Below are 72,089 nucleotides of genomic sequence, written 5' to 3'. Positions count from 1 at the left end.
TCGATCATCTCGACGTGTCCTCTCTCAATGTAGTCTATCATTAGAGAATGGTACATTTCGCGGAACTCAGAATTTAGGATGTTAAAAGGTTTGTTTTTTCCACCATTGCCATTAAGTTTTCTTTGAAGTGTTTGGAAACGCTTTTCTGCATTGCAGCGGTTTGAAGACGGGTATGCGTCTTCCTTTCTAATCAAAGAAACCACTCTCCGTCCATCTTCTGTTCGGTAGGTGTCGTGAAAGTCTTGTAGAATGGCAGCGTCTTTCGTCGTTAGTGATCGCTCCTGCTGTTCCTTAATTCCCAAGGTCTCCAGGTCCCAGAAGCGGCGAATTTCGTGGTCCAATGCCGGAGGTTCGTCGTTGAAGTGCACGTGATTCACAGCGACGTGGTTTACAGTGATACCGGATTTTTTGCCACTTAAAACCCAACCAAATATCGATGGAAGGAGCACTGCGGAACTTGAAAGGCGAATCAGTTCATCATCTTTCATCACCTTCCAATACTGATCTCCACCTATTAGGATTTCAATAGGATGGTCATGTCCGTCATCATTGGGATCCGCAAGCTGCAGCTTTCTAATTCGTGGTAAGGCTTGAATGGCGTGCGGGACAGCTTGATGTGGTGAGTACGTGTTTTCGCTTTCAAACGCTGAGAGGTTTACTGTAGCATTTGTCCAAACTCCGGTAATGCTGAACTGGATGAGACGACGATTTCTGGATGTAGAGTGAGGTGATTCGAAACCTGTAACGGTTATAGCCTTGTGTCCCACGACGCGTAGCTTCAATTGATTTACCAGTTCCATGCTGATGAAGCTGGATTGGCTTCCTGCGTCAAATAGGCAACGTTTACGTTTCCTTAACCCAGTCGGGCCCGTGATCCAAATACTGGCAGTCTGGAGATGCGTGAAGTGAGGCAATTCTACGTCTATCTTTCCTACTGAAACTTCCCGTTCTTCGTTGCAGATTGACACATGATGAGATTTCTTGCATTTTGAACAAGCTACCTTGCTTCTTTTGCTGCAGTCTTTTGTATTGTGTCCTTGCTTGAGACACAAGAAGCATCGATGAGCAGCTCGTAGCTTATCAGTTCGTTCCTTAATGTTGGACACCTTGGAACAGTCTTGTGCCCAGTGGTCTCGTGACTCGCAGAATACGCAGAATGCCGATGGTCCTTTCTTCGTTCTTCTGTCCACCGTTTTCGATTTCGCATTCACGTGAAGCGTAGCAGCTGTGGGTGTGAACGTGTCTGAAAAGGTACAGTCTCCTCTAATTTTGTATGAGGTCACGGCACCTTCCACTTCGTCATTCAAGAATTCCATAAGTTTCGTTATATGACTTTCTGCGATCTTTTCTCTCTTAGAATATATGATCCACCGGCGGACGATATCCTCCGGAAACGCGCGTAATATCTTGGGAGCTAGCATCCGTCCGTAGTCGTCAACCCTTTCCCCTAATGCTCGTAATGCCTGTATGCGTCTGTTACATTCAATGTAAGTGCTATTTAAGGCATCGGGAGAAGCGTGTGATATGGGTTTGAGAGCTTCGAGATAATCCAGATGAGCCTGGATTATACGATTCTTGTCTCCGTATCGTGAAACTAGGATCCGTTTTGTCTCCTCGTATGCGTCGCCGGTTATTGGTATTCCATCAACCAAATCCTTAGGCTCGTCCTCTAGGTACCCGCGGAGGAAGACATGTTTGTCGATATTAGAGATTGAAGGGTTGCTGTCTACTGATGAATGGAACTGCTCCCAGAAGCGGGACCACTTCTCTACGTCCCCAGAGAAGGGCTCTAATCTGATGACAGGGAGTTTCACGGTATGCGTGAAGGGTTGCGGTGTTTGTACTGCTGGAGTGACTGGAGTGAGGTTCAAACTGGCGACCGATGAGGAAAGTCTCTCTTCGATCGCGCGTTTTGCTTTAAGAATTGCTCTCTTGGCTGTGTCGATGTACTCTTCGCACTTAGCGGCATCAGTTTCATATTCTTCGTCGGATAAAAGATCGTGTATAGCAGAGTCCAGGGTGATGAGATTATCTAGTGTATCTTGAAGTCTTATGCTATTGTATTCGTAGTCAATTACTGTGTCCACAGTAGCCTCGTTAACTGCAGTGCTAAGTTTAGTTAGCAGCGCCCTGGAAGTCGTCCTTTTCCTTTTCAAATTCCTCAGTTGTAAATCAGGCTTGTCTTCTGACATGGTGCGCTGGTCGGCTGAAATGTTTTAAGTAGTAAAGAAAGGGACCGGCTGGCTATAATCCCTTTCACTACCTGCTCGCTGGAAGAGGAGGGTAGTCGTGAGAGGGATGAAGCAACTGTGAGGGCTAGCAGCAGTGGTACTCTCAGTAGCCGTTAGATGGAGATCGTAGACTGAGATTACAGTACAGTGAATAGGTGATAGATGGCGCTAAATCTGCAACGTTCGTCTTGGAGTCGTCTTAGGCGCTAGAATCGCGATGAAAATCAGCGTGCTTGTTAGTACATCTCACTGCTACTAGATATCGCTGGCATCATGCTTTGTTAATATGAATGTATGTCTTGTTGTGATGCATTATCTTTACGCATTAGCGATTTTTCTATTATATTTGCAATCATGCATTAGTTCCAAGTAATCTGTAAAGTATATGTCCCAAATACTGTATAAGTCCATGCGACTTAGCTCTGTGATGAAGTGTTCGTGGCGTCTGGAGTGGCTGGTTACACATTCGTCGTTTTCAACTCTTCTCTCGCTGCGTGGACGTCCAAATTCCTGGAGGTTGTCGTTCGTCTTCTCACACAGCCGTATCACGTATTGTAACAGTCACTCCCGGGTTTCGGCACCAATATGTTAAGTTGTAACGTGCAAATAATAACTACGTCTTTCTTACAACACTTTATTTACTACTACCTACAAAACAAAAGGGAATCTACAAGCGTAAAACTCCACTTAGTTACAAGTCTGTCCGGTAGGTGTCGTTTGCTTGTACATTCAAACCTCAACACCACGGGTGTTATTCTACTGCCCCCACCCACAGAAAGCTGTATGAGGACTGTTTGTCAGGGGGCAGATGGAAAAATGTGCTGACATATGAAGCACACCTGGATACTGCTACAGTTGCAAGTGAACCATTTGCTGCGTGTAATAATGTGAAGGTGAAATCTTCGACAGATATCCCAGCACTGTATGGGAGGGTAAAAAGTCGGGTATGGATACTTCAAGATAAAAAGCATCCAGCTACACATCTCATTTGACTCATCTCTTAGAGAGAACGGATATGGAAACTGGAATCCGTGCAATTCCTTTTACTGACATTCCGGTGAAGGTACCTGATGGGGTGATGGGTCACCCATGAATTTTGCATTTGGACTCCCAAACAGGGCCTTAAGGAAATAGACATCCACGCACTATCAATCTCCCCTGGAAAGCCTGTTAGGAGGAGAGGGATAAGATAGATATTGTAGCGCTGCAAAAAAGTTGGCTGAAATGGAAAATGTTCTCGGGCTATAGCTAGAAATGTTGGCTTTCCAGTTGATCGTTGGTTGTGACATGGCTTTTTGTAAATTACCCTTCAAACATTGTCCCCAGAAATCCTCAATGACCTGTATGTACTGTGCATGAACTAATACACTGAAAATTAGAGTACATTATGATTGTGAAAATTCTATATTCACTGTATCACATTAAAAAAATCTAAATATCAAATATCACACAATATACAGTAAATTTAGTAATCTAATTACAATACAGAATTAGATAAACAATAATTCTAGTGATAATATGGAGAAAACAATCCTTGGTGACAAAGAAGCGGATAAAATACTTTAAATTGATTTAATTAAGTTGTTAGAGGTGATGGCTCAAGATTGATATTGAGGCATTCAATGTTTGTATGCCCCAGCTCAGTGGTCTCATTTTGCACACCAAAGTGGTGTAAGTAGGTGACCAGTAGTTCAGGAACATTGCCCCTTGCACCCAGCATGAACCCTATTACCTTGATGTCCTCAGGGTTGTACTTTTCAGAAAACTGAAAAAGAAAGTTTGAACCAATGCATACAAATGTTTCTTCTTTACAATGTGACCTGCTAGGACCACATGTTAATTTCATTCCACCAGGCTGAGTGGCAAACATCTCTTTCCATAATTTTATTTCCTCCCTAAATCTTTCTTGCTCTCTCGAATCCAGCTCGTTGACTTTTTCCTTCAAAAGTACTTGAATATCTGTTTTGTCAATTTATCATCCATTCTACACATACACCATGAAACTGCGTATTACTCTACTGGAGGCTGCTCTAGGCGTTTTGGAATTTCTAGATCATCTTGACGGTCTGGGAGGTAAGGTTCCAGTGTTCATTCGCTCAGTAATATTACAAACACTCAACTTATTTGAGATCAAATTTGAAGTAAAGTTTGAATGGTTTTACTGTTTCCATGAAGGGATTAAAGAAATGTGAAAGCACTGTGTTGAATGTCATAAGATCAAACATGACCCTTTCTTAAAGGTAACTGAACTTGTCACAGATTCAAGAGGAAATAGACTATTCTGTGGTTGAAGGTTGATGAAATCGAACACATGTTCTTTAACATAAATTTCACTTGGCACAGTTTTAAAGATGTTTGTAAAAGAAATGTTATTCATGCATTTCACTGTTCAACAAAACAGGATGCGAATACTTACGTTTTACTACAGCCTGCTATTGCTTTGGATTATTTAAAAGTTTGCACGTCACAATGCTGTCACTTTTCACTGCAATCATTTTACTTTTAGTCAAATTGAAATGCCTACCTATGAATTTAGTTCCATTCACACGTAATTACAGCACGAAAATAATGCCTACTAGGTTATTTACATGGAGTGAATTTAGTTCTGTTCACTGATACTACTTTGTTAAGTTTAAACACAAATGAAGATATTGATGTGATTTTCTAATCACTTGCTAGTGAAATTAGTTCTGTTCACTGAAGTTACCCTTCTAAAGACTCTTGAGTTAATGCTTGCACTTAAAAACACAAGTTCTAATATTAGAATTCAATATCTGACTGTAAGTTTGAATCCACTGTTCAAAATTATGAATGAATGTTTTCTGACATGTAATGTCACTTGAAAAAATGCAAGTTCAAAACTGCACTACTTGAGATGCAAAGTTCCTTACTGACTGAAAATATTTGTCACCTTACATGATGGAACTTCGTAGTTTTAAGTGCAGACTTTCAACACTGACAGTATCGCGTTGTAGAACTCGTTAGCCAACTGGCATGACTGGGTTGTGGGATAATACTGTACCTAGGCTTGTCACCTGGCTTCTTTTATATTGAATCTGATGTACGCATCACAGAATTCAGCTATCACTTCAGTCTGCAATAACTCTGTTAATCCTTTGAGGTTTTTTTGTAAAACTTGGTAGTTATGTAGGTTCTAATACTGCCTAAACGGTGATGCAGTTCAAATCATTGTACCACTGTTTTATTAAGCTAGTTATTAACCACAGATGGAATGGAATGTTCAAATTTACATTTGTCCTCGACTGGCCAGCAGCGAGATCTCACCAGTTTGCTAGCAGCCATTTGCACTCCTTGCGCGCAGCATGTATTTTAAATTCAAAATACTTCCAAGTATGGACGCTAGATTGGCGTTCCTGGTTCAATACGTATTAATTAGACTCTTATGCCTTTCAGTGTTGAGTCCGCAAGCCACTGTGAATTTACTAAATGCTGCCACAATCCTCTATTTGCAACTAGTTCTGTGTCCTCGTTTATTTCTATACCTCTTATCTTTAAATCATGAGAAACAGAGTCTAACCACTATATTTACAATTTGCTTTACGTTGTACTGACATAGATAGGTCTTATGGCGATGGGATATAGGATAGGAGTGGGAAGGAAACACCCATGGCCTTGATTTACCTGGTGTGAAAGTGGGGAAATGAGAGAAATGTGTTCAGGGCTGCCAATAGTGGAGTTTCAACCTGTAATCTCCCCAATACAAACTGGTAGCTGTGCGACCCAAACTATCGGGCCACTTGTTTGGTGTGACCATCTTAGTCTTTGGTTTCTCTCCAGTTCTCTTACCCTGTATGACAGACTCCATTATTCTTCCATTTGCCTCACAATGCCTAACCACCAAAGCTGGTTTATTTGTACAGCTTCATCAATAGCAGGGCTTCTCAGGGTTCATGTACCAGTGCATTGTACAGAAGACTTCACCAGGTTGACCAGAGTGCAGATCCCCACTCTAGATTTTAAGCAATAATGCTCTCTCTCTCTCTCTCTTGGCTTATGCCTGTCTTCCTGTTCCTCACTTCCTCTTTAGTGCTCCACCGTCCAAGAAGTGTTGAGCCGGGCTTAGTCGAGTCTCTGAGACAAAACGTTGGTCTGAACCGAGCTAAGTTGGACTGATGCACGGTGCACAGAACCTGTGCCTCTGTTTGCACACGTGTGATTCTAGGAGTTCAAAAGGCCCTGATCTGTAGGGTTCATTCTTAACTCGGCCTTTATCTCCTGTTCAAAACCTTCTGCCATTGTTCCCACCTCTTTGTACCTGCAGCCATTCATGCTACTTTCATGTATGTTACTTCTGATGTGTGAATAACATCCTGAGTCCCCATAGCTTTTACTCTTGTACAACAAATTTGGACTGATTAGACCAGTGTAAAGATAATTTCATTCAGGAGTCGACTTCCTTCTTACAGAATACTGATGATTGCAACTTAGCTCACTGCATTAGCTTTACTCCACCTTGATTCAATTTCACTTGGTGTACTATCATACTGGTAGAACATTCATCCTAAATACTTCAAATTATCTACCAGTTCCAGCTTTGTATTATCAATCTGATATTCAATTCTCTTAAATTTGTTACTGACATCAGTTTAGTCTTGGAAAGGCTAATTTTCTTATTGTTTCTGTTTTTCCTTATTACTCTTTACTTTCTGTTATGTTTTCATTGGACCTAAGCTATAGTTTAAAATTAGGTATTCACTTCTGTAAAGACGTACTTGTTTTACCACTGTATTGTAGTGCCTTATTTTAAGATCTATAGTTAATCATTTCTTTTTAAAATTCTTACCGATGCCATATGCTCTTCCCATCTTATGTAACCATTCTTTAAACAGATTTTTCTAAGCAACTTTGATTTATTTCTCCCAGGTATTTGAATTTCTCCACTTTGTGTTTGACCAAGGTCTTCAACATTTACAATACGATACAAAAGTTGAAAACTAAAGCAGCTGGAATTGATATCTGGGGATGTACTAAAGACAATGGGTGGTAGCCCCTGGGTATAAAGGAAAGGGTGATAGACATAAAGCTGAAAATTACAGCCCAGTAAGTTTGACATGCATTGCATGTAAGCTTTAGGAAGACATTCTTTCTGATTATATTAGACATGTTTGTGAAATTAATAACTAGTTTGATAGAAGGCAGTTTGATTTTAGGAAAAGTTATTCCACTGAGGCTCAACTTGTAGGATTCCAGCAAGATATAGCAGATATCTTGGATCCAGGAGGTTAATTGGACTGTATTGTGATTGACCTGTCTAAAGCATTTGATAGGGTGCATCATAGGAGACTACTGGCAAAAATGAGTGCCATTGGACTAGACAAGAGTGACTGAATGGGTTCCTATATTTCTAGAAAATAGATCTCCGAATTAGAGTAAGCAAAGCTTTATCTGACCCTGTAATAATTAAGAGGGGAATTCCTTAAGGCAGTATTATTGGACCTTTGTTTTCTTATATACAGTACAAGTCTGTTATAGCGAGAATTCATAATGGTGAAAAATTTACTTGCTGTAGCGGATTATCGTTATATCCAATTTTTGAATAAGTCGGAAAACCCCCCCATGCACATTAAAATTGGTATGAAACGGCAATCAGTTTGTTCAAAACTTGCATTTCCGCAGATTATTTCCACACTATGGCTTACTTGTTTGTTATTTTTCAAAATCCAATACGTGGAAGTGTATAATTTCATTCTGAAAAAAAATATAGTACCGTATTTCTCCAAATCCAAGATGAACCCCATTTTTTCCTTCAAAAAATTTAAATCAGGCTCAAAAAGTACTTTGTAAATTCATATGAATGCCTTGTTGTACAGTAGGCCTACGCATTTTTAGATGCCGAACATTGACATTCGTCATGCCGTACTTTTTTTTTTTTTTTCGGCTGCACAATTATTCTTTATTTCTGCAGGTTTAAGGACCTTTAACTTAAAATTGGCATCATAATACCGGCAACGCCTACTCCATGCTTCTCTACAATACGACGATCCATCAGGAAATTATTCATGCTGTCTATAAAACTGTTACTTTTACTCAGCATCAGATATAACCGGCTACCGCTACATGCACGTCTCTCTTGCCGGGTTTGACCAAATTCAGCGGCTAGCGATGTATAGACCTAATCGCGGACGTTGAAAGTCAACGAACGAGTTTCTTGCGCCATGGTATGGTTATTCCGCCCTTGCGTTTTTCGTGCACATACCTCACAATTTCATCTTCGACTTCTTTAAAGCGTCCTTGTTGCGGACCACTGAATGCATTTTTTGTAATATATGCATTTTTTTAGCTCTTCGCCTTCAAACTAACGTCAAATACTGCCTTTAGTTAGGCCTGTGCCGTATTGTCTTGCGGCTGCACAATTATTCTACATTTCCGAGTGTAAAATTGGCATCATATCGACTAGAACCCGTTGAAAATTTGCCGGCAATACATTTTCCACGTATCTGTACAGTACGACTATCCATCATGAAAATATTCCTGCTGTCTCTAAAACTTAATTTTACTAAGCGTCATGTACAATAGACACATAACTCTGCCACTGAGTAGCCATGGCCTTTCTAAGAATTTGAAGGGTCGTATGTTTTGATGCCATTCTGCAGATTTGAGAAACGTTTTTGTAGAGGCTAATAGAACACAATTCTTCACTATTTCCTCAGATCCAGTGATGTTACACACAGGCACTGTACAACTGGTTGTCGCGGCTAGCGATTTACAGTATAGTAAAGAGGCAGTCGTTTTATTGTCAAAGAGTTCTGTGCGCCTGTGAAAAGAAGCAGCGTGGTTACCGCGGTAGTTGCCTGTGGTATCCATTAAGTTACTGTTAGGCTGCGAATGCAACAACCCTTGAGTTTTTGCATGAGATTCTGAGAAAAAAAGTCTTGGATTTGGAGAAATACGGTATCACCCCTGAGGTTTCTGTGGCAAACACCCTGGTTTTCTTCTTCAGTCACCAAACCTAACCATGTATGTTTCATGAAAACATATTTGAAACGCATGTAGAGAAATAACCTCCTCGCTAAAAATTTACATGTAAATAGCCTTTCTGAAATTTAACTAGACGCCAAAAGATATTTCATATCTTCTGAAATCAGTGATGTACTCTGCCATATCTTGAGGTGTATCACATTCTTACTTAATTTCTGCATATAACATTAAAATTAAGATATCGTTTACGTCAGTCTTTATTTTTACCAAGTTTTACCAAGTTCCTTACGTTTAATAACAACTGCTATCGGCCACGTTATTTACGCATTTATTACGAAAACGTGTTGTCCTCTTTCATTTCGAATTTTCTTTAGAGAACAGCAGTGGACGGGTATTATTAATCAACTCCAACATCGCCTCTGAATGTCAACGAGAGAGCTCTCAAATGCACAAAGCGAGAAAACTATACTGTACCGAAGATGATCGATCGCATTTTGTTGCAAACTTTTCAGTTTTCTTACTCAAACAGCGTCACCTATGCTAACTTAACCGTACTATACGTATGATGAAAACTTACTTCAAGCGCCAATAGATAAATGATAACCTTCTCGCTATAAATTTTCAGAAGTCTTTCTGCAATTTAACCAGATGCGACAAAATATAAACTAATCTTTGAAATCAATTAAACACTCTGCCATATCTCGAGGTGTATTCCATTCTTACTTAATTGCAGTATTTAGCCTCAAAATTAAGCGGTCGTTTAGTCAGCCTTAATTTTTAACGAGTTAACAACCGTTATCGGACACATTATTTTGCGCATTAATTACAAAAATATGTTCTCTTTAATTTTGAATCTTCTTTACGGAACAGCTGTCGACGGGTATTACTAATTGACTCCAACATCGCCTTTGAATGTCGAGGAGAGAACTCGCTAGTGCACATAGTGAGAAAACGATGCCGAAGGTAATCAATCACATGCAATATCATCGCTGGGGTGCATAAATATCGTTAACGGAAAAAAATCGCGCGCGCTTAATCACTCGTAATAACGGATGCGTCAGTGATAGGGTTCTCGCTGTAACCGAAGGACAATACACACTTTAATATAGGAATTTTGAAGGAACAGAAAAAAGTCGTCGCTATATCGGACTTCTACTGTATATAAATGAAATGAGTAAAGAAATGGAATTAGGCTTTTTGCAGATGATATTTGTTATAGAGTAATAAATAAGTTAAAAGTTTGAGCAACTGCAACATGACCTCGATAATGTTCTGAGATGGACAGCAGACAATGGTATGATAAATGGGCTTAAAAGTCAGGTTGTAAGTTTCACTAATAGGAAAAGTCCTCTGTTTTAATTACTATGTTGATGGGGTGAAAGTTCTTTTTGGGGTGTTAATATAAGGAAAGATCTTCATTGGGGTAATCACATAAATGGGATTGTAAATAAAGGTTACAGATCTCTGCACATGGTTATGGAGGTGTTTAGGGGTTGTTGTAGGGATGTAAAGGAGAGAGCATATAAGTCTCTGGTAAGACCCCAACTAGAGTATGGTTCCAGTGTATGGGACCCTCACAAGGATTACTTGATTCAAGAACTGGAAAAAATCCAAAGAAAAGCAGCTTGATTTGTTCTGGGTGATTTGACAAGAGCTAAAAAAATGTTGCAATGTTTGGGCTGGGAAGAATTAGGAGAAATAAGAAATGCTTGATTAAGTGGTATGTCAGTTAAAAAAAAATATTACTAAAAGTTTTAGGATCAACCTATTCAATACAATTAAGTTCCTAAAGTTAGGATTTACATCTTAGTATACTAAAACTTGATGGGACATGTTTTGCTCATTATAAGGAAAACTATGCATGTATCAACATCATGAATTCCTTTCTGTGAATGGGTGAGAAATTTCATATGCTTCTGTCTGGAACATCCCATGCTTCTCTTCCCTAGGGCATACAATTGGTTTTTGTCCCAGAATGATCTCAAAATACTCCGTGCCTGCATCTGCTTGACATGTCCTAGCCACTTCACTGTGAACCATTCAGCATTTCTTCCATGGTTGGGCTGACTGGCAGGTCTCTTTGTATCTCATCATTCCTGATCCTGTGCTTCCTTGTTTTCATGTACTGGTATGTATTGGAAACAAATTGTCCCCAGTTTCAGGTGATCTGAAATTAGGGGATTGGAGTCATTTATTCTACTAGGTCTTCTGTGCCTCATACTGGACCTTGGGTGGTTGATTGTGGAGGTTTTTCACTGGGTGATAGGTGTGCCCCATCCTACTGCAATCAGCATTTATGAATGAAAATTCTGTTGATGGATACCATCACATGTGCCACTTGTCTAAATGAACCTTGAGAGATTTGTTTCTAATTAGTGTGATTGTATGGATGTATACTGAATAGTAAAACTACAAAGTAATAATAAAGTTTAATGGATTAATTTTAAAATATATTTTCTTTGTTTGCAGTTGCTGACAGCTGTATTTTCCTGTACTGCATGGATGAGATGGAGATTTGCTATGACAAGTTGTTCAGCAACCAAGACAAGAAAACAGTGGCTTAATTTTGAAATCATGAAAATTAAGTACAGTGTTGCAGGAAAGTTTTGGGAGACTTTGTGTTCTTACTACCATGTGATATAACAATGCATCTCAACAGTTAACATTGGGAAAATAGTGGCCTTTTTTTTCCTTTTCAAAGTAGACCTTTTGATGACTATTGTTATTACTTGCAGTAAATTTTAGTTTATTAAATGTAAAATAAGACTAACTATGGTGCACTTTTTTTTATTGCTGGATTGTTTGTAATGTATTATATTTTAAATTGATGAGAATGATGTGTCTTCAAAAATTTTGCAAATGGTTGAACATTTTCAGTTTCATTTTGTAGTGTCAATACCTTCTGAGATAATAGTTCTTTGTTTTTTAAATATGGAAATACACCTACAAACAAATTCAGCATGGTGATTATTTTGAAAATCAGAAAAGTACTTAGACAAAATATGATTTATTCAAACATCCTTCATTTACTATAGTATTTTTATGAAGTACTTCTCTGATTGTCAAAATAATGATGGTACTGAATGTGTAATATTTGTAGGTTCAAGTAAAAAGAAAGATTTGATATGTTCTTACAAGAAGACAAAGCTGGTTCCATTACTGAAAGTGGAAAGAGAATGTTGATATCTTGAATGGTTCACGAGTTGAGGATACTCAAAATTTGATAAAACCAAAGAAGGTGGTGTCTTTCTTTAGCCTTTATCATCTTGTATTACTATTGTAAACATTGAGAAAATTACATAATAAAGGATATAAAGAACAGAGGACTTGTTAATGAATATTTCTACCCACACACCTTATATTTTCCTTTTCTTGTATTGTAAAATCAATTTTTTTAGGTTTTTCTGTTCTGAATAAACAAAGTATGGGAAGTTTGGACTTAGTTTTTTTTTTCTTCACTTATTTTTCACAATTGCATAATAAATAAGATTATGAAAATGCTTTTTGAACTAAATTTATTGTACTAAATGTACAAAAAATATATAAAATTTACTACAAAATCTGCATTTTTGAGTAGAAAAACAGCTTAAAAATATACCCTAAGTCCAACACCTTATTTCAAGTGTCCAGGTTCAGTGTCGAAACTTTCATGAATCACAGACTTTCCTGTTCAAGAAAAAAAAATTTGAAAGATTACTAATAGTAAGCCCATCTACTACAGTACTGCTATTGCACAAGAGAGCACTCTTATTCCCCCACTTGTGCAATAGCAGTACTCAACACATAATACAAGCACCTGCAAAAACCACTGTGATGTCAAAATTTGAGGCAACTCTCGGTATTAAACTGTTAGCATTTTATCTCGAGTGGAAACTTTTCACACAGGTGTTTTCGCAGATGAAACTATAAGCTGTTTTCGTTATTAATACACAGCAGTAGTGCCAACAATTGGAAGTGTATATGTAAACATAATTGCCTACTATGAAAATCCACAGCCTGTTTCCAGTCATTCGTCTGGGTCAGGAGTGGAATGAATGAAGCCCCCATCTAGCAGCGAGGGTACGAACTGTGCTGGCTGCCAAAGCCTAGGAGTGGAATGAATGAAGCCCCCATCTAGCAGCGAGGGTACGAACTGTGCTGGCTGCCAAAGCCTGTCATATTCCTCTGGGGTAGTAATGACTGACAAATGGGATATTGGAAAGCGTTGGTGGAATAAAAGAGACAATGAAAACCGGAGAGAAACCTCTCCCACCTCTGCTTTGTCCAGCATAAATTTCACATGGAGTGACCACAATTCGAACCACTGAACCGAGAAGCTGGCGTGCTGCCTCCTGAGTCATGGAGGTTTTACAATTGCCTACTAGTGAAGAAATAATCTTGCGGAATGTTTATCAACCACCCTCATTTTACCACAGTTTAAAATGGCACTGTTATTTCTTTGGTTTTGTTGGCATGAGGTATTGAAAGGGCACGTGTTTATCTCCCTTCAACTACTATAAGTCACAAGAGATTTTCTCCTTAGAGTAGGCCTTTTCTTTGGTAGTGTTTTTAACGTCGTACAAACGCATTGAAAGTTTTCGGCGACGCAAAGATGGGAAAGGCCTAGATTTGGGACCCCAGCATTTGTCTGGTGTGAAAATGGGAAACGACGGAAAACCATTTTCAAGGACGCCCTGAACCCACCATCACCCGAATGCAAGCTTAAAGCTACGCAGTCCTAACCGCATGGCCAACTCGCTCAGTTAGAGCAGGTCTCTTGTACTCTTAAATGCCAAAAGACTGCACTATTCAGCCAAGCTTCCTAGGACGTCAAACACTAACAATTTATTTCGAGTTAGTAAATGGAAAAATTTTATGATAATTTCTCCAAATGGCTTGCCTGGTGGCCAAGATTGTCAAGGTTAGCCAGTTCGAGTCCCAAAGGTCGAAAAAAATTCAACAGAATGTTGACAAGTTGGAGAGGTGGTGCTATACAATTTCTTATCACTAGGTTGTGTGCCAAAAGCCTGGAATAAATTCTGAATCTCTCCACAGTGCTCACATGGAGTGAGGGCATGCGACACTGTTGATAGTGATTCACTCGTCGGATGGAGACGTTGAGCCTTGAGCAGGCCCCTTGGTGCTTTTCAACAGAAGTAGACTATGTGCCAGCACCGGGTTTCACCTCTCTCCCTTCCTACTATCACGTCATTCATTTCATCTTACTAGCTCCTCTGTTGAACTTTACGTCAGAAAGAGCACCCGGTTGCAAAAACTCGCTTCACACCCGACCCCGTAAAGAACGGGACAAGGGTTGGACAAACGTGTTAAATTGAAAGTTTTTAAGCACATTAACTTTAGGTTCAGATTATCTGTACCATTTTTTAATAACACCACTTCCAAGAGTTGGCAATACTACTAGATAAAAAAAAAATCAAACCATTTCTAACAAGTATGGACAACTTTCTGATTACCAACTCATATTATATTCAAATTTACATTATCAATCAATCACCACTGATCTGCACTTACGGCTGTCACCCAGGTGGCAGATTCCCTATCAATTGTTTACCTAGCCTTTTCTTGAACATTTTCAAAGAACTTGCAAATTTATCAAACATTTTCCTTGATATTTTATCCCCGTCCTTACTCCTAGTCCTATAAATTAATATTATCCCCCAATTTGTCCTCTAGAATTCCAACTTTATCTTCACATTGTGATCTTTCCTACTTTTATACGCTCCGCTCAGTTTTTTAAAATTAAAAAACCTCAATACTTGAGATAAGATCGCGGCAATATCATCTGCAAAATAATATACATTGTAACCAAAGAGTTAAATGAGAAAGAAAATAAATATATTAACCAAAGACCTTATTAATATAGCAGAAGTCTGTTAAAGCGAGTACGGGATATAACGAGAACACCGTTATGTCAGATTTTTCTGTCACTTTGAAATTCCTATATTAAACTGTGTATTATCCTTCGATTACAGCAAGAGCCCTTTCACCGAAGCATCTCTTATTATGAGCGATTAAGCGTGTGCAATATTTTTCAATTACCGATATTTATGCACCCAGCCATTATACTGCATGCGATCGATCATCTTTGGCATAGTTTCTTTGCTATATCAACTAGGGAGCTCTGTTGTCGCCGTTCAAAGGCTATGTCAGAGATGATTAGTAAAGCCCGTCTACTACTTTTCCGTAAAGAAAAATGAAAGAGAACATATTTTTGTAATAAACTCGTAAATAACGTAACCGATAGCAGTTGTTAACTCATTAAAAATAAAGGCTGAAGTAAATGATCGCCTAATTTTAATGCTAAATACTGCAATTTAGTAAGAATGGGATACACCTCAAGATATGGCAGATCGCATCACTGATTTCAGAGGTTAGATTATATTTTCTCACGTCTGGTTAAATTTCAGTAAGGCTGTTCCTATGTAAATTTATAGCGGGAATGTTATCACTTTTCTACTGGCATTTGATATATGTTTTCGTGGAACATACGTGCTTAAGTTAGGGTAGGTGACAATGTTTGAAGCAATAGCCACAAAATGCGGCCTTTGATATAGTTTTCACGCTATGTGCACTTGCGAGCTTTCTCGTCGACATTTGAATGCAAAGTTGGAGGAGTCAATTAACAATAGCCATCAACTGCTGTTCCATAAAGAGAATTAAAAATGAAAGAGAACATGTTTTCGTAACAAATACGTAAATAACGTGGTCAATAACAGTTGTTAACGCATTAGAAATAAAGGCAAGTAAACGATCGCTTAATTTTGATGCTCTACACTGAAATTAAGTAAGAATGCGATACACCCCAAAATATGGCAGAGCGCATCACTAAATTTAGAGGTTAGTTTATATTTTCTAGCGTCTGGTTAAATTTCGGAGAGGCTATATTCCCATGTAAATTTATAACAAGAATGTTATCATTTCTCTACTGGCGCTTGGAATATGTTTTCATGATACATATACGATTAGGTTACGTGATGCTGTTTGAAGAAGAAAACTGAAGCGTTTGCCACAAAGGCCTCTGGAGCGATACTATAATTTTTTTTCAAAATGAAATTAAACACAAACCTTCACGTAGTATCGGATTTAGAAAAGTAATGAACGAGTAAGGCGTGGTGTGGATATTACCCACAAAAACGCAAGTTTTGAACAAACTGATTGCCGTTTCATACCGATTTTAATGTGTGTGGGGTTTTATCCAAACTTTTAAGAAAAATCGGACATAACGACAATCCGCTATAGCGAGTAAATTTTTCGCCGTTATGATTTCTCGGTATAACGGATTTCTACAGTCCTCCTTCGAGGATCAAATATAATAAATCTATTTTTGTACCAAAGCAGTTTCCAGACATATTTATCTTCAATTTAAGAATATGGTTAAAACTCTATAGCTACACACTGCTTCAAGAAGGTTGTCCATACTTGCTATAAAATGATAAAATTCTCTTGAATACTTTCATTACAATGGAAGAACATGAGGAAATGTTACACATACCATTATAATGAACAAATAAATCAAGAGAACTTGAAGGGCTGGAAAGAAGAAAAACTGAAAGAAAGTCTGAAACTGGTCAGCATAAAGCACAGGAAGAGATTTTTCAGGTTATTCTTCCAACCAGGTTTTAACCACAGAAACTTGACTCAAAATTGTCAACAAGAGCACATTATTCTGTTTTCAAATCAAATTTTCTTAAAGCTTAAAACATCAAGTTTCTTCTTTACTACTAAGGAATTTAACTAGTCTCTCTATATTCTAGAGACAGCTCCGTCTGTTTCAAATTATGATTTGGACAGTTCATACAAGAGACCTGTGATATCCTAAAACAGTGCTTTCATTATAATTTTTTAAGTTATCAAATGATAATAGAATTCTTTGTCGCAAGTTCAATATACAGACTCATCCTATCAAATTACACTACATCATTGTATGAAAGAAGACTTGCCAAAACTGGTCTGCAAATCAATCACTTCAAAATATTCCTACAGAAAGCTATTTGCCATTTATATCATCAGTTAAAACATCTTACTTGAAATCATCATTTCCAAGATATATTTCATACACACAAAAAGTCTTCCAACTTGAATTTATCTATATCCAAAAAAAATGAGTGTTAGTTTTCTCCATAGTCTCAAATATTTGAATCATACTTTGTTTGTACTATAATGTAACTGACTTGAAAGTCAGAAGAGGCGATTGATATCATGGAGAAGGAGAATACAGCTATGATGGGATTGAATGAGGTTCAGCGATGTATGCTGGGTTCCAGGCGTGGGCTACCACTAAACTTAGATTACCCCTTTTCGATGGTTGATTTAGTTAACGTCAAGCCTTAAGCATGTTGAGCTGCGGCCAATAACCAACGGAGAAGCCTGCTGTGTTGTCAAGGCTGCTTCACAAGCTACTGCCCTGGCCTCTGCTACTGCCAGTACTTAACACCTAATCAGTGGAAATGGCAGCCTAAGGTTTAGCAAATTAAAGTCCAGCTTTGTGGCTAAATGGATAGAATGCTTGCCTTTGGTCTATGGGCCCAGTTCAATTCTCAGAATCAAACTCCTCATACTTTTAATTCCCCTGGCTGGAAACTGGGTGTTTATGATGCCTTCGTGATTCATTTCATCTCATTAGGTCACCACCAAGCCTATACAGATGCCATGCACTATTTGTATTATTATCATTATTATTATTATTATTAAATTAAAATGTTGAATTTTACAGCACTACCAGCGGTTGTACCCATCGCTGGTTTATTTTGGCTCCATGGCTAAATGGTTAGCGTGTTGGTCACAGGAGTCCCGGGTTCGATTCCTGGCAGGGTCAGGAATTTTAACCAACATTGGTTAGTTTCTCCGGCACGGGGGCTGGGTGTATGTTTCGTCATCATCATCATCATGACTCGCCTAAGGGAGTCAAATCGAAAGACCTTCACCTCGCGAGCCAAAAATGTCCTCGGACACTCCCGGTACTAAAAGCCATATGCCATTTCATTTCATTGGTTTATTCGCTTCCTTGGTAGAACAGTGCTGGTGTCGAACCCATTATCACAGGTTCGATTCCAACCAACCAAAGAGAACACTAAACCTGAAAGACTGCATTTCATTTTACCTATAAAAAAAAAAAAAAAACCTATATTTCTCCTATAAGAGCAGCCCTGCTCCAAGGATATAGAAGTAAACAGGAGTGAAATACCAGCTCTCTGTTATCTATATAAGTCAGAAGTACGAGGTGAGGTAGTATATACGATGAGTAACGCATGGTTGATAGTTAGCAGGCGATCTGATAGAACGAAGCCTAGCACACCTACCCCCACCCCTCGGTCCCCCCTCCTATCCGATACACAGCAGCAAAGAGACTTACAATAATTTAAATCTTCCACCTTTTTAATACTTTTTATTTGCTTTTTAGCAAAATTAATTAATTATAAACAGTACATGTTTCGTTCTCACTTGAGAACATCTTCAGCTGTTGTTAAGCTTAGGTGAGACGCTAAGTTTCTGAGTACATTATTTTCAGGTACGTTGTTCCTCTTAAAAACTATTTGAATATAAATTAAATTAAAATGATGTTAAAACAATGTGGGGGTTAATGAGTTGATGAAATGAGACAGGATGAATACATAGATAGCCTACTTAAAAAACTACATCTATTCATTGGAATAGTTGTTAAAAGTTTCAACTCTGTTGCACTAAAAATATCTGTTTGTCTTCCAGTTAAAAGGTTTTTTTTAAATGACTGACTTCTTGACACTGTTCTAATTATTGTTGAATGTTTTAAGAGGAACAATGTACCTGAAAATAATGTACTTAGAAACTTAGTGATTCACCTAAGCTTAACAACAGCTGAAGATGTTCTCAAGTGAGAACGAAACATGTACTGTTTATAATTGATTTTGCTAAAAAGCAAATAAAAAGTATCAAAAAGGTGGAAGATTTCAATTACCGTAAGTCTCTGTGATTAGAATTTCATACGGGAAATGAAGCTGATTACTTGCAATACAGCAGCAAGCCAAGCAAGGTGAGTCGAGGCGGGAGGGACGCAGCATCTGGCCTGCAATATCAGTCTCCGATGCCTTGCTCTCAGAAATATGTGCGACGTTTTATCTCATTGCGTTCAAGTTTTGTAAATGGAACAATGTGTCAGATGCTTACATTGTAATGGGCTTTAGATTTCCATCGTACTCGTTTGAAGTTTGGACTTCACTGATGGCCTCGGTAGCCCTCAGTGTTGGCCACTGATGAGGTTAAGTGGAGAGGAAAAAGGAAAGGAGAAGTTTAGGGTGTGGAGGATATGATGCAAAGAATGCAGTGGGAATAACAAACAACTAGATCTTAGACGAGTGTGTAGATGAAGTGGACTACACAATTGATAGAATAATCAAGTTACACTTAAGGTCAGAGAATGGAGTAAAGGAAACCTTTTGGATATGGAATGAAGAGGAAGACAATTTGAAGGATTTTTGTGTAAGAAATGGGTTAAATGTGGGCAAAACATGGTTCGAAAGAAGAATAGCAGAAAAATTACAAGATAAAGATTGGAAACAGAAGGATAAAGACAGTAATTTATTACTTGTTCGTGAAAAGAGCCAATTGTAGACAGTTGTTAGATGTAATAGCCTTACCACAAGTATCCTTTGATGGAGACCATACAGTAGTGCTAGCAAAAATGTAAGTAGGAAAAATAGTGAAAACTAAAGAAATAAGAGAGAAGAAATTAAAAGTATGGAAATTAAAAGATATGGAGGTAAAAGAAAAATTCCAATATAAATTGAAACAACACATGGAAAAACTTTTCGAACGAATGGAGAGTGATACTGAGCTAACAAGAACGGCAATACAAAGTTTCAAGGAAGCCAGGCTTCATCTGAACCCCAATTACAGTAAGAATGTGGTGATGGGAAACGACCCTCCGACAAATGAATGGGCTACGATGCTTAAAAAGAGTAAATAGCCCTTATGTCAACAACACAAGAAAGCTTGATCAGGAGAGTATACAATATCTTCAGAATCTTGGCCTCACAGATTATATCAGTCTGAAAAAACTAAGAGATGGCCTCCTACGTACCCGAAAAATTAAGCTTAGAAATTCTGAATTTGATATGTGTTGTTATCTTCCAGTAAAGGACAAAGGCATCAAAGAGTGTCTACCCACAGATAAATGGATTTCTAATCATCATGGATAGAAAATAGTGGCTAACGTGGCAGTGGTACCTAGAAAATCCCAAGCTAATAACTACCATAGGTGCTGTTCAAAGAGATCACACCTTAACATGCATTAGGATATCTATATACAGAAGAAGTCTGCTACAGCAAGTATGGCATACGAGAACCCAATTATAACAACAGTTATCCTTCGGTTACAACGAGAGCCCTATCAAAGACGAATACGTTATTACGAGCAACTAAGCGTGTGCGATATTTTCGTTTCCGATATTTATGCACTCAGCAATTATACCGCATTTGATCAATCATCTTCGGTATCGTTTACTCGCTATGTCCACTAGCGAGCTCTCTTGTAGAAACTCGAAGGCGTTGTTGGAGTAGATTAGTAATAACCGTAGACTGCTGTTCCATAAAGCAAAATGGAAATGAAAGAAGAGAACATGTTTTTGTAATAAATGCGTAAATAACGTGTCTGATAGCAGTTATTAACTCATTAAGAAAAAAGGCTGAAGCGAACAATTGTTTAATTTTAATGCTAAATACTGTCATTACGTAAGAATGCAATACACCTCAAAATGTGGCAGAGTGCATCACTGATTTCAGAGGTTAGTTTTATATTTTCTCGCGTCTCGTTAAATTTCGGAAAGGCTATTACCATGTAAAGTTATAGAGAGAAGTTTATCATTGCTCTACTGACACTTGAAATATGTTTACATTATACATAAAGTACGGTTAAGTTAGATTAAGTGACACTATTTAAATAAGAAAACTGAAACGTTTGCCATAAAATGTGATCGATAATATTCGGTACAGTATAGTTTTCTCGCTATGAGCACTTGAGAGGTCTCTCGTCGACATTCGAGGGTGATGTTGGAGTTAATTAATAATATTCATCAACTGCTGTTCCGTAAAGAAAATCGGAATGGAAAAGGAGAACATGTTTTCATAATAAATACGTAAATAACGTGGTCGATAGCAGTTGTTAATTTGTTAGAAATAAAGGCTAAAAACACTCGCTTGATTTTAATACTCTACACTGAAATTAAGTAAGAATGCAATACAGCTCAAGATATAGAACAGCACATCACTGATTTCAGAGGTTAGTTTTTTCTTTTCTTTTCCATCTGGTTAAATTTCTGAGAGGCTATTCGCACGTAAATTTATAGCGAGAATGTTATCATTTCTCTACCAGCGCCTGGAATATGTTTTCATGATACATATAGTACGGTTAAATTAGGTTAGGTGACGCTATTTGAATAAGAAAACTGAAACATTTACCACAAAATTCAATCGATCATTTTCGGTACAGTATTTTTCTCTCGCTACATACACTTGCAAGCTGTCTCGTCAACATTCGACAGCTATGTCGGAGCCTATGAGTAATACCCGTCAACTGCTGTTCTCTAAAAAAAATATATATATATATATATAATGAAAGAGGATAACACGTTTTCGTAATAAAAAGCCTAAATGACATGGCCAATAGCAGTTGTCAACTCGTTAGAAATAAAGACTGAAGTATACAATCACTTAATTTTTTATGTTATATACTGAAATTAAGTAAGAATGTGATACACCTCAAGATTTGGCAGAGTAGAACACTGATTCAGAGGATAGTTTATAATTTCTCACGTTTAGTTAAATTTCAGACAGGCTGTCCCCATGTAAATATGTAGCGAGGGGGTTATCTGTATGTGCGCTTGAAATACATTTTCATGATACATATACGGTTGGGTTAGATGATGCTGTTCGAAGAAGAAAAGGCCTCTGGAGTGATATTATAACCTTTTCAGAATGAAATTGAACATACACTTTCACGTAGTATCGGATTTTGAAAAATAACAAACGAGTAAGCCATAGTGTGGATATCATCCGCGAAAACAAGTTCTGAACAAATTGATTGCTGTTTCATACTGATTTTAATGTGTATGGGGTTTTCCCTAATTTTACGAAAAATCAGGTATAACGACAATCCGTTATAGCGAGTAAAATTTTCGCAGTTATGAATTCTCACTATAACGAACTTCTACTGTATATAAAATAAGAGCTTTGTCTGTATAATGCTCAGAATTTAAAAAGTAAGTACGTACGTACGTCACGAGAAACCAGCTGAAGAGAATTTAATGAAAATTGGTATGTAAAGTCGGGGAATAAGTATCTACAATCTAGGCCATAAAAAATTTTATAAACAGTGAGTGAAATGGTAGTTTAGGGAAAGGCCTAAAATTTAATTCTCATATATTTATGTTATTACTGGTTCTACTGACAAATACTACATAACTAAAGTTACATAATATTTAATTTCCGATCATTTATGTCTTATACATTTTCACCGTACCGACTATGATAACATGAATTTTTATTTTTGTTGCTAAGTCCATATCAACGCCAGCCACGAGAAAAATGGTGAACAGAATTTAATCAAAACTGGTATGTGAATTCGGGGAATAAGGAACAACAGTCTACGCTATAAATAATTTTATTCACTCGGGTTGAAATGGTAGTTTAGGGGAAGGTACCTTGCTGCCACTCATCTCCGATAGATGGGATTACTGCTGCGTACCGAATATAACAGCCTGCCTGAATATTGGCGGGAAGTAGCTGGGGAATTAGATCTCTCTGTTCTTTAGCAAGCCATTCCTCTGGTTCATACATTTTCTGATACTACTGGTACGGACACACTGATTCATCATAGCACTCCAGCTATTCAATCCATACTCTGAGGCAATGACTGCAGAGAGCATTGTGCACACTTAACGGAATAATGGCAGAGGAGTGTTCATGGCTGTCTGCGGCCTGGTGATTCCAGCTCTGGAACTTTGGACTATTAGATCGGCTGCGTAGTATTGTTTTTTTAAAAGGAAAAAAACGTGTGGTTTTTCTATTGATCAAGTATTTCATATGATAACATTGCTTTTAATTGTGACATTCCTACTGACGTCATTGTTATAACCTATGCTGACTTAAGTTGGGAAAACCACCACAAAGACAGTCTTTTTGAAAATTCCGTAGGAAAGTACGGGTACATCAGCTAGTTACTCATATGGTGAGACTCTGCAGAACAGTAGACATCAACGAATCCATTCACTGATAGCAAAAGGGCCTACTAACTTTGGGTATACTGTTCACGAGAAACTCCAGGGTCTATCTGATGAAAGAAATACACAGTGTATAGACATCATTGCATACAAAAAAGGTTGATGGATCTGCATTCATAATCGACCCAACAATCATATCCAAAACTCACGGCAACAAACCACTATGAGAGTGCACAATCTGACTGTCCCTCATTACTTTGAAAAACATAAAACCAAGAGGACTGACTTTATCCAGATGTATAGTCGGCACAAGGGAAATCATAACATCTTTCTTTAAAATTGCCTTTTGTAAAGGTTGCATATTCCTAACAGTATTATGAAGAAAGTAGCCCCTGCAGCCCTTAAAGGATATATTGCAATACTCGGGCACCACCTACACCAACATTATCTTCTTCCATTGCAAACCACAAGAAGTGATACCTCCACCACCGGATATGAATGTAACATTTTCTGCAGCTATATTTGTTAAAAGGACAGATTTGTGGATGTATTTTTAAACTACAATGTTTAATTTACATTATATATGCAAACATTACACTTTGCCCAATAAGGCAGCCCTTGCTTTAGTATATCCACAGACATCTTATCAATTCCAGCTGATTTTCTAGCTTTTAACTTTTACATCTCTTTGTTATTGTAGATAAATCTACTTCCTCTACCTGGATATTATCCTTATATCCAACTATCTTTACATACGGTTTTCTGTCCTTCCCAGATTAACCATTACCTTCCCAGTTAACATTTGACATCATCCGAGGCAATCAAGTACCTTTCTGTGTCGTTTCCCACAAAGCTGATTATTTTATCAAATAACTCTGCATCAGCATAATCTGCTTCCAGGTCCATACACCTCAAAAGCATCAGGTTGCCTATTGATTTCAGAGATGAGCTTTACATCTATAATTTCATGTTCTTTGCTGTTAACTTTATCGTAGCTTAAGAATTCTCCTTTCACCAGCAAGCATACTCCCCCTCCTACTGAATCTCTCGTGTCTTTATGATAAACTCTCCAGTTCTGGGATGCATCCAAAATATCCTGGAAGGTTCAATGACGATGACCTTACACTAATGAGCCAGTTTTTTACAAGTCACCAGTCCTCAAGCTATATTTGTGATATATTGTAAATAGTCAACATAATAGCTCTCCGTAATTCCTGACCAGATGCAAACATCAATAACAACCTAGCACTGTTCCTCAACACTGTTACAAGAATCACAGGCCATTAACAATCAATTTAATAAAATATAATGAAAAAACACTCACCATAATTTTACAACTTCTCCAATCTGGAGGGTCCAAGTCCGTTCTGTTGGCAAATGAGAGAAGACGTGCTGACCTATAACCCACAAAATATTAGTAAGGCCTCTCAGACATGATAAAAATTCCATGTAAGGGTTTTTGACTCTATACTGCAGATTTAAGTACAGTCGAAACCGTTTATTGCAACATCGCTTTTAAGGACGTACTGGATACAACAGCGAATTCTAATGGTCCTGTCTAAATCCTATATAAGCACTGTATTTTAAAGAATCATTTAGTGTGACATATCCCATTGTGATATATCATGTAAAACGGCGTATATTTTTTCACATTTTCAGAGAAATGTATCGACTATAACGTCCAATGTTTTTCTTTGTTATGGATTTGGGGAGTGCTGACAACACTGTAAAGCCTTTTTTCAAACTCTTGTTTTCAGTAAATTGTAGATAACAAATCAGTCTGTCTGTTTAACAGTCAAGGCAAGCATCGCTGTGAAAATGTCACAAAAGAAAGGGAAAGTGTTTAATACCGTAGAAAAGACACAAATAATATAGTGATTACAAAATGGGGAAACAAACTACTAAAAAGGAACTGTGGCGGCGCTGCACCAAGCTCCTTTCAAGCTAACGGGAAATTCATCTCAACGCCCGCAGACATCGCCTCAGCTTTCAGTGAAAAATGTAAACAGAATTCTCCCAGGTACAATCAGCTGGGGACATGTATATAACGACCCTCCCTCTCTCCAACCTCTACTTCTCGGAACTTGAGGTACTAGCAAGTTTGAAGAGGATTCGACCCCATGCGACGAGCGGCCCTGACAAAATACCCAGCTATAATCCGTGACTGTGTCAAGTTGGTGGCACCATCTCTCTCCGAACTTCACTGTGGATCACTGCCTCAAGATTGGAAGAGTGCTGATGTAGTTCTGATGTTCAAGAAAGGGGACAAATCGTTTATTGACAACTATCGGCTGGTGACTCTCACATCCCACGTAAGTAAATGTATCGAATGATGGAAATACTTCCGGGAAGGTAATCTGCTAAGTGAAAGATCCTGTAATACTTTAGTAACAAAGATTATTGATGAAAGGCTCCCTGGAGAAATCTATAATTGTTCAGGTACACTGCGTGGCCTTGGACTGAACTAAAGCTTTTGACCAAATCCCGCATGAACAACTTTTGTTAAAATTAAGACGGATGAATATCAGGGGAAGTGTACTAGCATGGTCACGGTCATTTCTCGAGGGACGAACTCAGCGAGTTGTGTTTGATGGAGTTCGATCTTCGACCGTTAAAGTAACCTCAGGAGTATGTCAAGACACCGTCTTAGGACCTTTATTATTTAATGCATTCGTCTCTGATTTACCTATGTGTGGCCCAGCATGCTGATGACACAGTAATGTACAGGGATATACAATGTGCAGATGATTATCTGAAGTTACAATCGGACTTGAACACTAGAGCGGTGTGGTGTTACCTCAACGGTCTCAACACTGATGCTGGCGAATGTAAATACATTAGGTTAAGTAGGTCTTGAAACACAAAAGAATGTGCAAAGCTGCCATGGTGCTCGGTTTTATGCACAGAAGTCTCCATGGGTGCAAGTCGAATGCCATACCTGACACTAGTGAGACCTATACTAACATGTATGGTGTATCTGCCTGGTACTGTACCATTACATCAAATTTTCACAAACTAGAAGGACTCCAATGTCGCACCGAACGACTAATTAACAAGAACAGCTCTCGTCAATAGCTTCCTTGTGTAAACAAAGCGATGTCACCTTCTTACACAAGTCTGTCACGGGGGCCACTCACCTTTCACCAGAATCTCCTTATCCTACAGCTCCGTCCGCAGGACAAAGGGGTGTGTCTTATACCCCTTTTTGCGCGAACTGAGTCCTACAAACTAGGTTTCTTTGCTCATTCAGCGTGGCTTTGGGACGACCTCCCCGCCAACATTAAATGTAAAAATATAAATATAGTTAAATGTTATGCTATGTATCACGTGCGGTGAGAAAATGAATGAGAATAGTTGGAAGAATGAACCAGGCAGTGAAAAGTTGTATAAATGAGAAATATGTATAAATTATACGTTGTTACTTTACCTGTATATAGTGTATACGATTATTTTAGTTTAGGATTTACAGGATTATTCCAGGTCGGGAGGCACTATGTGTAGAGGAGCTGTCCTTCCATAGATACTGTAAAGGTTTATGGTAAATAAATAATGAACGTCAGCACTGCGAGGGAACCGTGTGTATCACACTCAACGATTTCTACAATTTAGAAGGACGGAGAAAACATCTCATTTATTAGCCAAAACCGTGTGTGACATTTCTGATCAATTTACATTGTTGCTACTTTTTTCCTCACTTTATATTTTACTGACATATTATTGCTGTATGTACTGTGTAAACACTAGAAGAAAAAATTCCTCACAGCCCCACTCCACAAATAGAGTACTCATTTAACTTATGTATTTTTAAGTCTTAACTTTATTCTGTTAATTAACCACATAAGAATACAGCCTAAAACTTACAGATATGATATTTTTAGCAACAAAACCAAAAAAAAGTCTTTGTGACTCGTTATAATGACCAACGGTCCCTTCGGAGTCGTCATAACTGGTCTCGACTGTACTTCTATTTCTAGGGATGTCTAAAGTACCGTCCCATACTTTCTTAATGTATAATAAGATACAATTTACAAGTACTCACCTAAGAATTAAAACTTCACCAATCTGGAGGTTCCAAGTCCAATCTGCTGGCACCTGAGAGAGCTGGCACCTGAGAGAAGACTGTCTGACCTACGATAAACCAAAAAATATTACTTATTAGATAAAATATATTCTACTGTAGGAGTTCGTAAATACTTCATACAGACATACATTCCAAAAGTACGGAACGGTGAGGTTCATTTTCCTTTATACACATAGGCATAGGAAAATGAACACAAAGAAAAATGTTCTGATGGTCTAAATATTCATATGTGGCTGGAAGGTGAGACAAGTCTTAAGTGAAATAACTGACAGGAAGAGCATTGTCAGATATGTGATATTAGAACTAGGCCATCGATATGATAAATAACAATGTTGTTATTTTTACGTTCCACTAACTATTTTAATGGTTTTCAGAGACATCGAGGTGCCGGAATTTTGTCCCGCAGGACTTCTTTTACATCCCACTAAATCTACCGACATGAGGCCGATATATCCGAGCACCTTCAAACACCACCAGATTGAACCAGGATCGAACCTGCCAGTCGGGGTCACAAGGTCATTGCCTCAACCGTATAAACCACTCAGCACGGCGATATGATAAATATTTCACGTACGAGCGTTTTACACTATTATCAGACATATGTTCTGTTATTTCTAAGAATGTCTAAAGTACCACCCACTCTGAAAGCTCCTAATGTTATCCATTTCTTCTTAAAGCCCAGCTTACTTGCCATTCTTAGAACAATGAAGCTAGGACAAGAACAGAATGATAGAGAAAAATGACATAAGAGGTGTATTATGCAAGACGGAAGAACAGTACAAATAGATTCTCAATCAAAACTCAGTTGGGAACCGTAATTTGATTTCACCGATTGACACATCCCACTCTGAAGAGTCTAGTGTCAGACCTAAGACGAAACGCTGGTTAATAGAGCAAACGCCGGAAAAGCCATCCATCTAATTTTTGATCTGATTTTTGATATGCTCTATTGGTGGAAAAGAATCCAATTCCCTCCATGGGAACTTAGAATTTCCATTTGAGAATATCAATTCAACAAAACACTGCTTCATAGGACACCTGGAGAAGGGTGAAGAGGATCGTGACCACAACTGGTATGTAGATCTGCAACTTTAAAGCTTTCCAGTATGCCGGACACTAAAGCATACCTGTAAAAAAGAAACCACACTAGTGTTTGTTTGTAGTAATTAATATTAGTGATAATTATTTAAGCCGGCCCCGTGGTGTAGGAGTAGCGTGCCTGCCTCTCGCCCGGAGGCCCCGGGTTCGATTCCCGACCAGGTCAGGGATTTTTCTCTCGACCTGAGGGCTGGTTCAAGGTCCACTCAGCCTACATGATTGAAATTGAGGAGCTATCTGACGATGAGATGGTGACCCCGGTCTCGAAAGCCCAGAATAACGCCTGAGAGAATGCGTCGTGCTGACCACACGACCCCTCGTAATCTGCAGGCCTTCGGGCTGAGCAGCGGTCGCTGGGCAGGCCAAGGCCCTTTCAAGGGCATTAAGTGTCTTGGGTTTTGGTTTTTGGTTTTGGATAATTACTTAAATTTAACATTGAGTTGTTCGGTAGATTATGTATTATATTTTAAGTAGGTTAGATTTTCATTTCAGCTAGCCCCGCGGTGTAAGGGTAGCTTGCCTGCCTCTTAACTGGAGGCCCTGGGTTTGATTCCCGGCCACAACAGGGATTTTTACCTGGACCTGAGGGCTGGTTGAAAGTCCACACAGCCTACGTGATTACAGTTGAGGTGCTATCTGACGGTGAGATAACGGTTGTGATCTAGAAAGCCGAGAGGATCTGTCATGCCGATCACAAGACAGCTCGTAATCTGCAGGCCTTTGGGTTGAGCAGCAGTCGGTTGGTAGGCCACGGAGTTATTTTTTAAAAGGTTTTAACTTAGTTTCATATCTGGGTTTGGGGAAATAGAAAATAATAATGCATTTTTTGGTCTGAATATCTACAGTGTTGTTGGTAGGATACCTGCAGCACTTTCTACTTTTACATTCATATAGGTACTAGACACGATATTTTGCATAGCACTTCCTTCGTAATCTATAATCTTCATCTCTGTATTGACGAACTACACAATTAGAAATAGGAAATCCTTTCCTATTTCTAATTGTTAGCACTTCCTTTGCACCTATCACAAAAATAGTCATTCAACTGGGTCAGGAATCATGAGTTATTAATTTCATTATAGGTCCATATTGATGGTATAACAGTCACAATTATAGATTGAGATTTCGCACCTAATCAATACGAGGACAGGAATTGTGCCAGCTGCCGAAGCCCGTTGCACTCCTCCGGGGCAATGATTTATGACTGACAGATGAAATGAAATTATATTGGAGAGTGTCGCTGAAATGAAAGATGACAGAGAAAACCGGAGTACCCGGAGAAAAACTTGTCCCGCCTCTGCTTTGTCCAACTCAAATCTCACATGGAATGACCGGGATTTGAACCATGGAACCAGCCGTGAGAGGCCAGTGCATTGCCGCCTGAGCTACGGAGGCTCCAGCAATTATCACGACAGAAACAATTTCCCTAAATAATTAATACAATACCGGTAGCATTGTCCAGCTTCCTGGCTGATTGGTCAGCGTAATGGCCTTCAATTCAGAGGGCTCTTGGTTCAATCCCTGGCCAGATATTTCAACTGGTTAAGTCAGTTAATTGATGATGATGCTTGTTCTTTAAAGGGGCCTAAAATGTAGGTCATCGGCCCCTAATGGTACGAAGTAAGACGAAATGTTAGGACAATTTAAAAGTCCAAAATCATCCGCTGACCAGAATTCAAAACGTAATGACGAAGAATGAATGGGTGAATGCGAAATTAAACCAATCAGTGGATCCGACCCGCAATGCACCACATTCCCAGAAACTATCGTATATCAATGGTATTACTGACCAAGGGACTGTTTCTAAAGCACAATCCTGAATCGATGATGCTTGTTGTCTAAAGGGTCCAAAATCCAAGTCATCGGCCCCTTATAATGGTACTTATCGCTAGTAAAGTAGAACCATGGTAACTGTCATGTTGCAGTTCTAATCAAAAGTAGTGAAGACTCGCGGTATTCCACACATTATGGTACTACTCACGTGTAATGTAATACGCGCATGTAACGCAAACCTATGGTGTTGCTCACATAGTGGGTACTAATCATAGACAACGCGTATAGTGGTATTAGTGGTAGTAGTGGTACTAATCACAGGCAACGCCCAGACCCGTTGTGTTTCTCTTCATCATCATCATCACCATCATCATCAATGTCCCAATCCAGTCGCCCGGGTGTGGTTGGTGTTTCTCACAATGGTACTAATCACGGGTACTGTAAATCCCACCCTGATTCACACGCTCTGTTGCTACTAATCGCAAACCTATTGCTCTTACGGACCTGCAAGAAGAGAACATTCCCCCTGTTAGACAGCCATAATTCTTTGTGATTAAGGAATATTATAATGTACTTTATATGTATTAAGAAAGAAAGAAAATGGATCAGGCATTTTTTTTGCCCATGAGTTATTAAAATAAGGGCTGCCTGGCTGAGGCAGTAAAGGCGTACTCGGTTCGCCCGGAAGGACGTGGGTTCGAATTCCCGTCAAGAAGTCGTAAAATTTAAGAAATGAGATTTCCACTTCCGGAGGTGCATATGGCCCTGAGGTTCACTCAGCCTACACCAAAAATGAGTACCAGGTTATTTCCTGGGGGCAATGGCGGCCGGGCATATAGCTAACCACTCTACCTCATCAAGTGCCGAGGTTACGAATAGTGGAAGCCTTTACCTTCCACCGCTTCCAGGGCCTTCATGGCCTGTATGGAGATGCCTTTGCTTATTTTTGAGTTATTAAAATAATTACACAAGAACCTCGTTTATCCGGATTAAGTAGGACCAGAACTGATCTGGATTATCAAAAATCCAGATAATACAATAAACTATAAAATAAATACAGTACATATTATATAATCTGATAACATAACTTATACAGTAATACTTTTTTTTTTCAATTGTATAAAAAATATAAGAAAACTTTCTTACATTTACGACTCTGTTTTGTGCACTAAAATAATGTGTGAGTTTTTTTCTGTTTTACATTTGTATAGCATTTGTGCGCAGCACGATCACGAAAGACATTTTACTAATATCAGTTCTGCCGGTGTGGTTTCAGTCTAGGATTCTAAATAGGCCACCAGTTTGTCCAGCTGCTTTGTAGCCTCTCCACAAGTCATTGTTTCTTCTCATGGCGCACTGGTTTCATTTTCGAATTCACCATCAGTGAATTAATAGTTTGTTTCATTCAGAAGAGCATGGGTTCGAATCCCACCTCGGCCATCCTGGGAATGGTTTTCCATTCTCGATTCCAGGCAAAGCCGGGACAGTACCTTTCATAGACCGTGGCCAAATTACTTCCAATTCCTTTCCTTAATTATCCTTGGCGGAAAAGACATTCAAGAACAGTCGACACCGTAAAATAAATACTGTATAAATAAAAATAGATTTTTATTATTTTCGATCCGGTAAACCGGAGATCCAGATTAATGAGGGCCGAATAAACGAGGTACTTGTGTACTTAACATTGTCTATTTGATAAATATGTTCGCAGGGAGGAAGCACAATGGCGGGAACAGCCATCGCTTTGTTGCCTTCCTTCATTTTCCTTCTGAGTTGCTCTGGTGAGGTACATGTTACGCGTATTGATAAAGATGTCGATTCCCATAGGGAACTGGAAATATTTGTTCCGAATGCGTAAATTTATAATACCAATATGGTTGGTCCGCATGGCTAGTGTATACCGTGGAGGCGTCTTGGTAGGTGTGCTATTTACCAACTGATGAGCCCAACTAAGCACGCTTTAGTGAAACGCTGACAACCAGCAATGAGTTAGCTGGAAAATTTATAATGTCCAATAATGGACCAACTATGTTGGTATGTTACACGTAATCTGTTAGGCTGTGAATCGCCGGCATCTTATCACTGTTGAAGAGAAGTTGTCTTATTTATTTATATGTGTGTTATAGTATTTTAGTACTGTACAGCAGTTGTTACTGAAGATTTCAATGCTATGGTGTGCAGCAATACATCACGGCATGACTTGTACTCATATAGAAATTTGCTATGATGTTTATTCGTGCTTGGTTTTGTTATTTAGCTTTTGTTTCTTAAGCACAGTTTATTCTTGCCATATTTCACAAGCGCATTTAATTTTTACGATTCTTTTCGTGGGGCGACATGACGCCACAGTAGTACCCGGCGTTGCCTGGGCAAATTTATTAAATGCAATTAACTGCATCCCCCACGCCGAGCCTATTAAAATTATCTGTTGTCTATTTTCTCCCAGTTTGCCTTGAACTTCAATACTGAGGTTTTGTATGTGCAGTAGTTTATCCATGTTGCTGTAAAATACAAAATAAGCCCTCCTCCCACCCATCAGTTGGTAAATAGCACACCTACCAAGATGCATGGCTAGTGTATACCGTGGAGGCGTCTTGGTAGGTGTGCTATTTACCAACTGATGAGCCCAACTTAGCACACTGGGGCGAAACGCTGGCGACCAGGAATGAGTTAGCTGGAAAATTTATAATGTCCAATATTGGTATGTTACGCGTAATCCGTTACGCTGTGATTACCAGATTTATGTAGAAAGTTCTGTACTAGGCTATTGGAAACTCTCGAATTTACAAGAAAATATGTTGTGTCATATTCTTCTAGAAGCCTGGCCAGGCAACATTATATAAAGAGGCAGTCCTGTACCCTAGATTTCACAAAAATAACTTGCAGTTTACTTTCTTTCTTCTTTTATTTTGAACTTAAATACTGAGTTTCACCAATATATATGCCACGGTTTTCCCGTGAAGCCAATGAACAGAGCTGTTCGATATGGCAACCTTGTCATAAGAACAATACTGTTTTCTTAACATGGAATGATCTATAGGCCTAACATACTTGTACTACTCGCAAGTAAAGGTGACCCATGGTGTCCCTGCATGATGGTACTAATTACAAGTAGTCTCATGGTTGTAATTCGATCATCCCTTGGTTGCCCCTTACGACAGGCAGGGGATACCGTGGGTGTATTCTTCGTCTGCGTCCCCCATCCACAGGGGGTAGGCAGTTAATTATGACGCAAGTGTAATAGACTAATATAACTTGAAAGCAATATTCTTTAACCCATGGATAAATAATGCAAATATTGATTATTATTATTATTATTATTATTATTATTATTATTATTATTATTATTATTATTATTATTGTTCCAAGGTATCTGTGGAACAGCAGAGGTGAAAGAAGGTGCTGGGATGAATAGGTCTCAACTTACGAAATTAAAGTTAATTTAAAATTTAACAAAGGTTATATTTTCTTTTCAAGATCAAGAAATAACAAGTATGACAGGTACTCGGTAGCATATCAACAAATTAAGAATGTACAATTGCAATTTGTTAATGGATTTGGGCTTCGAGCCCCCAGACACGCAATCCTTGAGCAATGAGCCCAACTTTACATATGAACAACGTTCAACAAAGGGGCAGAAAACCCCAACCATGCCAAGGAGCACTAGCTCCCAATTACCCAGTTAAGCCTGCTCGAGGCACACAGAAACCAAATTTGAGAAAGAGCAACCCGCTCTCAAAGTTCAAGCCTATCAAAGGCCACACCAAACTCTACCTTCAAGCTGCCCTCCAGGCACACAAGAACAGGGGTAAAAATACCCAACCTACTGAGGCCTATTCAGTAAAGAAACAGGATAATTACATGGCCCCAAAATACCAACATGAGTGGAGGCGTAACTTGCACTCCTAATACACATTTTTAAAACCTATTTGGCACTAGGCCGCTTATGCAAGGGCTAATCCCATACTACGGAGGTGACACGATATGAAAACTTTATTACATTACAAAGAGAAGGGAAACTGTTATGAAAACGTAGTCACCTCAAAACACTATGAGTGGGAGCTCGAGAGGGTTAGGCACTCTCTATCCCAATTTGTAGTTAAAGAGATAGAATTTTATACCAAGTGTCTTTTACATTTTAAAGGAAAGTTTCGAACCTGCCCCGAGGGTTAAACTGCTGAGCTAGCGAGCAAAGAAGTTATTAAAAGGCCATTACCTTATAGATGAACTGCTGCCCGAAGAAAGAGGCACTTCCCGCCCCCTGCTACATAATCACACACGGATAGATGTTACTGAAGTGGCCAGGAGACAAGAAAATCAGCAGTTTATATACCCTCGCGGAAAATTCGAGACGTTTCATGAATGATTACAACCCGCCCACAAAATTTTATTGGTCGGCTAAAGATTACAAGTCAAAACTGAAGAAGACACCTAGGATTGGTGGAAAATTAATTACAGAAATTTTTGATTGGCTACATTCAAAACAAGCGGAAAGAAAGGATTATATTGCCAACTCTCAAACCACAGAACAAAATTTAGCAAAAACAAAACTTATGAATGTTAAATTTCTTCCGGACAGTTCATTCCTTTACACCAGAGAGCGTTATCAGTTTTGGTAGAGACATCTGTTAGAGAATGTTCAAATTTCTTACTGCAGAGCAAACAAATACACATCGAAACAGGCATAGTTCAGAACACTTCAAAATTTACAGTAGAGACATCTTCTGAGAAACCTTAGAATTAATATGGTTGTTAAAGTTCAGGCTTTCTCCAGCAGAGGAGTCTCAACTGGCACAATGTTTGAATTAACGGCGTGGAGGTGTACCGCCCGGTACAATTATTATTATTATTATGACCATGAAGTGTTGACATCTATTTACATTAGTATTATTATTTACGTAGTTATGTCCGGACTTTATTGGTATAAATCACGATCGTATTTTTTGTGAGGTTATGTCATGGAACATCTGCTCTATATATATTAATATGAGTTTATTTCTCCCACGCTGGTATCTTCATCTTGTCGCGATGTCGGAGCTTGCGTGCCTAAGTGATCCTGAGAGCTATGCCGGCGGGAGCATAAGCTCCTTGTAGGGCCACCCAAGCCGGACAGGTCAAAGGTGATAGGCCAGACTAAGAGAGATACCCTGGTCCTCCAGGTTGGGGGTTGATCATGGGGCTAACAACCCTATATCGGAAAAACAACTCGTTACGAAACTCACAGACAAGAATAGCCGGACTGATGATAATGGTAAACAACCCACGCGAGGAAATGGAAGATGCAAACGGAAATATGATATGTATGTACCAACCTGCAATGTACGAACCCTGAATAAACCAGGAGCCCTAAACAGTCTGAAACAAGAAATGGAGAAATATAATATTGGAATAGCAGCAATTCAGGAAGTCAGATGGAAAGGAAATGGTGTTTTTAGAAGTGGTAGATATACAGTTCTGCCAGAGGTACAATAGGTGGCACAGGCTTCCTAGTGGATGACATATATAAGTCAGCAGTTTTGAATTTTAAACCTGTAAATGAAAGAATATGCACTCTAAGGATGAAGGCCCATTTTTTCAATAGGTGTGTATGCACCTACAGAAGAGGCTGAGGATGAAGAGAAAGATATGTTCTATGGACAATTGGAACAAGAAATAGAATGCATCCCAAGACAAGATGTAAAAATCATACATGGAGATTTCAACGCTAAAGTGGGTAAAGAAGAAGCCTATGGGGAGACAGTTGGGAAGGAAAGTTTGCATGATGAGTCAAATGATAATGGACAGAGCCTAATTGATTTTGCCATGGGAAATTCGATGGTGGTGAAGAGTACATGGTTTCAGAGAAAGAATATACGAAAAGCCAATTGGTGTTCACCAGGTGGTGTCACCTTTAATCAAATAGACCATGTAGTAATCGATAGGAGACATGCATCTGACATACTACAAGTTGACAGTTGTAGGGGAGCTGATTGTGATTCGGACCATTACTTGGTACGGGTAAAATACAGATCTGCTAAGAAAGGGAAAGCTCCAAGGAGATATATGGTCTCAAAATTGAAAGATAAAGAAACTGTGCAACTATATGAATCCAGGATGGAGAAGAAATTGGAGGCTAAACAATAAAGCTGGGCAGTGGAAAACATCGAAGGAAAGTGGATTTCATTGAGGGATGCATTGCAGGAAACTGTGGATGAATTACTAGGATTGGAAGTAAAGACTGAAAGGCAAGGATGGTTTGATAATGATTGCAGAAGAGCAGTTGAGGAGAGAAATGAAGCAAGGAAGAAAATGTTTAGCAGGAAAACAAGGACATATGTAGAAGAATTTAGGAAGAAGAGGAAAGAGGCAGACAGAATTTGTAGGAGAAAGAAGAGAGAGGCAGAGAGGAAATGGATTACAGATTTGGAGGAACAATATGATATGCAAGAAGTACGGAAGTTCTATGGGAAAATAAAGGATGTACAGAAAGGTTTTCAACAACATGCTGTATTCTGTAGAGATAAAGAAGGAAACATGATTGGGGGAAGAGACCGGATTCTTGACCATTGGGCGGAATACTTTAGTGAACTGTTGAATGTGGTTGCAGAGACGGTGAGATTGGAAGAAGAGGATGGGCAGCCTTGGAAGAATCCTAGCCTAGATTTAAAACCAGTGCCTGTACCATCTATAGAAGAAGTGACGACGGCAATTAAGTACTTGAAGAATAATAAGGCTCCAGGAAGTGATAACATTTCAGCTGAGATGATTAAATACGGGGGTGAACAGTTGATGCAAATTGTTCACCAATTAATTGTGGAAGTTTGGGAAACAGAACAAATGCCAGAGCATTGGAGCTTAGCGATTATTTGCCCAATTCATAAGAAGAAAGATAAAGCAAATTGTAAAAATTATAGAGGTATATCTTTGCTTAGTGTGGTTTATAAGGTCTTAGCCAAGGTTTTGTCTATGAGACTCACTCCACTGGTTGAGCAGATACCAGGAGACTACCAAAGTGGCTTTCGACAGGGTAGATTAACAACAGATCACATCTTCACTGTCAGGCAAATCATGGAGAAATGCTATGAATATAATGTGGATGTGCATCAGCTGTTTGTGGATTTTCGGCAGGCTTATGATAGTGTGAAAAAAGAAGAAAACTGTATCAAACAATGATGGACATGGAGTTCCCAACTAAATTGATAAGACTGGTACAAATGACCCTAACAGGTACTAAATGCATGGTTAAAATAGAAGGAAATCTTACTAAAGAGTTTGAAGTAAACCAAGGTTTGCGGCAAGGGGATGTGTTATCTACCCTGCTCTTCAATGTGGTTTTGGAGCGTGTGATGAGAAAGGTGGAGGTCAGTAATCCAGGCGGTACGCTGTTCAACCGTTTAACACAGAATGTGGCTTATGCTGATGATGTTGATATGCTGTCTAGAAGATTGAAAGACCTAGAGGAAGGACTGGATAGATTAGAAAAGGAAGGAGGTGAAATGGGCCTAAGAGTGAATAATGCAAAAACTCATTACCTGTTTGCATCTAAGAGGACCGTAGTTAGAGAAGACAAGTGCATAAAATTAAATGGGATTAACTACGAGAGATGTGAAAAGTTTAAGTATTTAGGAGTGCTGGTGACAAAAGATAACGGCATGAAAGAGGAAATTAAAGCGAGGATTGCTGCAGGCAATAGGGCTTATTTAGCTTTATTGAAAGTGTTTAGATCACGCAGCCTTGGTAGAAGATTAAAGTTGACATTCTATTGAACAGTGTTACGACCAGTGGTAACTTATGGCTCTGAAACATGGACAATGACCAAAGTAGGTGAAGAACTGTTGAACAGATGGGAGAGAAAAATACTGAGAAAGATTTTTGGCCCAGTGAAGGAAGGGGAAGTGTGGAGAATAAGGAAAAACAAGGAATTGGAAGAAATCTATGGACATCCAAGTATTGTAACTGAAATAAAAAGCAACAGATTAAGGTGGTTGGGACACGTGGAGAGAATGCCAGATAATAAGGCTGTCATGAAGATCTATAAAGGAAATCCAAGTGGTACGAGATGGAAAGGAAGACCCCGGAAAAGATGGCTGGATGATGTGGAGGAGGATTTAAGAAAGATGGGAATAAGAAGATGGAGGAGGCGTGCAGAAGATCGTGAAGATTGGGCTACAAACGTCAGAGAGGCCAAGGCCCTACAAGGGCTGTAATGCCAAGGAGTAAGTAAGTAAGTAATATGAGTTTATTTAACATAAGAACACAATTAATAGTATATAATTTATTATTGTCTGTATATACGATGTATGAGGTGTGTTCAAAAAAAGACCGAACTGTGGCTAGAAAAACTTTATTATGTAGCTTACATCATTTCACAGACTGTCCCCTTCAAAATAGTCCCCTGCACTATCAACAGCGTGTTGCCAACGTTTCTTCCACTTTTGGAATGCTTCCTGGAATGCACTTTCTTTGATGGCGCGAAGTTGCCTCGTCGCATTCTCCTTGATCTCTTCAATGTCTTGGAAACGATGTCCTTTCAAGGTGGTTTTCAATTTGGGGAATAAGAAAAAGTCTGCTGGAGCCAAGTCGGGAGAATAGGGCAGATGGGGCGCAACAGGAATTTGGTGTTTTGCCAGATAACTGTGGATCGAGAGAGAGGCATGTGCTGGCGCATTGTCATGGTGCAACATCCAGGATTTGTTTTCCCACAGTTCAGGCCTCTTCCTGCGCACAGCATCTCTCAAATGAGTTAAAACATTCTGGTACAGTTCTTTGTTCACTGTCTGGCCTCGGGGTACAAACTTGTGATGGACAATGCCTTTCCAATCAAAAAACACAATCAGCATCACCTTGATGTTTGAACGACTCATTCGTGCTTTTTTCGGTCGTTTAAACCACTCGTAGCATTGTGTACGACTCATGCATTCCTCCCCGTATGCTAGCTTCAACATTTCAAATGTTTCCACAAACGTTTTCCCAACTTTGAAGCAGAACTTCACGCACACGCGTTGTTCCTCAAGCTGTTTCATTATAGAATTCGACGAACATGTGACACACGCAATCACTTCAGAGGCTCTAACTCAACTGATAATGCAGGCAATGGAATGCGGAAAGCAGCGGTCTGTTGTCAGAAGTTGCCGCTAGGCGCCGCCACAGTCACAACTCGCTCAATGTTGCGGTTTGCGCGCAATTTACAAAGTTCGGTCTTTTTTTGAACACACTTCGTATAATCCATGTAATATTGTGCAACACACTGTAATAAGTCCAGAACAATGCTATGTTCAATCAGATTTATGTAGGAAGTTCTGTACATTGTAACTAGGCTATTGGAAACTCTCGAATTTACAAGAAAATATGTTGTGTCATATTCTTCTAGAAGCCAGGCCAGGCAACATATATAAAGAGGCAGTCTTGATGGTAGAGGGGAGTTGTTTTAATGAGACTTGTGTGGAAGTTGTGGTAGCTGAGTGTTTGAAGTAAAGTATGTGTTTTTGGTTTTGTTGGGTTGGTAGTTGACGTGCAACTGTTGCAGTCTCTCCTTATCCTAATTCGTCGTAATAGTGTTTTGTTTTATGATGGCAGCTTATTAGTTTGCGTGTGAATATGTGTAAATAATTTGTAAATAAACTAGTGTACACAACTGACAGCATTTTGTGTGCGTCCTTGTGAACACATCAACTAATTACATTAATTCAAGTAAATCAATGGAAAGATATCAACAGTTCCATTCATGGTGTGGCACTCAAACAGGTATCTTCCTTTAACCTTTTAAGTGCTGAGTTACCAGTGACTGTTTGGTAAATCAGTGCTGAGTTTTTTCATTCAAATGTAAATTTTTTTGTAGAAGCATCAATTTGTAACTTATCAGTGGGGTGATTAGCTTAAAATGTTTATAAATGTTGCTTGTTTATAAATCTAAATGCAAATGAAAAATCCTACACTTATGTTCAATATTATTTTGAGAAAAAACAAAATTACACTTATGTGCCCATGAGTGCATTATCTTTATACAAAGTAAAGAGCCCAAAATAATAATATTTCCTAAAATCTGTAGGCAACTAATACATGTAACTTCTTAGAAGTATATAAGTTGATATTTTAAAATACTTTCCAAACCTGGAATGTGGTGATAGTTAAATGTTTTCTACTGGTTGTTTGTGATGCCGATTTGTTCAACTATCTGCACCAACTCCACTGGCACAAAAGTTTCTAAAAAATCAATGATTTTCGGGTTGTCATCAAGCACTACTTGGCCCTCAGAGCCTGTCACAGCTGCCTGAAACTCTGGTGAAGAAAAGTAATCTGTCCGCCACGAAATTACTGATAAAATAGCTTTTGTACTCACCGTATTTTTTCTTTCATTTAGAAGGAGGCTATGTTTCTCTCTCACATACAATATTTTCGGCACTCTCTCTATCACTCTCACTTTCAGAATCGCTTAACAATTCCTTAAAATGATTATCTCCATCATCACTTTCCGCTGTGGTTAATAACGGAAAAATTCTGTGATCCGAAATAACATTGCCGCAAGGTCAACTAAATTGTTGTTCCGCCATGTTTGACCCACAGACATCTACAAAAAGCTCTGTAAGTTACTTCCCGAAGCTATAATCTCTGATCAGTTAGTTCTACATAATGCCCAACAGATGGCAGAACATGTTAGAGATCAAATTCGCACTCAAAAGTGAACCGGGAAACTCAAAAAAATTAAAATTCTCGCGCACCGTCTATAGACGGGCGTAGCACTGGTGGACCGGCCGCGTCAGCCCGTCTATAGGCGGGCGTAGCACTCATCGGGTTAAATACCTGAGGAGAAAAATATCTGAGGATGGCTACTGTCACCAATATGTCAAGGTGTGGCTTGGAATAGTAAGAGCAGCCTTGAGCCCAGAGCTGGGAAACCAATTTCTTATGATATTCGTTTGTTCAGCTGTGTTGTACTGTAGAGAAACATGGACACTGAATGCCAGCTTCACTGCCTGGTGAACCCACTCTGTTGCGGTGAGCAGCTTTGCCGGGCGATGATCACTGCGTGAGGAGTCCATTATATCGAACATAGCCTGTACAATACTTATTTCCATAGATCTGATTTATTCACAGGGCCAACAGCACTCCGGCAGCGCGTTGACCGTTGGCCATTTATTCTCAACTTGTTTCCAATTTGTTTACAATTTTATATATGGTTTGTTGGCTTAGGCTATTACGGATTTGAACTCTGTATTGGGCAAAGGCCTGTATGGTTCAATAAATCCACATATCTCTCATATGAATGGCAGCTTGACTAGTCGTATTCAGGCATTTCAAATGTGGTACTGGAGATGCCTGCTTAAGATTCCTTGGGCAGATCGAGTCACAAATGCGGTGGTGCTCATTCGAGTTGGTGAAGGAAGAGCACTGCTTGGGCAACTTTGTGAAAGACAACTTGTGTGGATTGGGCACACGGTGCGACACAGAGGCTTACTACAAGAAGGAAAGAGGAAGACCACGGCGAAGCACTTTTGGGCAATTAAAAGATCTGGAGAGATGTTATTAGAGGAGCAAACCAGCCATACGGCTGATACACTACAGGGTGGCGCACGAATGGCTGACATTTAATTTTAATATAACTTCACTTTTCACAGAACACTCATTAAATTTTGGATGCAGGTAGCTCTGATCCTGGAAATACACATGTTCAATGCAGCCTCCATTGCAGCAAACAACCTTTTCAAGATGAGTATGCATATTTCTGATAATTTTGTGGCACAGTTCTTCATGAATTTCTCTGCAGGGCCGCACAATCCGGGCACGCATTTCCATGCGGTTCTGAGGTCTTGAAGCAAAGAACTTTTCTTTCAAACAGCCCCATAAAAAAGAAATCACAAGGATTTAAATCTCAGCTTAAAGGAGGCCAAAAAAAAAAGCCATTATTGTTGTACTGTCGGTAACATTACACAATCACCAAATACTCCCCTCAGAAACATTGTTAGCTGTGTGAAGTGTTACAACATCTTGCATAAATCACTGTGTTTGACTAGAGAGTTCTGTGGCAAGAAGTTGAGGCATGAATTCATCTTCCAACACGTCCTTGTATTGCCATGCATTAACAGTCTGACTGAAGAAAAATGGTCCAATTAACCTATCACATGACAGAGCTACTACACACTCACTTTTTTTCCATACATGTTTTTTCCCCTTGAATAATGTCACGTTATTATTATTATTATTATTATTATTATTATTATTATTATTATTATTATTATTTATTATATTCTTTTCATTTCAGCCATCTATGGGCTACAATTATGCAACTTCATTGCTTTCTCAAGTTCTTTCTCCTTCCTCTTTCGCCAGTATTCCTTCCTCCGCTGGCTTGCTCGTGCTCGTTCTTCTGCCGAGAATACTCTATTCTTCCTCATTTTCTCATCAGCTAGGTCCTTCACCTCCGCAACTCTCTGCCTGAAGATTTTTCTGTTTGTTATTATTATTATTATTATTATTATTATTGAAGTCTCGAAATAACATCCTTCATAAACTGTGTGGAACTACCTGGGGATCTTCAGCAACCACTTTGCAATCTTCAGCCCTGGGTTTGGTGTATTCAAGTGCTGAGTATTGTGCACCTGTTTGGATGAACAGTCATCACTCATCATACAAGGCTTGTTTACACCCAGCTTAATACCACAATGCGCATCATATCTGGCGCAATTACATCTACTCCAGTTCATTGGCTTCCACTGCTAACTGGTATAATGCCACCTGATCTACGCCGATCTAATGCCCTTATGAAGGAATTCCGTAAGATCTCACGAAATCCTAGTCTACCCGTGAATAGTGACCTGCAACTTCTGAATCTTAATAGACTAAAATCACGCCATCCAACTCTGTGTGATGCCTCTAACATGGATGCTAAGGATTTTAAATCTCTTGATGAGTGGAAAAGTACAAGGGAAGCAGCAACGGATGTGCGCCTTCATACCTTCTTCTCAGGTCCCAGACTTCCAAGTGGCTCACACCTACCACGCAAGACCTGGACAGCCCTGAACAGAATCAGAACAGGACATGGTCGGTGCAGAGCCGCTCTCCATAGGTGGAAAAAGCTACCTAATTCAGACTGTGACTGCGGAGCTCCACACCAGACTATTCGTCATATCGTCAGAGAATGTAAGATTCGAGCCTATCATGGTGATGAAGATGACTTCCTGCTGCTAACTCCAGATGCTGCATGCTGGATTGAAGAACTAGATATTCAATTGTGAAGCACAAATTACTTTGTTTCTCAGCTGTAAATATGTATGTATATGTATTACTGATTATGTATGTATAAGCCATACGCTAAATAATAATTGAATATCCAGTAGAATCGAGCCCTATTTCACTAAAATATATTAAGGCTGTAGTTTATAATTAGTTAGAGATGTGTGAATGAATGTTAAGAATTACTTATAACAACAAGGCTTCTTGAAAGTATCATGCAATCATTTAGAAAATACAAGATTACAACTGTTCAGGTGACACTCAAATATAATAAGCCTTTTCATTCCAAATCTTACCTTGAGCGATTTAAAATCCAAATTACAGATGTATATTTATGCTTTTGTGGTTCTCCTCAGACAGTGGATCATCTACTTTCCTCCTGCTCTGCATTTGGAATAATGTCTGGTTTTTCTGTGGCCCAAAACCTCATATTTTGCTTATTAATTGCCCCGTTGAGATGAAAATAGGCTTCATCAGTGTTAAACAACTTTTCATCTTTATCTTGCGTCCATAAGGCGTGCTGCAATCTCTTCTGCCTGTGAAGATCCGTTAGCTTGTGTAGTACATTAATTTTGTACGGGTACAATTGAAGGTCACCCCGTAACATTCTTAGAACTGAACGGCGCGATATTCCGACGTGTTGACTTGTGTGGGCAATCCTCAGCGCAGCGCAGACCGAACTGCTGCCTTGTTCTTCAAAGTTTCTAATCCTTACCGGTGCCCACTTAGTCTGAAATACAGCTTGAAATTTCCTTTGAGTCACCGTAACATTTTTTCATTTGTAATAAAAGGTAACTGTTTTAGCGCGCTGCTGAATGGAGAGTCGGCCGTGGAAAGTTCATTGGAATGTAAGCAATCAGAGACAAAGCAGCAGTGTGACCTCTACAATTATTTCCATGAAACAGGGAAGGTGTGTGCAAAATTTGAACAACATAAGATGCATTTTATATTTGCTTTTTTAATGTGTCAACTATTAATGCATCACCCTGCATGAATGAATGAATGAATGAATGAATGAATGGTTACTTCCTTTTTTTAAATTTTTATAAGTTGCTTTACGTCATACCGAAACAGAAAGGTCTTATGGTGATGATGGGACACGAAAGGGCTAGAAGGGGAAGGAAGTGACTGTGGTCTTAATTAAGGTATAGTCCCATAATTTGCCTTGTCTAAAAATGGGAAACCACAGAAAACCACCTTCAGGGCTGCCGACAATGGGGTTCGAACCCACTATCTCCTGAATACTGCCCGCACTTACGCGACTGCAGCTATCGAGCTGAGTTAGGGTTACTTCCTATAGCTTGGGGACTGGGTGTTTGTGTTTGGCCCATATTCATATTCACACAACACACCATGAAAACAAGCAACAGTGATTACATCCGTCAACACAGGGTTGACTCCAGGAAGGCGGGCATCTGACCGTAAAAGCAAGCCAGATCCACATATCCAACAGTTTGCAACCGCGACCCCAACAGTGTGGGAAAAGCAGATGAAGGTGAAGAATAATACCAGCAGCACTGTAATTTAGTGAAAGAAAATAAAAAGACTTCAAGAGAATATAAGGTATTTCGCTGACAAGATAGTTAATGATCTTTCGTTGTTAGTGATTACTGCTGCTTGTCGAACTCAAATATTCCTCTGTTGACGTACAGTTCAGTAAATCAACAGATTCGTATACTTCTATATTTGTAGTTCAAGCCTCAGGCATAGTTTTGAGAGAAGTTGTTGAGTCACTGGTTTAGATGTCTTCCCCTATATTCACATAGATTCATTTTTTATATTTCAGCAATTAAGGACAGTTTTAATTTCTCTTACCACGTAGGCAGTGAAAGGAATAGTAATAACCTGTCTATGTATCAAGTATTTAATTTTAACTCCAGATCTATTAGACCTGATACTATATAGGCTTTTGGGCTTATGCAGTGTCAAGAAAATAAGGTCAAATTCTTTACGTTTGACAGAGAACTGTGCTCTGCGTCATCAGAAGAAATCTCGACTGTCCACGAGAAAGGCTTCCTAAACAATGACTCTTTAAATTTAGACGTTAAAATAGAAGTGGAGATGGTACGATCATTCGCCACCAGATGGCTCCCAGGACGTGGCACAGCACTAGCGTTCGAAGCGGAAGCCGACCGAACCATAAGAATCAGTCTAAGAGGTCTATTGTTTCAGTTAACCTGTGATAATTAGGATAGACCGGGTTGAGTGGCTCAGGCGCTGGCCTTCTAACCCCTACTTCGCAACTTTAATTCTCAGTCCAGTGGTATTTGATGGTGCTAAACTACGCTAGCCTCATGTCGGTAGATTTACTGTCATGTAAAAGAACTCCTGTGGGACTAAATTCCAGCAACTCGCAGCCTCCAAAAATAGTAAAAGTCGTTAGTGGGACGTAAATCCAATAACATCACTATTATAATCAGGATACGCATAAGTTAAGTTGAGAATTGTAGTACTTATTTTATTAGATAGTAGTGAGGAGCATCGTTTGAATCGTTTGAATTCCTATTAAGTGCACAGATCATATTGTGAAGATAATACGTCAATTAAGAACTTCTACATAGTTTACACAACAACAACAACAACAATAATAATAATAATAATAATAATAATAATACAGGTAGCAGGTAGGGACCCTCTTTGGAGGCAGCCCTGCCTATGTTAGCCTCGCTGTGTATCTTCTGGTAAGGGTCCCAGCTCGGGGTTACAAGTGAGGTCCTCAACGCAATCTACAGCATAGAAAATGGACTTCAGAACAGTGGAGATTGCACAAGAGGCAGCTCAGTACACAGGAAGTAGTATGAGTACACTATTCATCAGCAGCATCTGTTCCCCATGTACGGGGCGGCGTGAATAACTGCTGACTATAAAATACGTTTGGGAGTGGCGACCCCATTTTAACAATAGCCTAAAACCATCGACATCCCAACCTGGCAGGCGCTGAACAAGGGGAAATGAAAATAAATAATAATAATCATCATGTGTTTTGAAAACAACTGCAAATGTGCTCTTTTACTGGTGCTTGTTGCTTGTTGTTTTAAGGGGCCTAATATCGAAGGTCATCGGCCCACTCTCTTTTACTGGCTTGCTAGGCCTAACGTAATTGAGAATTTTCTTTCGGGGTTTACTCCCTTAGCCTTTGAGGATCCCTCCTCATCCCACAAGGCAGTGGGTTCCATCTGTACCACCCCCAGAAGAATGGGTTGCCTCCTCCGCCAGCTCCACCGTACCGAATCATATTCTCCGCTTTTGCTCTACCTGGACCACACTCAACAGAATACGCTGCAGAGTAGGAAGAAGTGCTTCTGCTCGGCATCATTGGGACTGGAAAGACTCTCCAGCTTGTGACTGTGGTGCTGAAGTGCAAACCATCCTGCACATTCTGAAGGACTGTCCTCTGCGAGCTTTTGCTGGTTCCATTGAGAACATTCACCGAGTGACCCCTGAGGCACTCTCTTGGCTGGAAGAGCTGGACATTCGCCTCTAAGAGACTGAAAGACCCCCACATTAACCTTTTTTAAAGTGGAGTTTGTATATATATTATGTATATAAAGCCAATTTTTTTTTTGTACCTTTTAAGAACTTGTACATAGTCGATTGTCAACTGTAGCATCATACACTAAATAAATAATAACAGTGTGCTCTTGGACTCACATAGGCAGGGGTGCCACTCCCTGGGCAGGGCTGCCTCTAAGAGGGTCCCTACCTGTTACCCGTCATTATCAATGTTGATCTAGTTACCAGAAGATGGACAGTGGATGATGTTCTCAATGACAAGTCGTATATGGACAGGAAGAAGTGGAAGAGGCTCATTAACAGTACCCACGAAACTGGAACTGTACATGAGGGGAGCACTAAAAAAATAGTAATAAAAAAAAGAAGGAAAAAACCTAAAACTAAAGTACAGTGTATCATTGACCTAGGCAAGCGGAGGGTTAACAAACTAACTATCCAGCTGGACTCACGCCAACGTTTCAGTACTGGTGTTACATCATCTTGTATTCTGTATTAGAGTGGAGAGAAGTGAGGACTTCATTAAGATTAAGCTCCATATTTCAGGTATTTAAGTATTTAAACAGAATTTAAACATAAATGTCTATATATTTCTAAATATTTTTCAGTGTGATCTGATAGAATCTGATGATGTTCTTTCAAGAACGAAACGTGTCATTCTTTCTTCTTTCATTTCACCCTCCTTGGGGTACATTGAATCCATGGGTGGTATGAATAAAACGTGAGTACTTACTCAAATTATATACTCATGAGCATGAGCATTTAGTAGGGTATATTCTCAGCCCAAGTAGTATGTACTCCATTTGGTAAGAATAAAAAGATTCTCCTCTGATGGAGTAGATACTCAAGCGCACCGCCATGTGGATCGTTTGAAACTGAGTAATATATAAGTAATAATAATAACAACGTAAACGTTTCCACCTTTTCAATACTAAAATATATTCACAAAATTATAAATTACACGGTACTAGTTTCGACCCATCTAGGGGTCATCATCAGCCGTATTGGAGCAGAGATCAATTTTGGCGAAATCCTAAGAAAATGTTATTTCGCCAAAATTGATCTCTGCTCCAATACGGCTGATGATGACCCCTAGATGGGTCGAAACTAGTACCGTGTAATTTATAATTTTGTGAATATTGAAAAGGTGGAAACGTTTACGTTGTTATTATTATTATATATTATTCTCAGTTCAATATGGACCAAAAACCATGAAATTCATAACCATTAATGAAACTGAGTAGATACTCATGTTGTGTACGATCGTCAACTGTTATCTTGTTTGGTTCCAATCGCAACATAACCTCAACTGGATCCGGTTTAGCTTGTAGTTTGCACTGATTGTTCGTTCGTCAAGTTCGTCGATATGGAAAGTATTCATCTGATAACATTTGCGAATATATTGCGGGAACATGCGGTACTTTTTAGTAAGTCCCAACTGCCGGCGGTTCGGAAAGAAAAATCCGAATCTTTGGAGGCAATTCAAACGAAATTGATAGCCATGTGCGGCAAGGAAGTTGAGATCGGCACCATTACGAAAAGGATAAACAATATGAAAATGAGGGTGAAACAAAAGTGCGACCTAAACCAAACGGGGAATAAAAGGATAGTGCTGAAGGACTGGGAGAATATTATCCACGAGCTGTTGGATGGGGATACTAATCCAACATTGACGCGAATTCCAGGTATGTTCCTAAAGTATATTCACGATTATTTTCTTGAACAGGTTTATAGAGGTTGTAGAAAGTACAGTATTTTGTGTGCCAACACTACAAACTTTAAGGTTAAGATATTTCTATTTATTGCTTTATAAGAACCAAATAGCACCTAGGCCTTTGGTTCAGAGTACCCGGGTTTGAATCCTGGGCCTGGGATTTTAGCTCCGTTTAATTCAATTGTCCGTAGAAAACTGAATTAGTGAATTAAAACTTTTTTTTTCTTCTTCCTGTAGGAGCAACTGCGGTTGGAGTAGGGCTTTCTGAAGTTCAGCCACAACACATTCCTCCACCTGTAGTGGAATTTGTATTGTTGGAATTATTATTTTGGACGACTATGAAAATGACGAAACCAGAACTCTAAATAATACAGACCTGGAGCGCTTGGTGCTATTAAAGCAGATAAGAGTGTTGGAACTCACAGGAAAAAAAGTTAAAATCAGAGATGAAAGAATAACAGTCGAGTATATATATTTTTAAAAATAAATTGTTTTGCATACATTTTTGATTTTTTTAGTGAACAATAAACAGAGTGACACTGGTACTTGCTGCAACTCAAACACCTTGATATATTATCTCTGCCAATTCATTTCGCCTAGCTTCACCATTCCACCTGATATTTGCAGCAGCTGCCATGTCATCCTCATTTCCATCTTCTAACCTTACATTGCCACCTAATGGTTGTAGTTCAGGGTCCTCATCCTGTAAGTAACTGGCAATATTGTGCAACACACAGCAACAAATGATCAGTTTTGGCACTTTATTTAAAGACAGGCGTACTTTGTGCTGAAGAATTGGGAAACGTTGTTTTAGTTGCCCAAAACATCGTTTGATCACAACTCTTTCTTTGGTAATGCACCTGTTATAAGCAATTTCTTGAGGTGTTTGTGGATTTCTGAACGGTGTCATAAGCCAGGGTGCAATACCATAGCTACTATCCGCTAACAGTAACGCATTTACCCTATTCAGACTTAATGTTGTCTGGACAGCTGAATTTCTCCAGACTCGTGAATCATGCACAGATCCAGGCCATGATGTATCGACACTGGTAAAAACTTCCTTGGCATTGCACGTTGCCTGTACAGTAATACTTGCATAACCTTTCCTGTTTATATATTTATCACCATAATGTGTAGGCTTATTAATTCCAACATGAGTGCAGTCAAGAGCACCTACCACTGCTGGAAAGTAGTACTTTTCCTGCCACTCTGGTTTCGCAACTTCAAATTCCATATCTGTTTCAGGAAATTTTATCCACACTGCAGCTTTAGCCATGATGCGGTCCATAAACTCAACAAGATTTTTAGACACAGTTGTTTGATGGATTCCAAGATCTTCTCCTATGCCATACTGGAATCCTGGGTCACCTACCAATCTTAAAAATGCTTTTAGTTTTACTATGTTTTTAACAGCACCACCTCTTGTTTCCAGTTTCTCCGGTCCAAATAAGTATAGGTTTAACCAGTCCACATTAACTTTTGAAAAAGATATAGACTTTCAAAATTATTAGAGTCCACATGTTCACTTCTCTCCTTGTAAATTTTTCCACGAGGCACCACATTATTAATAAACTCAGCCATGTTATTTTTCCTCAGAAGCTAAAAATTGGTATATACTCAAGCTTGAGACAACTATCAGCCACACTCAAAACAATGTGAGTATATACTCATCAATCTGAGAAGGTACTCCCTTTTATTCATAGCACATATGAGAAACTACTCTCAGACTCTTAGGAAGGTGAGTATATACTACACCATCTCCATAACATGAATATATACTCAGCTAGTGAGTACATTCTCAAGAACTTTATTCTTATGAAGTGGAGTACATACTCAGAAAAGTTGAGTACATACTATATTCTCATTTTTATTCATACCACCCAATCATTTCTCTTGCAGCCAGTCCCTGCTATGAATAGTGTGAAAATGTTGCTCATAGGGTCGGTTGATGCATTTCAGTGGGCTTGACAGACTGATATGTAATTGCAACTCTGGCTCGGTGAGGAAAGCAACGGGAAACTACCTCACCCCTCATTTCCCTAGTACGCCTCTTCAGTGATGCTTAGGCCATCTATGACAGCTGATGGCAGAGCTGTTGAGGATCCCACCAGTGGAAGCGCTGACGGACTGAACATACATACAATCATTTCTCTGCGTGTTGTTCTTTTCTAGTGCCCAGTATTTCTTCATTCTTTCTGATCTTCGTTTCCTCTCTTCTTCCGAGATAGTAGGTTTGGTGTTTAATGTAGATTTGTCTTGGAACCTTACATGTTTGTCTTTAGTTCTTACTTTAGGTGTTCGATCGAATAGTGAATTATCTGTAATTTTTAATTCTATTAGGTCTTTTTCAGTTTCTTTAAACCAGTTGGGTTTTGTTCTGCAATTACAGAAAAAGTCAAAGATTTGTTTGGTTAATCTATTAGAGTTCATTCTGAGAAGATGACCATAAAAATTTTTTTGTTCTTTTCCACATAGTATCCAAGAATTTTTCAATTTTCCTGTCGAACGTTTCATTCTTGATGTATGTTATTTTATTGTCGTGAAATTTTGGCCCTATGATCTTTCTTAAAATTTTCCTTCCTTTTAGCTTAAGTTTCACCATCTGGCCTTTGAAATTCATGTTTAGTGTTTCTGCTGCGTATAGTGCTTCTGGTTTAACCACTGTTTTATAATGTTTCATTTTGGACCCCCATAAAAGGGATTTCTTGTTGTATGTATCTTTTGCTAGTTGGAAGGCCAGTTCAAGTTTATTTTATTCTATTTTAATTACGTTGTTTTTTGTCAGTTATAATTCTGTTACCATATGTTTTCATTTACAAGTAGTTCATTAAATTGATTTATCAAAAAAATTAGTTTTGGCACACTGAAGACGCTAACAGTTAGAAATTATTATATTCTGCCTCAGAATCTGGGTTTCAACTTGTAAACGGCCTTCGCTCTCTAACTGTTCTCAGGATCACTGATGATACTGAGCTAACAAAAACGGCAATCCAAAGTTTCAGAGAAGCCGGGCTTCTTCTGAATCCCAATTACGGTAAATCTGTGCTGATAAATATCTCTAATGGGGAACTTGCAAAAGCTGACCTTTGCACTGAATCATTTTTTGGATCAGTTCTATATCATCTCAGGAGATTATTTGCTACCTTGGTGTTACCTTCATTTATACAATCATTTAGTGAGACCTTCAGATGGAACTTGATACACTACCACAATCACCAGTCCTCCACCGCAACCAAAAATCCTCCATATCTCAATGCTTCAATTTGCCCATCTCTCAGCTACGCTTTTCAGACAATTCCTACAGAAAATTTTTCCCATAAGTTCCTCGATGGTGCTGACAAAGCAATCTTAAGGGATCTTAAGCCTGCCTAACAACACTCCTGACACCACGATTTACACCCATACGAAATTTAAGTCATGGTATTTTCAGAGCAAGATGGGAAGCGACCCTCCAACAAATGAATGGGCTAAGATGCTGTTATGTCAACAACACAAGAAAGCTTGATCAGCAGAGTATACAATATCTTCAGAATATTATCCTCACCAATGATATCAGTCAGAAAAATCTAAGACGGCCTCCTAGGTACCCGAAAAATTAAGCTTAGAAATTCTGAATTTGATATGTGTTGTAATCTTCCAGTAAAGGGCAAAGGCATCAAAGAGTATCTACCCACAAATAAATGGATTTCTAATCATCATGGTTTAACAAGCAGTAATACATTGTTCCTGCTTTGAAACACTTTTTACCCGGCGAGTTGGCCGTGCGGTTAGAGGCGGCTGTGAGCTTGCATCCGGGAGATAGTGGGTTCGAATCCCACTGTCGGCAGCCCTGAAGATGGTTTTCCGTGGTTTCCATTTTCACACCAGGCAAATGCTGGGGCTGTACCTTAATTAAGGCCACGGCCGCTTCCTTCCAACTCCTAGGCCTTTCCTATCCCATCATCGCCAAAAGACCTATCTGTGTTGGTGCGATGTAAAGCCACTAGCAAGAAGAAGAAAATAAATAAATAAATAAATAAATAAATAAATAAATAAATAAATAAAAGTAAAATAAAATCCCACATCACCAGGAATCGAACCTGAGACCCGTTTAAACATTTAACAGGGTTAGAACAAAGCCTCTGCCTTCCCGCCCCAGGAGCTTCTGGACGACCTTGCGGTTATACAGACCAACATAATTTTGAGTATAAGTGTGAGGTTAAGGAAAACGTTTCTCTAATTCCAAACGGTGAACCTAATCGTGTTCCTCTAAAAATATTCATTTACATAGAATATAATTGATATTGTGATATTCTATCAATGTCTATGAGCTTCAAAGTGTCGAGTGATTTAAATGCAAGTGTATTTTACATTAATCTGTGTTTGCCTGTGGAAATGTTTGGGTGGATCTTGTTAACATAACAAAACTTATAAGTTTGACAGATGGAACAATCTGTTTGTTATTACACAGAAGAAACGTAGAAAGTGCTCCATTCATGGTGTGGCACTCAAACAGGTATCTTCCTTTAAATACTAGGGAAGAATAATATCTGAGGATGGCTGCTGTCACCAAGATGTCAAGGTGCGGCTTGGAACGATAAGAGCAGCGTTCTACACAGTACCTTGAGTCTAGAGCTGAGGAACCGATTTCTTACAATATTCGTTTCGTCAGTGGGTTATACTGTGAAGAAACGTGGACACTGAATGCCAGCTTGACTAGTCGTATTCAGGCATTTCAAATGTGGTGTTGGAAGATGCCTGCTTAAGATTCCTTGAGCAGATCGAGTCACAAATGCGAAGGTGTTCAATCGAGTTGGTGAAGGAAGAGCACTGCTTGGGCAACTTAGTTAAACATGACTCACATGGACTGAGCACACGCTGCGACATACGGGCTTACTACAAGACATAACAGAAGCAAGACATGGAACTTCGCACTTCTCACTCCCGTGAGAACTGGAGAGCTGTTGTTAGAGGAGCAAACCAGCTGCACGGCTGATATACTACAGGATGGCGTATGAATAGCGACCCATTTAATTTAATTTTAGAATAACAACTTTTATTTTTTCACAAAACACTAATTACCATAACAAAAAAGGTGTTTTATACATACATGTCTACAGCAACTTAAATTTACATGGTCTTAGTGTGCCATTTGACAACAAAGTGGTGCCATGAAATCCATTTGAAACATATCATCGTTGTTCAAGCGTAAAAGTATCTTACGTTTGCTGACACACAGGTTAAGAGAGAAAAATCAAGACTAGTAGTTCATCATGGAACCAAGCTATGGCAACCCTGGTCTAGAAAGCCAAGAATAATCGCCGAGAAGATTCGTCGTGCTGAGCACAAGACACTTCGCACTCTGCAGACCTCCAGGCTGAGCAGCGGTCGCTTGGTAGGGCAAGGCCCATCAGGGCTGTAGTGCCATAGGGGTTTTGTGTAATGAATAGTGTTCAGGATGGTATAGTGGATCTGGACTTTCTTTTTATGAGTGACGAGGCAGGGTTTCATTTGAGTGAATATGTCTGTTCACAGAACAATAGCATCTGGGATACAGAGAACCCCCACACTTTACAGCCAAGACCTATGCACTATCTATCTGAAGGTGGGGGTATGGTGCGCTATTAGTGCCCTACAAATTATCGGTCAGTATTTTTTCAGGACACGATTACTTCTGGCCGTTATATTCAGAGCATTCTTGAAACATTTTTGTGCTGAACTGACTGAAGAAGAAAAAAAAGGTATGGCTATTTGCAGCAGGACGGTGCGACAACCTATACGGCGCATAACTCTATGCAACAGTTGAGATCATCACCCTTCGTTCGCCTAATTTAAGCACATGTGAATTTTATCCATGGGGAACTCTCAAAGAAAAAGTTTAGAGGCATAATTCTGGAACTGCAAAGTGTGTTTCTAAATCTCGTAAGATGTGAAACTTGCATTGAAGCTTAACAAGATAACTTTCAACATCTTCTGTACATACTGGTGAGGTCAGTTTCATTTATTAGTTTGTTTCTTTTATTTATTCATCTTACGCATGTATATAGCTGGCAAGTGCAGTTTCGTTTGGTTTCTATAGGCATAATTATGCTACTAATTTGAGATGACTACAACCGCTCACCATTGTGGGACTTCGCTCACTGTCACTGCTTCTCTGCGCTCCTATGCCTCAGTACTCCGCTATGAAGTATTAAAATATACTGCGTGTATATGCAGAGCTATGAAACTACATCCAAGCTTTTACAGGGATATCTGGTATGTTTCACAGTCCTCAGCCTTATCACCACTTCTGTTCGTTCTTGCAATGGACCCGTAATCGACCGACATAATGGATCTATCTTGATGTTCATGTCATGCTAACTACAGTACCAAAAACAGGCTTGATGCCCATCACCAATCCCCCAAAAATGTAATGATCCATTAGCACTATATAAGCTGTGAATAACAACACATTCATGTACCTAAAATAAACTACAAGAAGCTGGCTAAAGCTTCTGTTGAGCCTTCGCGAAAGGCAAGTTACAGATCCAATATAGCGTGGCTTGGACGATGACACAACATGCTATACAAGGCTGGCAGCTTAGGTCCAGCAGGTGACAAGACCATTGGAATGGGGGCAAGTAAAGAAGATCTGGGAGCATAAACCTCCATGTTAGGGCCGCAAACAGGCTAAGAGGTCTTTAGCATCCCCTGAAGTCTTACGTGACAAAAAGTGACAAAGTGGCAAAAAGTAAAGTTGCAAACAATAAACTTCACTACAAAACAGGGGTGAGGCAAGGAGATGGTATCTCATGTATATTATTTAACTGTGTCCTGGAAAAGATCATAAGAGAATGGACCAGGTCATTACCTGAGAACACCGGATTAAGGATGGGGTTTCAATCAGACAACCTGAGGATTCCATGCCTGGCCTTTGCTGATGACCTTACTTTATTAGCAAACGACATGCATGAGGCCACTATGCAGCTTCAAACACTGCACTCTATAGCAGCTAAAGCGGGCCTCATGATCAACATTGGAAAGACCGAGTTTATGACCAACATCAAAGATGCCCCTACAACAATGGGAGTCAGTGATACAAAACACATCAAGAGAGCTAAAAATGTGAAGTACCTCGGAGAGTGGATATCGGAGGACTTAAGTGAAACGATGGCTCTTGAACAAAGGAGAATCAAATTAGACAAGGCCTACCATGCCTGCAGAAAACTGTATGCCTCAAAGCATTTATCAAAGAATGTAAAACTGAGACACTATAATGCAGTAGTCAGACCATCAGTCCTCTATGCAGCAGAATGCTTATCCCTAACTAAAAAGACCCCACTGAGAGCCCTGGAAGTGCAAGAACGGAAATTCCTGAGAAGAATAATAGGGCCAAGGATCCTACCAGATGGAAGGCGATGGTACAAACCCAACAATGAGCTCTACCAGTATCAAGAAAACCTCATAGATGTCATCAGGAGAAAACGTCTGACTTTCTATGGACACCTATACAGAATAGATCCTAATAGATTATCCCATAAGATCTTCAAGGTTGCTAACAAAGGTAAAGCTACTGGATTCCCTTGGACCAAACAAGTGGACAAAGATCTTGCAGAGCTTAATATTAATCAAGCCGCCATTACTGACAGAAATGCATACCGTTTAATGGTCAAAACTAAACCTTTCCTAACATCCCTTACATCAGCTAGCCACAAAGGAGCCGGGAATTGGTCAGAGGAGCGCAGGAAAGAATTCAGCAATAAAATGAAGGAATACTGGGCCAACAGGAAGGCTCAAGAGGCCACTAAGTACACAATCCAGTACGCTAAAAGGGGCAGACGACAACAAAAACACAGCTAGAACACAAGCACCGTGGTCTACAGATGGCCTAAACGCAAAGAAAAAAAAAACTTCACTACACCAACATTTCTGCATTGACGTTCATTGATCAGAAGCTGTCTAAACAATTTCAGGGTCCACTTTAAGGAATAAAGAAGCTTTCCCAAAGACAACACGTATATCTTTTAAAATCAACAAGAGGAGTTTAAACCATTATAGGCCGATTGTGAATTTTAATAAGGACAGAAGCAAGAAGATTTTATGATAGACAATGGTACTGATTTTTTTACATAGTGTTTTCACCAACTCATGATACCCATCATTTTATTTAGGCCTATTCATTCATGGAGTTTTAAATGTTATTCCATTGTTTATGTCAATTGTATTTGATGATCACAAAAGGTCAAAACATGTACAAAAGGAAATATGACTAAATTTATCTGTATTAGTTTGTCAAGCATTGAAAGGTGGACCTAAAATTAAAAATTGTAAGAAATGAAATGGGCGTATACCATGACAACTTGAAACCGAATGGTTTTCTTATATTCAACAAAGGTCTAAGCTGCCTTGTGGGCACACATGATGTGAGGGCAAAAGTTCAGTAAGGCTGCGTGCACACCGAGCACGCTTCACATAGTGTGTCGCGTGTAGCGTGAAATGCTATGCATAGCGCAAGGCGTGCTTGCTGTTCACACCGAAAACTCTACGCTGTGCTCTCAGCTTAGTTTGGTGCGAGGCGTTTTAGGGTGGTCACAAACTAATGCCGTTATCCAAGTACACTAGAAACAGTTTACTGATGGATAACAGTTACCTAAAATTGAAAATTAGGAAAAAGAATCGAAAGTGGGTTCATGAATGTAATAAAGAATGAATTACGGTACTTTCAGAGAATTCCATCGTTTGCACAGAGATGCAAGACTTTATCGCGATAAATTTTATGATTACTCAAGTATGACAAAAAATACCTTTGACCTTCCAAACCCTGCAATTGAAATGTGGAGTTAAGTAGCAGAGAAGTAATGGGAGAAATTCAATTTTCCGAATTATCTAGGAGCACCGTGCAGCAAACACGTGGAAATTAAATTTCCGGCTAAATCACGCTCTTTATATAATAATTATAAATAGTATTTTGCAATATTGTTACAATTAGCATACACAATTAATCATTGTAACAAAACTAGAGTAAATGTGTGACAAATATAATTAATAAACAGAAATATTTACTTCTAAGCCCACTACTAGCCTGCAGAGTGATATTCTTCATGTTACCGCCCTCCATTGGCAAAATTATAAACCGATATGACAGAGTCTGGGAGATTCTATGCACTTTGTTACAAAGTGTCCGGCTACATGACTAAATGGTTACCGTACTGGCCTTTGGTCACAGAGTCCCGGGTTCGATTCCCGGCAGAGTCGGGAATTGTAATCATAATTAGTAAATTGCATTGGCACGGGGGCTGGGTGTATGTGTGTATTTATAATCATTTCATCCTCATCACGACGCAGATCATCTATGGGAGTCAATTCAAAAGACCTGCACCTGGCAAGCTGAACTTCTCCTCGGACACTTCCGACACTAAAATCCATACCCAATTTCATCCTGTCACAATGTTAAGCCCAGTAAAGTGTGACAGTAGAAGTAATATTACTGTATATGTTTACTGTAGGAATGCGATACAACTGTTGTAGATACCCAAGTCCACTTATTTTGCAAAACAGTTACATTTTTATAGTTTTTGTGTCTTGTGTTCCATATTTCTTTTCTTTGAAACACTGCATGAATAATTTCTTCTTCCACAGCTTCAGAACCAGCTAGGTAATGCTAAGCAATTAACCAACACTGCGCGTTGTCTGGCGCTTCGCTTAGCTGTAAGGTAGGCGTTCAGCGCAGCAGAGCGCGGACGGTGTGAACACCTGGATTACGAACAAAGCACTGGTTATGCTTAGCGTGACGCTTAGCGTTGTGCAAGAGGCGACACACTATGCGAAACGCACACGGTGTGCACGCGGCCTAAGACTTACCATTTTCCAGCACACATGCACCCAGGTGCGAGATTTACAGTGCTCCCATTTTAATTCTCCCGTATAAGTAATAATATTTCCAGGGCAGGTTGATGGGTCCCTAGCAAGCAAAAACGAAAAATCTTTCTTCTACGCTCCTTAAGGTATCATTTTACGTCAGTATTATAAGCTTTTTTTCACCCACTTAAACTACAAAGGCTCTTGGGAAGTGACACCAGAAATTGAAACGATTAAAGTCGATGACAAGGACCTGCAGCTCACTTATAAGCAACAAGTCACTGACCTACACACTCTTATTTTCTCACATACTGCATTTAGATACTACGGTAAAACTCTTGAACAGTGGGTGCCACTATCATTCTCATACACTGGAAACTACCCATCTCGACCAATGGTGAAATTTAAATTTAGGCCTGTATAAAAGCCTCAATGAAGACCAATCCTTTATCCTCTACCATAATTACAGCAATATTATGGCAGAGTATGCCAAATCCATAGAGTACCTCAACTGGGAGGCAATAGTAAAATAAATTATATGCGATCTTCAGTATCTTTATATCAAAGGCCCCTCTCCCTCTTCACCATTAAGCTAAACAGTGATATCATTTTTTTCTTTACAAGGGAATGAAAAATAAAAATAAACATTGTTAACGGCGTACTCTTAACGCTAATGCATGATTATCAATGACTAAAATACACTGTAATATAGTATTCTGTGTGAAAAGATCATTGGTCTGGATAGGTTAGATCAGGCTAGTGACAAGACCATTGGACTCGATAGGTTAGGTCCGGCTAGTGACAATGCCCTGGAACAAAGTACAAAGTGACAAAAAGTAACATTACGTGACACGCTCACTTACCTTCATTGGCGCGGGGGATATAACGTGCTGGCTATGAGTAGGAACTGGTGAATTCGTTCTTTCCTGGAGTAGCACTGTGGTGGTAGTGTGCACCGCGACATCCTGTATATAGAAATTTATATAGAAAAGTAAACTATTTAGATGAGTTTAAAATATTGTAGGAGGATCTGGACAAAATACATACAGTATCTAGACTCAGAAAAATGGGATGAAAATTAATGTTGAAGGGAGTCAAGCAGTTAGTTTCAGGAACAAGACATGCAAGATACTGCATAATTGCTAAATGGGGGGGGGGGGGGGGAGAAGGTGAATTTTGAAGATAATTATAGATACTTAGGGGTCACATCAGGCAGTGGTAAATCTCACTGGGAACGACATAAAGTATGTATAAAATACTCTAGTCAATAAAGCATTTAGGTCACTGCACATTGCAATGTGGATATTAAAAGGAATAAGCAAGGATATAAAGGAGATGGCATATTTTTACTTGTAAGACTTCAACTGGAGTATGCTTCGCAGATAAAGAATCCTCAGCAGGAATTTTTGGTAAAAGAATTGGAGTGGGTACAGAGGAAAGCAGGTTAGGTATGTGATGGGGACCACAGAACGACCAGCAGTGTTAGTATCATGCTAAGGAAACTTGGGAGGGAAAGTTTGATAGAAAGGAGGTTGAGAGCAAGAATGGGGGTTATGTACCTGGCATATACAGGGGAAAATGCTTGGCAGGATAATGGAAAGAGATTAAAGACTGAAGATGTTTATAGAGGTAGGTTTGATCACGAGTTTAAAATAAGGTTACGCCAATGGAATAATAACCGGGGGAAATATTCATTTGTGGGAAGGGGGGGAAAAGAATGGAACAACTGAGCAAAAGACATCTTCAATCATTTCCAAAAAATATGTGCATTCATTCAAATGTAGAATGAAGTCATGGCAGAAGCAAGTAAGAAAATACCCCATTTGGAAAATAAATTTACACCATGATTAAATTCTGGTGAAAACGATCATAGACTTATTGCTATACCTTTATGTTTTCAGAACAAACAGTTCATCAATGTGAAAATGATTATTGGTTATGTAGCCCAAAGGTATCGGCGAAATATCACTGTAATATGTGTCCCGAATGGAACATAATAATTTCTTTTACACAAATAAAGTGAAAAATACCACATTGATTATGTAGCCCAAAGGTATCGGCGAAATGACACTGTAATACGGTATTTGTCCCAAATGGTATATAATAATTCATTTTACTCAAATAAAGACTTCTTTCTTGTGCCAATCCTTAAACCGAATAAGATCGCCTCTGATTTTCACAGTTATCGCGGAATTGTTCTCAGTTCGTGTACCGTATGGGGAAAACATTTCTTAAAATACTACTCCAGAGATTTCTTTGGGTGCTTGAATATTATAACCTGGTCCCAAAAAATCAATATGCGTTTCTTAAGGGCCGTAGCACTCAAGATGCTATGAACACCTTTATACTCGACCTAATATTGGCCAAGCCAAGGCACGTCGTCACAGTACCATAGCTACGTTTCTTGATATTCAAGGCGCATATGACTCTATTCCATTACCGTACATATGTTATGGGACGGTCTTCGGTCTTCGTGAGGTGTCTGACCATCCAGTCGACCTGGTTTTATTTCCCTTTTACAACAATTATTTACATACCGCAATCTTATAAAATCGTCCCAACATCCTATTTTTAGTCGGCAGATGTCAATGGCTTGCCGCAGAAGGAGGCGAAGCAAAATACAAATAAGTTATTTCATTCGTGGCAGGCGGGCCGTGAGTTCTTCTTCTTCTTCTTGTATGTTGTTGGGCTTAGTTTTAACTCTGTACCCAATAACCACACCGTTTGTTAAAGCACTTATTTGTGTTGAAAGAATATCAGTAAGTTCTAGGTTGGTAATCCTGGGTAATGCAAGGTTTGGAAGTTGTTTTGCGTGGTTGAGGAAGAATCAGAGGAGTAGGCTTGTGCTGGTAAAGAATGATTAAATTATTAATTGGACCCTATGTTAGATTGTAATGAAAAGATAATATTCGCCGATATGTGATATCCATGATAGATATGGAATTTCTTCTATTATCGGTGAGCTGATTTGTAATGTTGTTAACATGTGTAGTTTAAAGGAATAGTCAGGTTATGTAATGTAAGTGTGAGAACGTTAGTGACAAGTGTAGGCTACTAAGGGTGACTTATAAGGCGATTTTACATTCATCAAGGAAATTAGTGAGCATATTTACTAATGGTTCTGTAGGAGCATGAATAAGACAAGCGACACTAGTTGGTAGAGGAACGTTATGATTTATTAGTGCTTGAAAAAACTTTTTCCTTTGGTTAGAATAGTTACAACATTGGAATATTATGTGATGAATCGTACCACTTGCTTGCTGACAGGTGCAAATATCTGTGTCACTGATATGAAATTTATACTTATATTCGGGTGTAAGCGCATGATTGAATCGTAAACGGATTAGTGTAGTTATATGTCTTCTAGAGTAAGTGCCCATAGTGAACCAGGGGGTTCTTTGCAGTTCCGGTTGTAGTTGATAATAAGCGTTACCCTTCGTTTTTGCGGAATTTTGCCATAGAGAAGACCATTTTTGAAGTACGTTCTGTTTGATAGTAGGGGAATAATCCGTGTGTGGAATGGCGAGGTAATAGGGAAGTCCTTGTCCTTCAGCTGCAGCTTTAGCTAAACGATCAACCTGAACATTACCTGGTATGCTGCAATGACTTGGTATCCAAATTAATATTATATCATGCTGAGTTACGGAAAGGTTGTATAACAATTTACGGATGTTCCATATATACCAACTAGAAGATTCCTGCGGGGTTTTGATACTTTGAAGTACACTTAATGAATCGGTACAGATGATGGCATTAGGAATATTATATTGCCGTAAACATAAAAGAGTTTGGCGAATAGCAAATGTTTCAGCAGTGTATATGGAAGCGTTGGGTGGTAACGTAAATTGTTGCTGAAAGTTAAGCTGGGGGATGTAATAGGCAGCTCCAGTTCCCTCTGAAGTCTTAGATCCGTCTGTAAAGCAATTTGTGTATTGTTTATGCGGATTGAGAAATGCTTGGAAAGTTTTATTAACTAAAGTGGGATTATTCTTCAGATTACCCGGAAGGTGTTCGAAAGTAGTAGTTATGATGGAAGGGTGGTATGTAGATAAGTTGTATTCGTTAGAGTATGCCGGTAATGATCTTGTCTGTACAACATTATTTCTTAAGGGAAAAATTACTTCATATGCCAATAGAAGTGCCGGTATGTTGTTGACTTTCAATTTTCGACATATTTGGTACTCATTTAAAAGCTGCAATTTAGGTAATATGGGATGACGATTCAGAGCTATCTTTTTAAGTAAATATTTAGACGCTAGATATTCTCTTCGTATAGCCAAGGGTAGTTCTGCTGCTTCAACCAGTAAGGCATTGGTGGGTGTTGTCCGTAATGCACCTAATATGATTCGTAAAGCGTTGAATTGTAACGTGTCCAGTTTTTTTAGGTTGGTCTTTGACGCCGTATCGAAGAAATGGCAGCCATAATCTATCCTTGCCCGGATTGAATTTTTATATAAAAGTAGTAGTGTGGCCGGATCCGATCCCCAGTTTCTACGAGTTAAGGACTTAAGAATTTGGATTGTATTTTCAATGTTGGACTTCAGTCGGTCAAAATGTGTCTTCCAATTTAACTTATTGTCTATGAAAATTCCTAAATATTTGGTATAGGGTTGAATAGCAATATGGTGGCTAGCATATGGTAGTGCAGATTTGTCATATGTTCGTTTTTGGGTAAATATAACAGCTGCACTTTTGGAGTGTGTGATTTCTAAACCGTGGTGTTCCATCCACTCATGTATATGAGAGAGGGTTTGGGAGATGGAGTGACGACATTGGTCTACGGTATTTTGTGTGGTATAGATCAGTATGTCGTCTGCAAATTGCAATATACGTGCATGAGGAGTTACTACTCGTTCCAAATCACCTGTATAGAGAGTAAAAAGTATTCCACTTAATATATCCCCTTGCGGAATCCCGACATTGGCCTGTCGTGCACAAGTATTAAGTCTATAATTTTTCAAATTTAATGTTCGATTTAACAAAAGGTTTTTAAATATATGAATAAGGGGTAGTGGGAAGTGTAACTTATGTAATTTTTGAAACAAAATGTGAAGATCAACATTATCGTAAGCTCCTTTGACATCGAGAAAAACCGCTATAGTAGCTTGTTTTCGGCACCGTGCTAATAAGAGGTCCGTTAAAAAAATATTTAAGGCATCTATGGTACTTCGTCCTTTTATGAAAGCGAATTGACATTTAGGTAAATCATTATGATACTCTAATTGCCATATTAATCTGCGGAGAAGGATGCGTTGAAAGGTTTTACGTAGACAGGACCCTAATATTATACCTCTATAATTTTGAGGTTGTAAGGGATCAGTACCTGGTTTGTGTATTGGAATAATGTCAAAATTATTCCAGTCTGAAGGTATTACAGTATCTGTGAAAATTTTATTAAACCGGTTAAGAATAATGGATTTAGCCTTAGTTGGTAGAGAGCTGAGCATCTTGTAAGTTATAAAATCAGGCCCTGGGGATGTAGTTTTTTTATGTAGGGCGATTTCTAATTCCTGATATGTAATAGGATTCATCAAAGATTGATATTTATTAGAAGAGTATGAACAACTTAAGAGATAAGCAGGCTGAACAAAATCGGGTGTTAAATTACAGTAGAATTGATATAATTGGGGCGGAGATAAAGCTGTAGGTTGGGGTGTGTGCCGAGAGTTACTAAGAGAGCGAAGTTTTGCCCAGATGATCTTGCTGGATGTAGTACTGTTAATACTCTCTACGAAGGTTTTCCATGCGATTCGACGTTTATTGTTAAATAAACATCTAATTTTTGCACAGATTCGTTTATATTGCATGTAATTAGTAAAAGTAAAATGTTTTCGTAAATTTTGCAGCAGGTTTCGCCGTCGTCTAATCCAGACCTCACATTCTTGATCCCACCAACGGATTTTGAGCGTTGGATTATGATTGGTTGAGGTTTTGTAAATGATTGGATGATAGATGTCGAGATACGATTTTATACAGTGTAAAAGCGAATCATATTCCGCGGATGGCACTTTATAGGTATGACTGAACTGATCCTGAATAAATTGCGAAAAGAGATCGTAATCCATATTATTCAGATTGCGTATAGGTATCCGAGGAAGCGTGTAAGTTGAAAAAGACCTGTGGTGAGACCATGTAACGAGAATGGGGAAGTGATCACTACCATGAAGGTCCTTAATAGTTTGCCAAGATAATTTATGCGCTATGTCCGTGGTACATATAGTAAGATCTACCGCACTCGGAGCATTTGTAGGGGCTGATAGCCGGGTAGGTGATCCATCATTAATTATGGTGAGATTGACTTGAAGAGAAGAGGTTAAGATATGAGTTCCTTTGGAGCTATTGCTCTTGCTTCCCCAAGTTACGTGATGAGCATTGAAGTCACCAAATATAATATTTTGCTTCGCACCGGTAAATTGGTTAAAAAAATTGGACCAATTATGGTAGGAACCATGTATATCGGGAGGGCAGTAAAAGTTAGAAAAGATAAAATCTTTTATTTGAATGCGCTGAAAGTAAGTGCCTGCAATAGCTTGTTCCGATGGGAGAAGATGATAGGGTATGCAATTCTTAATTACAATTGCAATTCCACCATATCCTGCACCATCTAATCGTTCAATAGTATATCCATTAATGCGAAAGTTAATGTAATTTGAAAACCATGTTTCTTGTAAGAAGATAATATCTGGTTGGAATTCGTTAATGAGTAGGATTAACTCATGTCGCTTGTTTACCACACTCCTACAATTCCATTGCAGTATCTGCATATTTAGTATCTAAAATGGGGAGGATTTTATCAAGTATCAACTTTAATAAATGTCGCCATTGGACATTTGGTCCCATTAGTTCCATCAGATTAACAAAATCGTCCTGGATCTCTTTGCGTATATCTTTAACAGGGGCTACTTTTGATGTGGAAGGGGTCATTCCCTGCTCGTTTTCGCTAGCAGGATTAGTAGAAACCGCCGGTGTACTAGTATGGGTGGTCGGAGGTTGGTGAGCTAGTGATTTTTCCGTTGGTGGGGTTCGTATTAGATTGAGATAGGTCTCTCGATCATAACCCGGGCGTGGTGGTGGACGAGGTTCCCGGTGTACATAGGTAGTGATTTTACGTTTACGCGGGTTGAAATTATCAGGTCTGCTTCCCAGAGTTTCAGCCAAGGATGGAAAATGATGTGGTAGTAAGGTAGGATTATAGTTAACGGGTTGCAGCCTATTTTTGGCTTCTTCAAAGGAAACGTTTTCTGTACACATATGCTTCTTAATGGCTGTCTGTTGTTGGTGCACAGCACATCGCGAGGATCCGACTTGATGATTCTGATCACAATGGAGGCATTTGACAAGCGTTTGTTGACAGTCCTTCGTGACATGGTTATTGCTGCATCGGCCACAACGAGGAGTTTTCGCCCGACAATTGAGGGCTGTATGTCCGTAACGTTGGCAATGTTTGCAAATAATAGGATTAAAGATGAAGACCTGAACGTCCAAAATGACGCTAAAAATAGAAATCTGCCGAGGGAGAACTTGAGTTTCAAAAGTGACCTTCACAGTTCCTGTCGGAACATACTCGAATGAATCATCGTTAGATTTCCTTCTTTTAAGGCGTTGGACACCTATAACCGGCACAGGTGAATCAATAAATTTCTTAAGTTCATCTTCAGTTAAAGTCAAATCTACTCCCCTTACTAAACCGACCCTGTAGACATTGGAGGAAGGTATATAAGCTTTCAGGTTTTTCTCACTGAGAATGGGGTGTTGCATAAAATGATTAGCATCGTCAGCTGTGAAACAAGTTAATTGGATCCGATTTTTTCCTTTTCTATGAATAGCTTTGATACCCGGAATTTTACGCTCATAAAAGAGCCTACCCAATGCCATTGGGTGTAAGTTGCCCACATTTTTGTTATCATTTGCTTCAACAAACACAAGATAGGGGCCCATATGATTGGCAGGGTATCGGGTCGCTGGTGGAATTTTACTTGTGGGTATTGGATGTGAATTAGTTTTCTGTTCATCCCCAAGCGGAGGGTTATCAGATTGTTGAATGGCGGTACTAGCTTGTGTTGGGTTAGGCGTTCTATCCTCAAGAGAATCCATGGAGGCATCGTCCCCATTGTCTGAATTGAGAATAATTGAGTCAGTCATATCAACTGGACCATCTACCAATAAATTATCACCCTCGAGAAGGTTCGGACTACGATTAGTTCCTCCTCCCCCACTGGCAAATGCCATGGTGAGTAAATTACATGAAAAAACACAATAGCACTCAGAATATAGCACACGATATTTAATACTAAGTCACTCTGCTACGAAGGCAGCAACTTGCACACGCTAAGAGGAATAACACTCGTATTCGCTGGGAACAACCGCACTCAATGAGAGCTCGAACACGACTTGGGCCGTGAGTTGAATGAGCAGCTCTTTGGCCGTAGAAAGAGAAATGACAGGGGGATATTTTCAGCGGGATTTTGACAGGTTAGTAACGCACTCCGCCCGCATAATAGCGTACGCTGACGATATCGTTATATACTTGTTGTTGTTGTTGACGGAGAGGTTATGGGCTCTATTATTTCACCCAGCCACTACACTTATTATCGTGATATTACACTTATAATGCGAAATCACACGCAATTAGTCCACTACGAAGGTCACACGTAATGAATCTCACTACGAAGGTCACAAGAACAGAATTGAGCATCAGGTCTATGTACACATCATAAGTAACGCGAAACATAAAGGAAGTGCGTAGAAGCAAAAAACAGTGGAAGCAGGAGTATGTAACGGTGCGAACAATAAAAAGACAGTAATTTACAAATGAATATGAGAGTCATCCAAATATTGATTGTTAGCATGTATTAGAGCAGGAGACATATCGGTAAGCAAGCAGGAGACATTGGTGGGGAGAGCTTTCTGAAGACTTAGAAGACGAGAAATAAAAGCCGGACGAAAAGAATCATACACAGGGCATTGGAATAATAAATGATTTACATCAGCACTCAGAGTACCACATAGACAGGAGGAGTGGGGGGAGAGGTTAAAACGATGTTTATACAGAGGAGTAAGAGCATGCTTAAAGCGAAGACGAATAATGTTGGTAATGTGACGGCGAGAATAGTTACCCTTCAAATACCAAGGATAGGGAGGAATACAAGGCTGAATATTGTAATAATAGCGACCTTTATAAGAAGCTGATCTAGTCCAATCTTCTTGCCACTGACAATAAGCATAATGTTTAAGAATAGGATAAAAATCGGGTAGAGGAACTGCAAGTTTAAGTAGGGATTTTCCATCACGAACAGCTCGCTTAGCGAATAAATCCGCCTGTTCATTCCCATAGATACCTATATGACTAGGGACCCAGACAAAAGTGAGAACCACCCCAGATTGATGCAAAGTATAAATGAGACTTTTAACATAATACAAATACCAGTTAAAAGAAAGATGAGATGACTTGAGCGACTGAACTGCACTGAGGGAATCCGTATAAATAGCTGCGTTAGGTATAGAATGATGCTTAATGTACATGAGAGCTTGACGAATAGCAAAAATGTCCGCAGTGTAGATAGAAAAGTTACTGGGTAAACGATAGAGTTCTGCGACATTGGTATTGACAATATAGAACGCTGCTCCAACGCCAGAAGAGTTTTTGAGCCGTCTGTATATATGTGGACGCCAGAATCACTTAGAGCAAAACGTAGCTTCTTAAAAGGAGGGCCAGTCAACGAAGAACCAGGAATAGAAGAGGAAAAAGAAGATGTAGGGGAGATAATGATAGAAGGGACAAAAAATAAACAATCAAAATTTACTGAATAAACGGGGGAAGAAGCAGTGCGTAAGATAGTATTTTTATAGGAAAGAAGAAATTGATATGCATACAACAAAGCAGGCATCTTACGACGACGGGCCTGTGAAAGAAGAGAATATTCATCTAATAACTGCAATTTAGGAAGCAATGGGTGTTGAGCCAGAGCAAATCTTTTAAGTAAATATTTAGATGTTATCATTTTACGGCGAATGGGCAGAGGGAGCTCACCGGTCTCGACAAGGAGAGCATTAGTAGGGGTAGACAACAATGCTCCAACACAAGTTCTCAGGGCTTTAAATTGTAAAGTATTTAAGTGGTTAAGAACAGAATCCGGAGCAGTATCTATAACACGCGCACAGTAGTCGAGTCTAGAGCGAATAGTAGCGTAATATAACAACTGAGCTGTGCCAGGGTCAGCACCCCATGATCGTCTAGTAACCACTTGGAGAATTTTAATATACGTATCAGAAGAATTACGTAACTGAGTAATATGATGTTTCCAAGATAACGAGCGGTCTAGCATAACACCAAGGTATTTATGTGAGGAACAAAAAGGAATGACATGTGAATCGAAAACAAGTGGCTCAGAGTTAAACCTACGCTTAGAGGTAAAAAACATTGCACAGCATTTGGAGGTAGAAAGTTGAAGACCATGGAAAGTAAGCCATGTAATGACTTGCTCCATTAGCTGATATATATGGTGACGACACACATCGACATTACTATGAGAGTAATAAAGAACTATATCATCAGCATAAAAGAGAATGCGAGCTTTTTGGGTAACCAATTGTTCAAGATTACTCATATACAGGGCGAAAAGCAGACCACTTAAAATGTCTCCCTGAGGAACACCGACAGATGACAGACGACAAGGAAGAGAAGAATAAGCGGATTTAAGTGAAAGTTTCCGATACGTAAACAAATTACGCAAGATGTGGAGAAAATGAGCAGGAAAACCTTTCCGTGCGAGATTAGTCCAGAGAAGATGAAGTGGTATGGAGTCAAAAGCTCCTCGTATGTCCAAAAAATAGCAATAAGACAATCCTTACGAATTTGCGCTAATAGAATATCTATAAGTAAAATGTTAATAGCATCTTGAGCACAACGACCTTTAAAGTAGGCGAATTGATATTTGGGAACCAAATTATAATATTCAAGAGACCACAGAATTCGTTGAAGGAGAATTTTTAACAACGTCTTGCGGATACACGAACCAAGGACAATCCCTCGAAAGCCGTTAGCGTCAGTTTGAAGTTGACCAGGTTTGGGGATAGGCACTAAAAAAAATCATTCCAAGAGGTAGGAACAGAAGTAGTGAGAAGTATATTATTATAGAGAGCTAATAAAGCTTGTTTAGCACGTAGAGGGAGAATCCGGAGCATATCATATGATATATAATCAGGGCCTGGAGACGAACTCTTTGCATTACACAAGGTAGCCTCAAGTTCAGAAAGGTGTATAGGTTGGAGCAATACAGAAAAGCGGGAAGAGCATGGAGACAGGGGGATAGTAAAGTCGGGCACGACATAATCAGGAGTGAGGGAGTTGAGAAAGATAGATAGAATCTGTGGAGGGGTGACAGAAGGTGGAATGTATTGAGAAGCTCGGGTAAGGGAACGAATTGCACTCCATAAGTGAGAAGACGAAGTATGAGCGTTTAGGGAGGATATAAAGGATCGCCATGCAGCACGGCGTTTAGAAAGAAAAACTCGTCTAGTGTAAGCAATATGTTGTTTAAGACGGAAATAATGATGGGGGGCTAATGTTTTCCTATATATCCGGAATAAACGGCGTCGTTTAAGAACCAGATTATGGCACTCTGAGTCCCACCATCGTAAAAAGGAAGAGGGGCGAGCAGAGTGAGAAGAAATAGGTTTATAGGGTTGGTAAAGATCGAGATAATCTTGTATAAATTGAAAGAGAGTAGAAAAGGACAAAATAGTATCCGAAATAAGCTCAATACGATGGGTAACATAAGAAATAAAAGATACTTTATCAAAGTGACGGAGGGAGCGAACATTACTGATACATGTAGGAGCGGAAGAAGAACTAGGAAACCTACCAAGACCATACGTAAGAATAATAGGGAAATGGTCACTAGAATGCGTATCAGTAAGACGGTGCCAAGTTACGATCGAAGCCATTGCAGGACGACATAATGATAAATCCACAGCACTGGGAGGAGAGCCGGGGGGAGTGAGGCGCGTGGGAGAACCATCGTTTAAAATGACAAAGTCATGCGATTGGGAGGCAGTGAGGAAATAAGAACCCAGGGAAGTATCACTACTGCTTCCCCACATAGAATGATGAAGATTGAAGTCCCCTAAGAGGAGAAGCTCTTTATGAGAAGAAAATTGCTGCAAGAATCGACACCATTGAATGTGAGAAATAGAAAGATCTGGAGGGCAATAAAAGTTAATAATGGAAAGGCGATTATATGAGATACCAATAACAAACGTATGGGGTAGACAATACGAGATATGAAGACGTTGATAGGATAAACAATGGTGAATAAATAAAGCAACACCACCGTAACCAACACCATCACAGCGTTCAACATTAAAGCCATTTAAATAAAACTCAGAGGATGGGGAAAACCAAGTCTCCTGTAATGCTATAATGAATGGAGAAATTTCATTTATCAAAAATTGTAACTCATACCGTTTAGAAGGAATACTCCTAGCATTCCACTGCAGGATACGTAGCATCTAAAGAGAACATAGTGTGCACACAGTCACGAAGCTTACAAAGTGTATGTGCGACATGTGGCTGGTCCCCTAATAATTGAATAAGTTGTAGAAATAGTTGATGAATACCACTTTGGAGATACGCCTTTTGGCGTAGCACAGTGGAACTAGATGATTGAGAAGGAGCTGAAGGTAAACACTGAGAATTACGGGACGTAGACGGAATCGGGGACGGGGAGGATGAAGATGAAGTGGATGGAAAGACCGAGGTATGTGAAGACACTGGAGTGGGTCTGATGAGATTAAGATACCCAGACTTATCGAAACCAGGTGTAGGAATGGGACGGGGCTCTTTCATAACCACCTGAGTAAATTTACGTTTCCTCGGGGTTTCCACAGGTGAAGTGGAACTAGTAGAAGGAAGAGGTGGAAAAAGATGGGTATTATTGGACATGTCAAATTGAGTCGAGGGTATTCTAGCAGACGCCTCGAAAAAGGATAGATTTTCTGTACACATAAGCTTTTTAAGGGCAGTTTGCTGTTGATGAGTAGGGCAGTTTGATGAGCCAGTATAATGTTCCTGATGACAGTGAACACAGCGGCGAATATTTTCCTGACACTCTGATGTAAGGTGATGTAACGCGCAATGCCCACATCGGGGTGACTTAGCCTGACAGTTTTTAATCGTGTGTCCATATCGCTGACATTTTGAACAGATAATCGGAGAAAATATGAAAGGGTAAACCTCTAAATGCACTTGAAACAAAGAGACGTATTGAGGAAGAGTCTGAGAGCGAAAAACAATCTTAACTGTTCCAGTAGGAACGTAGTTGACTCCACTGGGCTCCACAACCTTACGGTTAAGCCGCTTGAGCGATTTGACCCGAACATCAGATTTGAGGTATTTAAGAATGTCAGAATCAGAAACATTCTTTTCCACACCGCGTATAAGGCCAACACGAAAGGTATTGGAACTGGGAATATATGCTTTCAATGAGTGAGTTGCAAGTATTGAATGACGTAGAAAGGAATTAGCT

General features: G+C 39.3%; 1 long non-coding RNA gene across 1 annotated transcript; it reads right to left on the bottom strand.

Moving 5' to 3' along the window:
- Positions 1-12,675: 12,675 nt before the first annotated feature.
- On the bottom strand, positions 12,676-59,542 carry LOC136884914 (uncharacterized). Its single transcript, XR_011018914.1, has 4 exons — positions 59,427-59,542; positions 27,402-27,490; positions 24,687-24,759; positions 12,676-12,836 (listed from the first exon to the last, which is right to left on the bottom strand). It is a non-coding gene; the product is annotated as an uncharacterized lncRNA (long non-coding RNA).
- Between the last annotated feature and the right edge of the window lie 12,547 nt (positions 59,543-72,089).

This window comes from Anabrus simplex, chromosome 13, assembly GCF_040414725.1.
Source record: "Anabrus simplex isolate iqAnaSimp1 chromosome 13, ASM4041472v1, whole genome shotgun sequence".
Taxonomy (NCBI): domain Eukaryota; kingdom Metazoa; phylum Arthropoda; class Insecta; order Orthoptera; family Tettigoniidae; genus Anabrus; species Anabrus simplex.
This window is presented reverse-complemented; position numbering and strand designations above follow the sequence as displayed.